At 43.0% G+C, this 70,355-nt stretch overlaps 1 protein-coding gene across 1 annotated transcript; it reads left to right on the forward strand.

Annotated features, from left to right (window-relative positions):
- Positions 1 to 5,384: 5,384 nt before the first annotated feature.
- Positions 5,385 to 44,012, forward strand: ERCC3 (ERCC excision repair 3, TFIIH core complex helicase subunit). Its single transcript, XM_081242608.1, has 15 exons — positions 5,385 to 5,475; positions 5,842 to 6,047; positions 6,724 to 6,960; positions 8,877 to 8,926; positions 9,394 to 9,529; positions 9,706 to 9,870; positions 10,332 to 10,536; positions 17,445 to 17,759; positions 22,897 to 23,081; positions 26,081 to 26,283; positions 33,120 to 33,216; positions 34,682 to 34,799; positions 39,515 to 39,633; positions 41,812 to 41,964; positions 43,531 to 44,012. Exons 1-15 carry the CDS (start codon positions 5,448 to 5,450, stop codon positions 43,660 to 43,662), a joined length of 2,349 nt encoding a protein of 782 aa, XP_081098734.1. The 5' UTR covers positions 5,385 to 5,447; the 3' UTR covers positions 43,663 to 44,012.
- The last annotated feature ends 26,343 nt before the right edge of the window (positions 44,013 to 70,355 follow it).

The following is a 70,355-nucleotide window of genomic DNA, read 5'->3' on the forward strand; positions in this document are numbered from 1 at the left end:
GTTTGTTCCTGCTGTACAACAAAGTGAATCAGTTACATATACCCACTTTTTTAGATTCTTTTTCCATATAGGTCATTACAGAGTACTGAGTAGAGTTCCCTGTGCTAGACAGTGGGCCCTTGTTAGTTATCTGTTTTACATACAGTAGTGTGTATGTGTCAATCCCAATCTCCCATTTATCCCTCCCCCTCCACCCCTTTCCCCTCAGGTAACTGTAAGTTTGTTTTTTTACATTTGCAACTCTATATCTTTTTTGTAAATAAGTTCATTTGTACCCTTTTTTAGATTCCAAATATAAGCAATATCATATGACATTTGTTTTTCTCTGTCTGACATTTCACTCAGTATGACAATCTCTGGGTCCATCCATGTTGTTGCAAATGGCATTATTTCATTCGTTTTATGGCTGAGTAATATTCCATTGTATATATGTACCACATCTTCTTTATCCATTCCTCTCTTGATGGACATTTAGGTTGCTTTCATGTCTTGGTTATTGTAAATAGTGCTGCAATGAACGTTGGGGTGCATGTATCTTTTTGAATTATGGTTTTCTCCAAATATATGCTCAGGAGTGGGATTGCTGGATGATATGGTAGCTCTATTTTCAGTTTTTAAGGAACCTCCATACTATCCTCCATAGTGGTTGTACAAATATACATTCCCACCAACAGTGCAAGAGGGTTCCCTTTTCTCCACACCCTCTCCAGCATTTATTGTTTGTAGATTTTTTGATGATGGCCATTCTGACTGGTGTGAGGTGATATCCCATTGTAGTTTTGATTTGCATTTCTCTAGTAATTAGTGGTGTTGAGCATCTTTTCATGTGCCTCTCGGCCATCTGTAGATCTTCTTTGAAGAAATGTCTATTTAGATCTTTTGCCCATTTTTTGATTGGGTTATTTGTTTTTTTTGATGTTGAGCTGCATGAGCTGTTTGTATATTATGGAGATTAATCCCTTGTTGGCTGATTTCATTTGCAAATATTTTCTCCCATTCTATGGGTTGTCTTTTCATTTTGCTTCTGGTTTCCTTTGCTGTGCAAAGGCTTTTAAGTTTAATTAGGTCCCATTTGTTTATTTTTGTTTTCTATTTTCATTACTCTAGGAGGTGGATCCAAAAAGATCTTGCTGCAATTTATGTCAGAAAGTGTTCTGCCTATGTTTTCCTCTAAGAGTTTTATAGTATCCGGTCTTACATTTAGATCTTTAATCCATTTTGAGTTTATTTTTGTGTATGTGGTTAGGTATTATTCTAATTTCATTCCTTTACATGTAGCTGTCCAGTTTGCCCAGCACCACTTATTGAAGAGACTGTCTTTTCTCCATTGTATTTTCTTGCCTCCTTTGTCATATATTGGGTGACCACAGGTGCGTGGGTTTTTCTCTAGACTTTCTATCCTGTTCCATTGATCTATATTTCTGGTTTTGTGCCAGTAAATTACTGTTGGAGAGGAGCGAGTGACCAAAGGAACCGTAACTGACTTAATGAGCAATTCACAGTTTCACTGTACCAGCCATGCATACTTAGACAGGCATGGTTTAATCTGAGACAAGCATGTGCTACTGGCATGATCAACCGGGTATGTTATTTGTAGACTTTTTAGTGATGGCCATTCTGCGTGGTGTGAGGTGGTACCTCATTGTAGTTTTGATTTGTATTTCTCTAATAATTAGCGATGTTGAGCATTATTCATGTGCCTATTGGCCATCTGTATGTCTTCTTTAGAGAAGTGTCTATTTAGGTCTTCTGCCCATTTTCTGATTGGGTTGTTTTTTTTGTTGAGGGACACAAGGAATCCCTTTCCTGCACATCCTTGCCAGCATTTTTTATGCTTTGTCTTCTTGATAAGCCATTCTGACCTGTGTGAGGTGATATCTCACTGAGGTTTTGATTTGCATTTCCTTGATGATTAGTGATGTTGAACATCTCTTCATGTATCTGTTGGCCATTTTTAGGTCTTCTTTGAAAAAAAAGGCCTTTACAGTTCCTCTGCCCATTTTTAAATTGAAATTTTTTTTGTATTGGGTTGTATGAGTTCTTTGTATATTTTGGATATTAACCCCTTATCAGATATATGGTTTACAAATATTTTCTCCCATTCTGTAGGTTGCCTTTTCATTTTGTTGTTGTCCTTTTGCTGCACAGATTTTTACTTTGTTATAGTCCCACTTATTTATTTTTGCCTTTGTTTCTTGTGCTTTTGGTGTCATATCCAAAATGTTGTTGCCAAGACCAATGTCAAGGAGCTTTTCCTTGTTTTTTTTCTAAGAGTTATATGGTTTCATGTCTTTTATTTAAGTCTTTAATCCATTTTGAGTTAATTTTGGGGAGTGGTATAAGATAGGGGTTCAATTTCATTCCTCAGCATGTGGTTATCCAGTTTTCCCAACAAAATTTATTAACGAGACTAACCTTTCCCGATTGAGTATTCTTGTCAAGTATCAGTTCACAAAATATCTTCTTAATTATGAAAAGGTCAGATTAGTCATTCTTCTTCATCAAATCCTTCAGTAAAATTAACCAGGTTTGGCAGTTAGAGCTTAATCAAAAGCCATATGTTTAAGGCCATTATTTCTTTTCTCTCTCTCCTTTTTTTTTGGCTGTGCCATGCGGCTTGCAGAATCTTAATTCCCCAACCAGGGATCGACTCTGTGCTCCATGGAAGCGTGGAGTCCTAACCACCAGAAAGCCAGGGAATTCCCAAGGCCATTATTTTTATTTCTCAGAATTTGCCTTAAAAAAATTCAAGATGCAGTTACAGATTAATTGCCAATGATACTCATTGCAGAGCTATTTACGATGGGATAAACTGGAACTATTCCAATGCCCCCAAATTAGGGTTTGACTAAATAATGATATTACCATACAACAGAAAATTAAGTAGTCCTAAACATTCATTTTAGTGAGAGGTGAACAAAGCTTATGTTAGGAGGATATAAAATTATATGTCCAGGTAACATCTTCTTGGTATTAAAAATACCTACTCACAGGAAAAAAGCCTGGAAGAAAATAAACCAAAATATAGATAGCTAGGGGTAGTGTTATGTATGATTTAAATAAGCTTCACCGTGCTTTTCTCTGTTTTCCGAGATTTTCACACAGCATGCATTACTTTAATCAGAGGGAAAATATAAAAATGCAAAAGTCAGTTTTAACGGTGTGGTTCCTCCATTACCTGAGGAAGTGAAATTCATTTAGAGCAGGGAACAAAGCTTCAATTTACTGAACGCCATTTAGCTGAGAACTGATCTCTACATTGCAAATTTTGTGGCTGAGTCTTGGTCTTCAATTTGCTCAGCTGATCAGCAGCATCTAACACAGTAGATCACTCGCTCCACCTTGAAATGAAATGAATGAAAGGACTTCCAGGATTCCTGATTTTCCTATCTCACTGACTGTTCTTCACTGGTGTTGCCCAATTCTCCATCTTCCAGCCTCTTCACTGTGAAGTGTTCCCAGACATTCTCTTTACCTACATTCATTCCCTAGGTAACCTCAATCAGTTCTATAGATTCAATACCATAGATATAATGGCAATTCCCAAGCTTATATTTCTAGGTCCCTGAACTTCAGACTTCCATCCAACTGCCTGCTTGACACTTCCTTTGATCATATAATAGGCTACTTCTGTGAATTGCATCCTTCCCCAAATTCATGCATTGACGTCTTAACCCCCAATGTGACTGTATTTGAAGACAGAGCTTGTGAGGGGGTGATAAAAGTTAAATGAGGTCATAAGGGTGGGGCCCTAATTTGACAAAGCTGGTGCCCTTATGTGAAAAAAAGACACCACAGAGCTTGCCCTTCCCTCAGTCCCCATGTGAGGACACAGCAAGAAAGTGGCCGTCTGTGAGCCAGGAAGAGAGCAGGGCCTTCAACTTGGACTTCCAGCCTCCAGAATTGTGAGAAAATAAGTTTCATTGTTCAACTCACATAGTCTGTGGTGTTTTGTTATGGCACTCAGACAGGCTAATATAGCCACTCGTATTCAATACATCCAAAACCAGTGTTCAAATCTGTACTTTCTGAGGAGAGGACGCTGCCGAGTTCCGGGAGCCGCCCACACAGATTGTTTCCTTCAGGTGTTTCGAGGTCTGGGGAAAGGTGCAGTGCAGCAGGGACCCATACTTCCTGGAAAGACAGTGCAGATCTTGGCCAACGGTGAAATCGTGCAGGATGACGAACCCCGCGTGAGGACCATTACCCAACCTTGCAGTAGCACCCCTTAACAGAGACTTTGAGTGGGGGTCCTGGCCCTCACCAGCAGCAGGCTGGGTGCTGCTCAGTCCCCCTTATTAAAAAAAAACAAAAACCTGTACCTTCCCTGAAGTACATCATTTTTGCAATTGTTCAGATCAAAAACATTGCAGTTTTCCTTTATTCCTCTCTCTCACCTTCCATATCTAGTCAGTCAGCAAATCCTGTGCTATCTTCAAAATATATTCAGAATGGAACCACTGTTCATCACCTTTACCCCAACACCCTAATAAAGCCAGTTATTTCTCAACTGGAGCGCTGCAATAGCTGCCCTTGACCTTGCAAAGTCCATCTTCAACACAGCAGCTAGTGCAGAGTGATCCTTTAATACGAAATCAGATTGTCATTTCTCTGCTCAAACCTCTCCAGTAGCTTCTCATTTCATAATAAAATCCAAAGTTTTTGCAATGACCTAGTACAGCTCTACATTAGTTGTTCCCAGAGTTGAGCATCACAGTTTTCTGGAGGGCAGGATGGTTGCGCCTGCCTGCAAAATTTTATGACTTAGATATTTTGCGTTTGTGCCTTTCCGATCAGTTTTAACTAGTTTCCATATGATGTCGATGCAGCCAGGGGACCCCATTTTGAGAATCACTGCTGTCTATGTCCTGTACCGTCTCCTACCTCTTACAGCCATACTGCTCCCCCTCTCAGCTCCCCTTAAACGCCAAACCTGTGTCGGCCGGCCCCTAGACCCACACTGCTCCTTCCTGGTATTTACATAGGACATTATCTCACTTTCATGACCTTTTTGTCAAATAACACCCCTTCAGCGAGATATTCTGGGACAGCACTGCCTGTCATTCTGGGGTCTGTTTTATTTCTTCCTTAAGAGCGCTTAACACATTTGTTTACGGCCCACGTCTCTCTGTTCCAAGAGGCCAACGCCTTCGCTCTGTTCACTATCCTGCCCCAGGGCTAAAACAACAGTGCCTGGACGATCGTTAACAGGTACTGAAAAAATACTTCACTGACTAGGAGAAAAAAATGGGGAGAAAGGATCCGCACCCGGGAACAGTCAGCGGACCGCTCAACTACGGGCTCAGCCACAGACGCCTCACCCGGGCGCCCAGAGGCGGGACTTCCTGTGCGGCGGCCGGAAGAACTTCCGGTGTGAACCGGAAGTTCCACAGAGAGCCGTCGCCGGGGTTCCTCGGAGGTAGTGGCTGGCTGCTGCGGTCGCCGACATGGGCAAAAGGGACCGGGCGGACCGCGGTGAGACGTGGCGTGGGCGCGTTTCGGGGCTGCCTGCACCTGCCGTCCCTATCATCCTGTGTGGTAGCTGCTCAGGGTTTCTTGGCGGCGGTCGACCCCAGAGTCGCTCGCCGTCGTCACATACTGTCCCGACAGGCCGCTGGGCGGGGGTGCGACCCCTGACCTCCGGGCAGCCCTTCCTCCCGGGCTGGGTGGGCAGCGTTTGAGGGAGAGGACGCCTGCGGCGCGCAGTGGCTCTGGGCTAGGGGTGCTTGGCGCTGGGGAAGTCCGGCTGCAGCCAGGTTCCCCCGACCTGCGGCTAGTCGGTGCGGGGGGAACGCAAGGCTCCTGCGGGGCTCACTTCTGTGTCCGTGTCCGTATCTGCAGAGAAGAAGAAGTCCAAGAAGCGGCACTACGAGGATGAGGAAGACGAGGAAGACGACGCCCCTGGGAACGACTCTCAGGAAGCGGTTCCCTCGGCGGCCGGGAAGCAGGTGGATGAGTCCGGCACCAAAGTGGATGAGTATGGAGCCAAGGACTACAGGCTGCAGATGCCGCTGAAGGACGACCACACCTCCAGGCCCCTCTGGGTGGTAAGCACACCCTCAGCCGGGGCCGGGCCCAAGAGTGGGTGCGGCCCAAATAGGAACGCGGGAGCGTGAGCTTTGCTTCAGAGCCCACTGGCAGCGAGCTTTCATTTTCATAGGCAGTTTGAAACAGCCGAGCTAGCAATGAGCATGCGCGCACACATGTGCTGGCTAGACCTGGGCTTCCTTCCTCTCTAACTCCTCCTTTTGCTCCCCTTTCCCTCTCCAATTCTGCCACATGTTTGGAAACAACTTTTATCTAAAGAATAAATGGCATTTATTATGTAACATTTTAATTCCCCTTTAAAAACACCTAATGAGACATATATTTGCTAGGCAGCTTTTTGACTCAACTTGAAGTAATTAATGTTCTCCATTCATTTGAAATCTAGCCAGAAGGATAGCCAGTAAGGTGGGCTTTTCCTGTGAAGAATCGTGAGAGGCAGCTACTGACTTTGGAAACCTTTTCTTCTATTGTGTCTACTCCTTGTATCCGATTAAAGTAGCAGGACCCACAGTTGGCTGAAGATGTGCTTACAAAAATATTCCTGGTGTTGGCTAGCTTTAGATCGATCACTTTCTGGGCAGCTTATCCTTTCTAGATAGTGATGTGGGAAAGAGTCTCATCGTCTCTGCAACTCATTAGTTTCCTTGTCTGTTGTGTCCATTTGGTGTTTCTCAGGCTCCTGATGGCCACATCTTCTTAGAAGCCTTCTCTCCAGTTTACAAATATGCTCAAGACTTCCTGGTGGCTATTGCAGAGCCGGTGTGCCGACCAACCCACGTGCATGAGTACAAACTAACTGCCTACTCCCTGTACGCGGCTGTCAGCGTTGGACTGCAAACTAGTGACATCACTGAGTACCTCAGGAAGCTCAGCAAGACGGGAGTCCCTGATGGAATTATTCAGTTTATTAAGGCAAGTGGGGGCTAAGGCTGGCTCTTTTGCCCTCCTTCTTAACGTAGTGATAGTGGGGACAGGTGCTGTACATTGTTCACTTGTAGCAGTCATGAAAATGCCATTCAGATCCAGTGTGGGGAGCATAGTAACCGATTACCCCAGCTGCTACTCCTCTGGATCCAGCATTGTGTTTCGCTGAGGGCAGACTTCCCATGAGCTGCTCTTAGCCAGTGGGTGCTAACACAGCGGGGTTACTAATTCAGGCCCATTCTGGCCCGGGTTATTTGGGAGTCTAGCCTGAAGTGAATGGTGTTACGGACTGAATTGTGCCCCCTCCAGATTTCATGTGTTGAGGACCTAACCCGTAATGTGACTGTATTTGGAGTAAGGATATAATTAGTGTTAAACATGATTATAAGAGTGGGGCCAATAGGACGAGTGTCCTTATAAGAAAAGACACCAGAAGGTGTGTGTGTTCTCTTTTTCTCTTCATTTGTACAAGGAAGACGTAATGTGAGCACAGAGCAAGAAGGTAGCCCCCTAGAAGCCAGGAAGAAAACCTTCACTGGAAACGAAATGGCTGGCATCATGATCCTGGACTTCTAGAAATAAGTTTCTGTTATTAAACAGTGCAGTTTATGGTAACCTGGGCAAGTTAGTACACATGATAAACTCCATCTAAGTTTGAATACCTGCACGAGACCACTAGTCGACAACTTCCATCAGGAAAAGTCAAAAAAGACTTCAGAGTTTTTGAGGTGAATAGGGCTGTACGTGACGAGCACCTGAACCTGCTCGGGTTTGTTCTGAGACATAGTGGATACCATTCAAAAGAGACGGACAGTGGCTCTCGTTGTCCTCGGCTGATCTACAGGGAATTAGATTCAGACCCCCAGATCTGAAGTGGCAGAAGATGCGTGCCACAGGCATCCAGTACAGTAATGAAGCCAATCTCAGAGAAGCCGGCAGGAGCCCTGGAGAGAGTTCTCCTTTCTTCTGATGTGAAAGGGTGCCCTGGGAGAAGGGCTTGCACCTTGTAGAATGAGCCTGTTTCAGTACCCTGGCTGTTCTCAGTCTTGGTTGGGACCCGCCTGTGGGAACGTGGGCGTTGGTTAGTGCAGTGGTGGATGCAGAAGGGCAGCGGTGGAGGCGGCAGCAGACTGAGACCTGAATTGTGACTTGTCGTGGCTGCTGTATGATCTCTGCTGCATTCCATCCTAAAGATCTTTGGGAACCTGGAAGGATTTTCTGCCATCAGGAGGCTTACATCTAGTTGGGGAGATGGGAACATTGGTGAGGAGGCCAGAGGCTTCACATTTAATTTACGCAGCTCACGATTAGTGGACACATAACTCTACCAGCTTTGTGCTGGGGGCTGTGGTAGTACTGGTACAGTGAGATGAACTCCTGGATTAGGATGGGGCTCTGGGAATGGAGAAGAAAGGGAAAGGGAAAATAAAAGAAAGATTCTAAGCAGCATTTTTTAGATTAAGGGATGTGCATCAGAATTAGCCAGGCAAGAGGAAGGTTTTGCCCTCAAAAAGTAGGAGCTGGGCTTCCCTGGTGGCGCAGTGGTTGAGAGTCCGCCTGCCGATACAGGGGACACAGGTTCGTGCCCCAGTCCGGGAAGATCCCACATGCCGCGGAGTGGCTGGGCCCGTGAGCCATGGCCGCTGAGCCTGCGCGTCCGGAGCCTGTGCTCCGCAACGGGAGAGGCCACAGCGGTGAGAGGCCCGCGTACCGCCAAAAAAAAAAAAAAAAAAGTAGGAGATAATAGAAAAGCTCAGTTTAGGCAGATGTAGCCCCTTTAGTGTTGCACATTGGATTTTCCTAAAGTAAAATGAACTCTTCACTTGTTTGATAGCCAGTAATGAATGAGTTCTGAGTGAGCTGCATATTTGCTAATTTTGCCCGTGTGATGTCACTTCTTGCAGTTATGTACTGTCAGCTATGGGAAAGTCAAGCTGGTCCTGAAGCACAACAGGTAAGGGGTTCTGTGACAGGCCCATCCAAGGCACATTCACCCTCTGCACGTCAGGTGCCAGGAGCTAACACCTGTGGACCGTCTGCTCCGCACTGACACCTACTCCCCCGAGTGAGGGGTTAAAAGGAAAAAGTGAAGTGATGTGGCCAAAACCGGAAATTCATTCACTGACCACTGTATTCCCCTGAACGGTGGAGCTGGGGTTCAGATCCCTGCTAGTTTGTCTTCGCAGTGGGGCTTTGCTTGCTACCCTCGTGTGTTATGTCATGGCTAGTAGCTCATATCTCAGATGTGGCAAAGGAGCGGGGGAGGGTGAGCGTGGAGAGAGGCCTTAGGCTTCTATCTCCAGACCGTCTCATGAGTGAGCAGTGGAACCTTCTGAAAATGGTGTACTGGTCAGTGCGCACCTCCTTCCTCCTGAAAATGGTGTACTGGTCAGTACGCACCTCCCTCCTCCATTCTCACAGGTACTTCGTTGAAAGTTCTCACCCTGATGTCATCCAGCATCTTCTCCAAGATCCCATGATCCGGGAATGCCGCCTGAGGAACTCTGAGGGGGAGGCCACCGAGCTCATTACAGAGACTTTCACAAGCAAATCTGCTGTATGTGGCCTCCTGGGTCACCCTTGGGGGTGGATGCATTTAGGATTTTAATTCTCTCGGGTGCTTTTAGGCCAGCATTAGCAGTCTAGTAGTCCGTGTTTTCTTGCAGCTTTGTTGCTTGGTAACAGTAGGGTTAAATGTTTTGTGCAAGTCCAGATCCTGCCTTTCTCTTTCAGATCGCTAAGAGTGCTGAAGGCAGCGGTGGGCCATCCACGTCCCGGGTGACAGATCCACAGGGTAAATCTGACATCCCCACGGACCTGTTTGACTTTTATGAGCAAATGGACAAGGATGAGGAGGAAGAAGAAGAGACACAGACAGTATCTTTCGAAGTCAAGCAGGTTAGTGAACATATCCGTCCTGGTTGCTTCTCTAAGCCGGTGTCAGAAGCTGGTTCAGCCCTTCATGGACTGTTTGTAGCCTGTGTGAGAGGAAGGAATCCCCATCTGTCCCCAGATTTTGGTGTCTGTGCACTGCAGCACCATTCTTCCTGATGGAGTTCGATCTGAGTGTCCTGTTCTTCAGGCTGGTGGGTCAGTGTTCACAAGTTCCTGGGGAGATGTGAGAAACGGTGCCTGGGGGGCATTTTTAGTGGCTGATTGGATTTAATTTTGTCCATGTCCTTAGTTTGGGGCCCTTAGTCTGTGCTTTAAGCTGGCTGTCATCAAGCAAGATCTGAAATTTAAAAGTCTAGCTAACCTTTTTTTTTTTCTTTAAATCATTAGGCTCCTTAGAATGTGTGCTGTTTGTGAGCACACTTTGGAGTTAACAAGATTATAAAACCTTCATGCTCACTTTCCAGGAAATGATTGAGGAACTCCAGAAACGTTGCATCCACCTGGAGTACCCTCTGTTAGCAGAATACGACTTCCGGAATGATTCTGTCAACCCCGACATCAACATTGACCTGAAACCCACAGCTGTCCTTAGACCTTATCAGGAGAAGAGCTTGCGGAAGATGTTTGGGAATGGGCGTGCACGTTCCGGGGTCATCGTCCTTCCTTGTGGTGAGTGACGCCTGAGTGAAGAAGATGGCTAGGCTGCTCTGTCCGGACCTGCCTTACGCTCTCCCTGAGGGCCTTTCTCTAAATCCCACCTGGTCAGGGAACAGCCAGCGTCACATGGCTCCCTGATTCATGACTTGACAAATACTTGCATGCTTGCTCTGTGCAGGGCCCTGACCTCCACGCTGGGCATGTAATGGTGGATAGAACAACACTCCTGACCTCATGGAGCTCATTCTGGTGGGGTAGCTCAGACAGTGAACCAATCAGCTAAGCAGCGTATAAAGTCTTGGGCAGTGAGGAAGGATGGTGTCGTGGGAAAGGGCTGGTTTACATCCTGGGCTTAGCGTTCCTCACACTCAGTCTTGTAAGTTGTGTGTATTTGGAGGCTCCCTAGCACAGAAACTTTTTTTTTTTAATTATTTTTTTATTTTTTGCTTTATAACAAATTTAATCAGTTATACATATACATATGTTTCCATATCCCCTCCCTTTTGCGTCTCCCTCCCACCCTCCCTATCCCACCCCTCCAGGCGGTCACAAAGCACCGAGCTGATCTCCCTGTGCTATGCGGCTGCTTCCCACTAGCTATCTACCTTACGTTTGGTAGTGTATATATGTCCATGCCGCTCTTTCACTTTGTCACAGCTTACCCTTCCCCCTCCCCATATCCTCAAGTCCATTCTCTAGTAGGTCTGTGTCTTTATTCCTGTCTTACCCCTATGTTCTTCATAACATTTTTTTTTCTTAAATTCCATACATATGTGTTAGCATACAGTATTTGTCTTTCTCTTTCTGACTTACTTCACTCTGTATGACAGACTCTAGGTCTATCCACCTCATTACAAATAGCTCAATTTCATTTCTTTTTATGGCTGAGTAATATTCCATTGTATATATGTGCCACATCTTCTTTATCCATTCATCTGATGATGGACACTTAGGTTGTTTCCATCTCCGGGCTATTGTAAATAGGGCTGCTATGAACATTTTGGTACATGTCTCTTTTAGAATTATGGTTTTCTCAGGGTATATGCCTAGTAGTGGGATTGCTGGGTCATATGGTAGTTCTATTCGTAGTTTTTTAAGGAACCTCCATACCGTTCTCCATAGCGGCTGTACCAATTCACATTCCCACCAGCAGTGCAAGAGTGTTCCCTTTTTTCCACACCCTCTCCAGCATTTATTGTTTCTAGATTTTTTGATGATGGCCATTCTGACTGGTGTGAGATGACATCTCATTGTAGTTTTGATTTGCATTTCTCTAATGAGTAAAGATGTTGAGCATCCTTTCATGTGTTTGTTGGCAGTCTGTATATCTTCTGTGGAGAAATGTCTATTTAGGTCTTCTGCCCATTTTTGGATTGGGTTGTTTGTTTTTTTGTTATTGAGCTGCATGAGCTGCTTATAAATTTTGGAGATTAATCCTTTGTCAGTTGCTTCATTTGCAAATATTTTCTCCCATTCTGAGGGTTGTCTTTTGGTCTTGTTTATGGTTTCCTTTGCTGTGCAAAAGCTTTGAAGTTTCATTAGGTCCCATGTGTTTATTTTTGTCTTTATTTCCATTTCTCTAGGAGGTGGGTCAAAAAGGATCTTGCTGTGATTTATGTCATAGAGTGTTCTGCCTATGTTTTCCTCTAAGAGTTTGATAGTGTCTGGCCTTACATTTAGGTCTTTAATCCTTTTGAGCTTATTTTTGTGTATGGTGTTAGGGAGTGATCTAATCTCATACTTTTACATGTCCCTGTCCAGTTTTCCCAGCACCACTTATTGAAGAGACTGTCCTTTGTCCACTGTACATTCCTGCCTCCTTTATCAAAGATAAGGTGACCATATGTGCGTGGGTTTATCTCTGGGCTTTCTATCCTGTTCCATTGATCTATCTTTCTGTTTTTGTGCCAGTACCATACTGTCTTGATTACTGTAGCTTTGTAGTATAGTCTGAAGTCAGGGAGCCTGATTCCTCCAGCTCCATTTTTTGTTCTCAAGATTGCTTTGGCTATTCGGGGTCTTTTGTGTTTCCATACAAATTGTGAAATTTTTTGTTCTAGTTCTGTGAAAAATGCCAGTGGTAGTTTGATAGGGATTGCATTGAATCTGTAGATTGCTTTGGGTAGTAGAGTCATTTTCACAATGTTGATTCTTCCAATCCAAGAACATGGTACATCTCTCCATCTATTTGTATCATCTTTAATTTCTTTCATCAGTGTCTTATAATTTTCTGCATACAGGTCTTTTGTCTCCTTAGGTAGGTTTATTCCTAGATATTTTATTCTTTGTGTTGCAATGGTAAATGGGAGTGTTTTCTTGATTTCACTTTCAGATTTTTCATCATTAGTATATAGGAATGCCAGAGATTTCTGTGCATTAATTTTGTATCCTGCAACTTTACCAAATTCATTGATTAGCTCTAGTAGTTTTCTGGTAGCATCTTTAGGATTCTCTATGTATAGTATCATGTCATCTGCAAACAGTAACAGCTTTACTTCTTCTTTTCCAATTTGGATTCCTTTTTTTTTTTTTTTTTTTTTTTGCGGTAGGCGGGCCTCTCACTGTTGTGGCCTCTCCCCTTGCAGAGCACAGGCTCCGGATGCGCAGGCTCAGCAGCCATGGCTCACGGGCCTAGCCGCTCTGCGGCATGTGGGATCTTCCCAGACCGGGGCACGAACCCGTGTCCCCTGCATCGGCAGGCGGACTCTCAACCACTGCGCCACCAGGGAAGCCCTGGATTCCTTTTATTTCCTTTTCTTCTCTGATTGCTGTGGCTAAAACTTCCAAAACTAGGTTGAATAAGAGTGGTGAGAGTGGGCAACCTTGTCTTGTTCCTGATCTTAGTGGAAATGGTTTCAGTTTTTCACCATTGAGGACGATGCTGGCTGTGGGTTTGTCACATATGGCCTTTATTATGTTGAGGAAAGTTCCCTCTATGCCTACTTCCTGCAGGGTTTTTATCATAAATGGGTGTTGAATTTTGTCGAAAGCTTTCTCTGCATCTATTGAGATGATCATATGGTTTTTCTCCTTCAATTTGTTAATATGGTGTATCACGTTGATTGATTTGCGTATATTGAAGAATCCTTGCATTCCTGGAATAAACCCCACTTGATCATGGTGTATGATCCTTTTAATGTGCTGTTGGCTTCTGTTTGCTAGTATTTTGTTGAGGATTTTTGCATCTATGTTCATCAGTGATATTGGCCTGTAGTTTTCTTTCTTTGTGACATCCTTGTCTGGTTTTGGTATCAAGGTGATGGTGGCCTCGTAGAATGAGTTTGGGAGTGTTCCTCCCTCTGCTATATTTTGGAAGAGTTTCAGAAGGATAGGTGTTAGCTCTTCTCTAAATGCTTGATAGAATTCGCCTGTGAAGCCATCTGGTCCTGGGCTTTTGTTTGTTGGAAGATTTTTTTATCACAGTTTCAATTTCAGTGCTTGTGATTGGTCTGTTCATATTTTCTATTTCTTCCTGGTTCAGTCTCGGCAGGTTGTGCATTTCTAAGAATTTGTCCATTTCTTCCAGGTTGTCCATTTTATTGGCATAGAGTTGCTTATAGTAATCTCTCATGATCTTTTGTATTTCTGCAGTGTCAGTTGTTACTTCTCCTTTTTCATTTCTAATTCTATTGATTTGAGTCTTCTCCCTTTTTTTCTTGATGAGTCTGGCTAATGGTTTATCAATTTTGTTTATCTTCTCAAAGAACCAGCTTTTAGTTTTATTGATCTTTGCTATTGTTTCCTTCATTTCTTTTTCATTTATTTCTGATCTGATTTTTATGATTTCTTTCCTTCTGCTAACTTTGGGATGTTTTTGTTCTTCTTTCTCTAATTGCTTTAGGTGCAAGGTTAGGTTGCTTATTCGAGATGTTTCCTGTTTCTTAAGGTGGGATTGTATTGCTATAAACTTCCCTCTTAGAACTGCTTTTGCTGCATCCCATAGGTTTTGGGTCGTCGTGTCTCCATTGTCATTTGTTTCTAGGTATTTTTTAATTTCCTCTTTGATTTCTTCAGTGATCACTTCGTTATTAAGTAGTGTATTGTTTAGCCTCCATGTGTTTGTATTTTTTACAGCTCTTTTCCTGTAATTGATATCTAGTCTCATAGCATTGTGGTCGGAAAAGATACTTGATACAATTTCAATTTTCTTAAATTTACCAAGGCTTGATTTGTGACCCAAGATATGATCTATCCTGGAGAATGTTCCATGAGCACTTGAGAAAAATGTGTATTCTGTTGTTTTTGGATGGAATGTCCTATAAATATCAATTAAGTCCATCTTGTTTAATGTATCATTTAAAGCTTGTGTTTCCTTATTTATTTTCATTTTGGATGATCTGTCCATTGGTGAAAGTGGGGTGTTAAAGTCCCCTACTATGAGTGTGTTACTGTCGATTTCTCCTTTTATGGCTGTTAGTATTTGCCTTATGTATTGAGGTGCTCCTATGTTTGGTGCATAAATATTTACAATTGTTATATCTTCTTCTTGGATCGATCCCTTGATCATTAGGTAGTGTCCTTCTTTGTCTCTTCTAGTAGTCTTTATTTTAAAGTCTATTTTGTCTGATATGAGAATTGCTACTCCAGCTTTCTTTTGATTTCCATTTGCATGGAATATCTTTTTCCATCCCCTTACTTTCAGTCTGTATGTGTCTCTAGGTCTGAAGTGGGTCTCTTGTAGACAGCATATATATGGGTCTTGTTTTTGTATCCATTCAGCCAATCTGTATCTTTTGGTGGGAGCATTTAGTCCATTTACATTTAAGGTAATTATCGATATGTATGTTCCTATTCCCATTTTCTTAATTGTTTTGGGTTCGTTATTGTAGGTCTTTTCCTTCTGTTGTGTTTCTTGCCTAGAGAAGTTCCTTTAGCATTTGTTGTAAAGCTGGTTTGGTGGTGCTGAACTCTCTCAGCTTTTGCTTGTCTGTAAACATTTTAATTTCTCCATCAAATCTGAATGAGATCCTTGCTGGGTAGAGTAATCTTGGTTGCAGGTTTTTCTCCTTCATCACTTTAATTATGTCCTGCCACTCCCTTCTGGCTTGTAGAGTTTCTGCTGAGAGATCAGCTGTTATCCTGATGGGGATTCCCTTGTGTGTTATTTGTTGTTTTTGCCTTGCTGCTTTTAATATGATTTCTTTGTGTTTAATTTTTGACAGTTTGATTAATATGTGTCTTGGCGTATTTCTCCTTGGATTTATTCTGTATGGGACTCTCTGTGCCTCCTGGACTTGATTAACTATTTCCTTTCCCATATTAGGGAAGTTTTCAACTATAATCTCTTCCAATATTTTCTCAGTCCCTTTCTTTTTCTCTTCTTCTTCTGGAACCCCTATAATTCGAATGTTGGTGCGTTTAATGTTGTCCCAGAGGTCTCTGAGACTGTCCTCTGTTCTTTTCATTCTTTTTTCTTTATTTTGCTCTGCAGCAGTTATTTCCACTATTTTATCTTCCACCTCACTTATCCGTTCTTCTGCCTCAGTTATTCTGCTATTGATCCCATCTAGAGTATTTTTTATTTCATTTTTGTGTTTTTAATCGATGCTTGATTCATCTTTAGTTCTTCTAGGTCCTTGTTAACTGTTTCTTGCATTTTGTCTATTCTATTTCCAAGATTTTGGATCTGGGAAATAGAATCTTGGATCATCTTTACCATCATTATTCTGAATTCTTTTTCAGGTAGACTGCCTATTACCTCTTCATTTGTTAGATCTGGTGGGTTTTTATCTTGCTCCTTCTCCTCCTGTGTGTTTTTCTGTCTTCTCATTTTGCTTATGTTACTGTGTTTGGGGTCTCCTTTTTGCAGGCTGCCGGTTCGTAGTTCCAGTTGTTTTTGGTGTCTGTCCCCAGTGGCTAAGGTTGGTTTAGTGGGTTGTGTAGGCTTTCTGGTGGAGGGGACTAGTGCCTGTGTTCTGGTGGATGAGGCTGGATCTTGTCTTTCTGGTGGGCAGGTCCACGTCTGGTGGTGTGTTTTGGGGTGTCTGCGGACTTTTTATGATTTTAGGCCACCTCTCTGCTAATGGGTGGCGTTGTAGCACAGAAACTTTATTTGGTCCTGGACTACTTATTACAGTGTGCACATCCATGAAGGGGCTGTGGCAGCCCCCTTGGCGCCCGTCTAATATTATTTGTCCTAAGTTGTGTCAGGTCTGGCCTAGGTTCTTGGCCAGAGGTCACAGTAGGCTCAGCTGGTGGCCTACCCAATACTCAAGAAGGCAGACTCTCTAGGGGAGGGGCAGGCACCTTCAGATTTTTTTTTTTTTTTAAAGCCTCATGGGTTATTTTGATGCACACCCCTGGTAAAGGAAGAATTGCTGTTTCAAGGAATAGCTTGATTTTTAATCTTGATCTTCACACGGTAGGTGGTAGTAAACTCAGAAGCCCCTGGAGTTTCACCTTCCTCTGTCTTTGCCAGTAGCAGCGTACGTACCGCATTCCCAAGTGCTCAGCCCGTTTGTTGTGTCATCATAGTAGCCGTCTTTTACTGAGTCCCTCCTGGGGTCGTCTGGGTGTTGGGCACACTGTACCCCAGCAGCACCGCTGTCCCAGGGCCTTGGGCGACTTACCCCTCAGGTTTAGTTTTCCTGTGTTTAAAATGGCAATAATAGGAGTGTCTCTTACCTATGGTTTATTTTGACAAATGTTGTTTTTCAACATTTAAATGAGGTGCGTGTACAGTGCTTTAATAGGGCCTGGCACTTGTGTCTTTTAATTCTCACGTTTGTGTGTGAAGTGTATGTGCCTCCTTTTTCTAAAGAAGGAAACAGGTTTGGAGCAGTAAGCACCTCAGCAGTGTCAGCCGTGAGGATTATTACAAATAATTTTGGCCAGATTGGTGGGCTGACAAGTCCTTCTGTCTGTTCCTGTCCCTCATTTCAACCCGGCCTTGGGTAGGATTGCCCTTTGGTTTCCCATAGGTGCTGGGAAGTCCTTGGTTGGCGTGACAGCTGCGTGCACAGTCAGAAAACGCTGCCTGGTGCTGGGCAACTCAGCTGTGTCTGTGGAGCAGTGGAAAGCCCAGTTCAAGATGTGGTCCACCATTGACGACAGCCAGATCTGCCGCTTTACCTCCGACGCCAAGGACAAGCCCATAGGCTGCTCCATTGCCATCAGCACCTACTCCATGCTGGGCCACACCACCAAGAGGTCCTGGGAGGCCGAGCGGGTGATGGAGTGGCTCAAAACCCAGGAGTGGGGCCTCATGATCCTGGACGAAGTACACACCATACCAGGTAAGCAGGCTGAGAGCTGGGATGCCTACTCATCATAGAGACAGATTGATTTCCATGAGCATGGGTGGGTGGGGTGGGGTGGGGTGGGGCTTAGTGGTAGGTGGGTGTACACACTGGCAGCTTCCTTAATCGCTGGCCCAGAGTAGTCATCTAGAAAAAGTGATATTTTCTTCCGTCCTCCCTCTCAACTGTTGCACCTCAGCTTACCCTTAACCCATTTTTTTTCTTTTCAGTCCTGCAAAAACTAGACTGGGAGCACAAAAAGTCCTTGCAATATTTGTTTTATTTGAGGACTAAAGTATTGTTCCTTAATATGTTATAGAAGTCCAAATATTGCCGGCAGTCCTTTTAAACAGCCACATTGACATAATTTATAAACCGTAAAATCTACCCATCATAAGTATGCGATTCAGGATTTCTAGTAAAATGGAGTTGGTGTGACCATCACCATGACCCAGTTTTAGAACATCGTCCTCATACTCAACCACCAGTGTTTTCATCCTTAGCCATAGGCAGTCACTGAATTGCTTTCTGTTTCTAGAGACATGCCTTTTCTGGAAATGTATTCACAGAATCACATAATATGTGTTTTCTTTTATCTGACTTCTTTCACTTCACACAGTGGTTTACCCACGTTGAAATATGTACCAATGCTGTGTTCCTTTTATTACTGAATAGCATTCCAGGCAAACCTTTCTTTTTTTTTTTTTTTTTAAAGAAGATGTTGGGGGTAGGAGTTTATTAATTTATTTATTTATTTTTGCTGTGTTGGGTCTTCGTTTCTGTGTGAGGGCTTTCTCTAGTTGTGGCAAACGGGAGCCACTCTTCATCGCGGTGCGCGGGCCTCTCACTATCGCGGCCTCTCTTGTTGCAGAGCACAGGCTCCAGACGTGCAGGCTCAGTAGTTGTGGCTCACGGGCCTTGTTGCTCCGTGGCATGTGGGATCCTCCCAGACCAGGGCTCGAACCCGTGTCCCCTGCATTAGCAGGCAGATTCTCAACCACTGCACCACCAGGGAAGCCCAGGCAAACCTTTCTTGATAAAACAAGTTAATGGTAGCCCTGATCAATTACGAAGTGTAAATTAGAGATTACTCTGAAGTAAATGAAATCAGAGGCATTTTCACATAGAGTATTCAAAACATTGTCAAAGTGGCCTTTCTATCTGTTTTTTTCTGTGTAATGAGAGTTCCAACACCTCTGGATGTCTGAAAACACCGAGAGATGTTCACAGCAAGCCAGGTAGGGATGAGGGGGTCTCTCGGGTAGAAGGAAGCAGTCCTGAGGTGGGGAAGGAGTACTTGCATGGCCTGACAATACTGTAGCCCTGCGGCCGGAGGGGAGCGTGGAGGAGAGCAGTCCAAGCTGAGGTCGGAGACGTGTCGGAGCCAATCCTGTAGGACCTGAAGGAGGTCTTGGGCTTGCACTCTGGGTGAGAAGCCATTTGAGGGATTTGAGCTGAGGGTGACATTATCTGACTTAATGTTATAAAAATATCACCCTGGCTGCTGTGCTGAGAAGAGACTGCAGGAAGCAAGGGTGGAGAGCAGCTAGGTAGGTTAGTTGGTGGAATCCCAACATGAGGCTTGGACCAGTAAGAATAAAGGTAAACTGATTCTGGTTATGTTGTGAAGGTTAAGTGGGCTGGTTAGAGGTGGTTCTGAAAGAAAGAGAAATCAAGGGTGACTATCTGCTTTGGGTCTGAGCCATCAGACGGGTGGAGTGGATGCTGAGCTGGGGAAGACTCCAGAAGGAGCAGGTTTGGAGAGACAAGATCAGGAGTTAGGCTTTAGACATGTTAATTTGATTGCTGTTGCAGTCAGGCGAAGGCAGAAATGTTAGAAAACGGGCAAAAGACATGAATAGATTTTCACTCAAGAGTATACAGACGCCAGTAAGCATTTGAAAGGTGTTCTGCAGCGTTAGTCCCCAGGGAAATGCAGGTTAAAGCCACAATGAGACGCCACTACAGACACTCTAATAGAGTGGCTGAAATAAAAAATATTGACAGTACCAAGTACTGACAAGAGTGCAGATCAACTGGAACTGTCATACGTGGCCAGAGGAATTGCAAAACGTACAGTCACTCTAGGGAGATTTGGCAGTTTATTAGAAAATTACCCTACAGACCCAGCAGTCCCACTCTAGGCATCTATCCTAGAGAAATGAAAACTTAGGTTCACACAGAAACCTGTGCATGAATGTTTATAGAAGCAGCTCTGGTTGTAATCTCCGAAACCTAGAAAACAGCGGAAATGCCTGTCAGTGAGTGGCTGGATGGACAAGCCAGCACCTCAACCACTGGGACGCTCCGTGGAAAGGAGTCTCAGAGGCTTCGTGCTGAGTGAAATCAGCCAGTCCCAAGAGGTTACGGAGTGTGTGATGCCTTTGGTAGGACATTCTTGAAAAGACAAAACTGTAGTGACGGGGAACAGATGGGTGGGTGCTGGGGTGGGGTGGGGAGGGCATGACTGGACAGGGAGAGCACGGGGCAGCTTTTGGGGTCATGGGTTGGTTCGTCTCCCGGGTATGATGGTGGTGGTGGTTACGTGAGTCTGCACACATGTGAACATGTGTAGAACCACTCTCACCCACCCACCCTCAGAAGAAGTTCAGTTTACTGTGTGATATTTAAAAACTAAACCAGGAGAAAAAAAGAAACTTTAAGGAGAGGGTGGGTATTGGGTCTGATTGGATTGGGAATTGGTGATCTAGAGAAACATCTTTTATAAACGACTTTGGAATTGCTTTGTAGCAGTTTAGTTGAAGGCTGTGTTTGAAGCGTGGGGATGTTTGAGGCCTTCTGCCGGAGGATATATTTAGCATACGTTGATGTTCCTCTTTAACTTGGGCCCCAGGTCTCAGAGGGTGGCAGCCAGGCTTGGAGTTGGTTATCTGGTGATGAGGATATAGAGGTGTACCCCACACGGTTCACTAGGTGTGTCTGTCTCTCCTCTGGTTCATTGGAGCAGTTGGTCTCTGTTTAGGTAGAAGAGTGAAACCAAACTGCTCTGAAGGATTTTGCATGCAGGCCTTATAAGCCCTATGGCCATGCTCACTGGGCCAGAGAGCAGATGTTAAATAGGGAATTCTAGCAAATCAGAGTAAGATTCTGCCATAAACATTTACCACTTGGACTAGGTAGAATGGTAAATCTTTGAGATTTATCCCAGAAGATAAAGATTGTTGTGTTCTTTTATAGATCTTCCAAAAGGAGCCCTATGAAGTCATTATATTAATAAGAAATTCTTATTACAGTACTTGCATATATTAGGTGTTTCCTGCATGCAAGGCACTGTGCCACTTTCATTATTTTAACAAGTATTTATTGAGAACCCATTAAGTTCCAGGCACTCTGCTTGGCACCGGAGACAAAGTGGGAGAGACAGTTAGAGAATCACACAAATAAATGTCAAATGACAACCGCGACATAACGTCTGGTGAAACAAGCTGCACACGCAAAGTACGTACTGTGATTCCATTTACATGAACTTCAGACCGGAGGCAGACCTCCTCTCTGATGACTGAAGTTGGATCAGGGTTCCCTTGATGGAGAGTGCTGGTGTTGACCAGAGGGGTCAGAGGCGAGACTTCTGGGTGCTGAGAACACTCCCATCATCTGGGTGGTTCCGCAGGTATGTACCTGTGTAAAAATTCATGGAGCCATGCACGTCATTGTATGTGAGTTCTTCCCCCGTGCCGGCTGTTACGGCTGTGAGAGAACGTAGCAGTGGGACGTGACTCGTTTGCAGGGCCGACGCCTCGGGGAAGGCTTGTTTCTGGCTGCAGAGTGTTCAGGCAGGGTCCCCGCATTGTGCTCCCCTCGGGTTGGTGCAGTCCCCGGGCCGCCCCAGTGCTGCCTCCCTGGAGCCCACAGTAGCTTGGGGTCTCCAGTGCCTTGGCTGCCATGTCCTTCTGATGTGGGGAATCTGGTCTGGGATCCTTGGCTACCCTATTTTGGAGCCGGCACAGTCCTTGGACATAAGCCTGACCCTGGTTTTTTGTTTGTTTTCCAGGGGTGTGCGCAAGCTGTGTTAGGCTTCAGTGTGTGAAACCGTGAGACCTGGGCACTTACTGGGGTTAGACAGCCCTTTGCTGTTTTACTGTTCTTACGTTTTTGGTTTGCATTTCGGTGATGTCTGCCCTTCTCTCCCTCGGATTGTTAGGTCTATTTTTTTGTTTGTTTTTTTTAATCCAGCCGTGCCACGGCGGCTTGTGGATCTCAGTTCCCTGACCAGGGATTGAGCCCCGGCCCTGGGCCGTGAAAGCATGGAGTCCTAACCACTGGACAGCCAGGGAATTCCCAGGTCTATTTTTGAAGTATCACTAACCTTCCTTTAATTGGATATGAGATAAGCATGACTTCAACATTTTTATCTTCTTTCATAGTGTTAGAGTTTTTAAAAGGTGAGCCTGTGGAAACCCATAAATTGAGTTTTTAAAAATGAATATCTTGTACCCTTTTAGTGTTTATTTGATTTAATTTGATACCTCAGAAAGAATGATAACATTCAAGCGAAAGGAAGGCAAAGGACGTTGCTGGTTGACCAGAATGAATGTAATTGGAAGAGTGTAGAGAGGGACGTTTCCTAAGGTGGGAGAGGTGCCTGGGGTTTCATCTCTCCCTCGTTTCTTCCTGGTTTCTGAGAGGGTGGTGGGAAGTGGAGCTCCTTTCCTTCCTCTGGTCCTGCAGATACCCCACCATCTTCCCGGTAACCGAGGTACAGGCCTCAGGGTGAACAAATTCCTTGCGTGATTCAGAGCTCAGTGGCATTTTAAGTGTAGGTCATGTTTCAGATTGCCGTTTGTGCTCCCGATAGCCGAGCTGTTGTGAGGGGAGTGCTGGGGTTCCCTAGCTTGGGGCTTCCTCCAGGTCATCTCCCCCTCTTGTTCTCCTTTTCACCCTTCTTTTGGACAGGTCTAAGAGTGGAGATTAAGCATTCGCACCTAATCATTCCTGTCTAGAGCCAGGTTCCTGTGATCCAGAAGCCCGGGGGTCAGCCGTGCAGTGTCCCGGGCCAGTACTAGGTCGAGGGTCAGCCGTGCAGTGTCCCGGGCCAGTACTAGGTCGAGGCTGTCTTTGGTACTCTGAGCGTTTAAACAAGTGACAGCGTGAAACGCGCCGATTGTTTCCCCAGCCAAGATGTTCCGGCGGGTGCTCACCATTGTGCAGGCCCACTGCAAACTGGGCTTGACCGCAACCCTCGTCCGGGAAGATGACAAAATTGTCGACTTAAATTTTCTGATTGGGCCCAAGCTCTATGAAGCCAACTGGATGGAGCTGCAGAACAACGGCTACATCGCCAAAGTCCAGTGCGCTGAGGTAGCTGTCCCCTTCCTGGCACGGTCCCTGGGGGAGGGAAATGGATCAGGTCGATTCCTCGTGGGCAGATACACAGGTCAGGACCTGAGCAAAAGTGCTGCTGCCTTGTTCAGTGCCCTCAGCCCCCCGTGGGGTGGGCAGTCTGCCGCGATTTCACAGATGGGTGAAGCAGAATCACTCGTCCACGGGCACACAGGAAGTGGTCAGGTCAGGAGGCTAATCCAGGCTGGCTCGGCGTTTCGTCCTCCTTTCTGGGGGTGAGCACCTCAGGGTACTCCTGCCCACCCTCACCCTGGAGGGATTCTTGCTGGTCCTTTGTGGGCAACCCACAGGCCACCCCCAGTACCAAAGCCTGTTGGTTTTGATGCCCCCAGAAGGCGCATATGGCCTTGATTATTTTATTTCTAAGAACCCATTTTCCCCATATTCTGTGATGAATACCTGCACAGGTATGTGTTTAAAATACATGTTCAAAGAAAGGTAAGTCTTCTCAGAAGGAACAGCAACAGAAATCCTTTCTGGCACCTTAAAATGACTGTCACTCTGTGGCTAGAGTAGGGTGGGCTGTGTCCTCAGAGGGCAGACATGGGCCTCTCGGGTGAAGGTGAGTGTGAGGAAGCTGTGCAGGTGGACTTGCTCTGTCGAGAAGCTTCCTTACCCTTTGGTTACATCTTCGTAATCAACACCCACCTTACACGCAGCATTGCCAGAACTTCTGAGGCGCCTGTTCCTCTCTAGTTGCATCTCCCCTCCCCCTGCCAGGGTAACCGCTGTCTTGGAGCTTAGGTTTGTCATCTTCTTGCCTTTCTTTATTATTTTACTTCCTATGTATAATTCCCTAAACATTCATTGTTTAGCTTTGCCTTTTAAAAAATCTTTATGTATATGCAAATAGAATCAGGTTATATGTGTTCTTGTATGACTTCTGTCTTTTGCTTAGTATTTTTTTCTTTGCATAATGCATTATTTTTTTAATGACACATGTAGCTGTAGTTTATTCCTTTTAATTCCTCTGTAGTATTCCATTGGACAGATATACCACAATTTGATAGCTAATGGACTATTACACAGAAGTAAAAATAAAATCTTTTCTAACGTCGACAGATGTTTGGGTTGCTCAGTTGTTTTTTTTCACAGCCTTGTCGAGGTCTAGTTTATGTTCCATAACATTCATCTGTTTTAAGTAAATAGTGTGATTTATAACTTTTGTGATTTTAGTAAATGTAAAGAGTGTGCAGCCATGCCCCCAATCCAGTTTTAGAGCATCTCCCCCATCCCCAAAAGTTCCCTTGTGCCCATTAGCGAGGCCCTGCTTCTAGTCCCAACCCTAGGCGGACACTGTCTCTGAATTTGGAGCTTAGTTTTCTGTTGTTATGACAGTATTGCTGTGTGTATTTTTTGTACCTGTTTCCTGTGTCAGACGTTTTCTAAAGCAGTGTTCACACTGTGGACTGTGACCACGTAGTAGATGGTGACATCACTTCGGGGCGTCATGATCAGGATAGAATAGAATCTCCCAGAAGGCATAATATGTATTAAAGGTATATATTGTTTCCTAAGACTGTGTTTGTGTGTGGGAATGTTTAGTTTATGACATAAACTGGTCCAAGTTTGAAGGCCACTGCTCTGGCAGGTGCACCTAGAAGTAGCATTGCTGGGTCAAAGGCTTTCCGGATGCTCACTTCACTAGTCATGTGGAAAACTCTGTTGCCCAAAGTGGTTGCACCAGTTAACACTCTCGTCCAGGGTGAGTGAGCTAGCTCCACATCTCCAGCACCTAATATGGAAATGTCTTCTTTTAATTTTTGCAGACCTGATAAGTGTGAAATGGTATCTTTTTATGGTCTTAATTTGTGTTTTCCTGTTTACTGATAACGTTGAGTATCTTTTCATACGTTCATTGGCCACTTGTGTTTCATATTCTGGGAAATGCATGATTTTAAAGATTTTACTGTAAAAAAATTGCTTTGGTTATGAAGAACTAGAAATTCTAAAAGGGTCATAATAGGATATGTCTCAGAGAGAATCAGAAAAGGTAACGACAGCAAAACTTACATTTGAGCTCAGCACAGAGTTTGACACATAACCATGTCAGCTAATTCTGCAGTGGTGGCAGCATGAAGAAGTGGTCTGTGGCGATCACACAGAAGTGGCGCTGGTTGCAACCAAAAGCTCAGTCTGCCAGTGTAGGCTATGGCTTGTTCCAGTACAAAGCTCCTGGAGGGTCGTTTTTGTCTGTACACAGCCTTGAGACCTTTAGTCATGGCGCTTCAGTGTACTTGCCCGAGCTTCCTTTAGTTTGTCAACAGCCAAGCACGGGGCTTAGCAGAGAGGAGGCCCTTCTTATTTGGATGCTCAGATTGTCTCAGATGTGACCAGTGGGACTACATTCAAGCTCGTTTCTATGACCATTTGACATGTTCCCATCAGACTTTGAGCACTTCCTTGCTTTCTGGCGCAGTAAGATATTTCCGGCTCATCTGGTACTTTCCCTGCCCTGGCCTGGAATCAGCCATTTCTCCGTGGAGCGCTTTTAGCAGAGAATGTAATTTAAAAGCCAAAATCTGGGTGCTGGTGTGTTCATTACTCCTGGGATGTCATTGCTAGGCTAACCCAACAGACAGAGCTGGCAAGTGTGTGTGCAGTTCTCTGTCGCAGTGCTGTGTGGGGGCTGTGTGTGGAGGTGTGATCTAAATGGGAGGGATTGTTTACACCACTGGTTGGGAATCTGGTTTTCTTCACTTGGAGCTCGTGTGAGAATAATTCCCTGGATACTGATGCATTTTAAAATCTCTGTTATTAACATGTGAGAGTATCCTGGTTCAACACTGGGTCTTAGGTTTTGTTTTGTGGTGTGTGTGTGTGTTTACAATATTATTGAGATACAATTCACATACCATTGGTTTCGTCTTGATGTGTTTTAAAGCTAATTTGCTAAAGTTCCCAGTTGTATGATGCTTAAACTTGCATACTGACCCCTGATTCTTATTGTATCACAGGTTTGGTGCCCGATGTCTCCTGAGTTTTACCGGGAGTATGTGGCAATCAAAACCAAGAAACGAATCTTGCTGTACACCATGAACCCCAACAAATTCAGAGCTTGCCAGTTTCTGATCAAGTTTCATGAAAGGAGGAATGACAAGATTATTGTTTTTGCTGACAACGTGTTTGCTCTGAAGGAATATGCCATTCGACTGAACAAGTAAGAATTGGAAAGTTAGAGTGGCCTTCCAAGCCAGTTTAACTTCCCCATGTGAGGGTATAGAAGGTGCCTGTTTTTTTCTCGAAGCTCTCAGGAACTTCTTAGTGTCTAAAGGTCTAGTTCTGTGGTCCCAGGGACCAGGTGAGACGGAGGGGCAGGTGGTCAGAGTCATTGGTTAGAGTGTCTGGGAATGGGGGCCTGGTCACTCTGAGCTGAGTGAGCGGGGGCTAGAGGTGTGCTGATGTGGAGCTCGGCTCCAAAGGTGGGCACGGCTTGGCATCTGCAGTTTCAGGCTCAGTGGGTACTCTGGCCAGAGATGAGATCACACTGTATTTGGTCAGGGGCCAGGAAGGCAAGGCAGACGGGGACAGCCTCCCAGGTTTGGCCCAGCATCTAGAAAGAGCTTCTTAGGAAACACCGACCAGGGTCTTCCTTAGGCTACAGCCCCACCCAGATATTGTGTTTAAAACCTGGCTGTTGAAAATTTCCTGCCAAGAAAGGAGGAAGAGGCCTGTGCTTCTGTGCACAGTGATGCAGGGCTTCAGGTGCTGTGAGTGGAGCAGAAGGCAGGGTCCTCTGAGAAGATAAGCCTGCGTTCGTTACGTGGTGGGTAGGGATGCAGAGGGAAGGGTGGATACAGGACAGTTTCTCTTCACAAACTGTGATTTAATGACCACCTCAGCCATATGAGGTCATTGTACTATTCTCATTTTACAGATGAGAAAACTGAGACACAGAAGGATTAAGTTGCTGAAATTTCTAAAATCATACCTTTTTTTTAAAGCATCTTTATTGGAGTATAATTGCTTTACAATGGTGTGTTAGTTTCTGCTGTATAACAAAGTGAATCAGCTATACGTATACATATATCCCCGTATCTCCTCCCTCTTGCGTCTCCCTCCCACCCTCCCTATCCCACCCCTCCAGGAGGTCACAAAGCACCAAGCTGATCTCCCTGTGCTGTGCGGCTGCTTCCCACTAGCTATCTGCCTTACGTTTGGTAGTGTATATATGTCCATGCCTCTCTCTCGCTTTGTCACAGCTTACCCTTCCCCCTCCCCATATCCTCAAGTTCATTCTCTAGGAATAAAGATTCCTGTCTTACCCCTAGGTTCTTCATGACATTTTTTTTCTTAAATTCTATATATATGTATTAGCATACGGTATTTGTCTTTCTCTTTCTGACTTACTTCACTCTGTATGACAGATTCTAGGTCCATTCACCTCACTACAAATAACTCAATTTCGTTTCTTTTTATGGCTGAGTAATATTCCATTGTATATATATGCCACATCTTCTTTACCCATTCATCTGTCAATGGACACTTAGGTTGCTTCCATGTCCTGGCTATCGTATGTAGAGCTGCAGTGAACATCGTGGTACGTGACTCTTTTTGACTTACGGTTTTCTCAGGGTATATACCCAGTAGTGGGATTGCTGAGTCGTATGGTAGTTCCATTTGTAGTTTTTTAAGGAACCTCCATAGTGTTCTCCATACTGGCTGTATCAATTTACATTCCCATTAATAGTGCAAGAGGGTTCCCTTTTCTCCACATCCTCTCCAGCATTTATTGTTTGTAGATTTTTTGATGATGGCCATTCTGACTGGTGTGAGGTGATACCTCATTGTACTTTTGATGTTCATTTCTCTAATGATTGATTAGTGATGTTGAGCATCCTTTCATGTGTTTATTGGCAATCTGTATATCTTCTGTGGAGAAATGTCTGTTTAGGTCTTTTGCCCATTTTTGGATTGGGTTGTTTGATTTTTTGATATTGAGCTGCATGATCTGCTTGTAAATTTTGGAGCTTAATCCTTTGTCAGTTGCTTCATTTGCAAATATTTCCCCTCATTCTGAGGGTTGTCTTTTGGTCTTGTTTATATTTTCCTTTGCTGTGCAAAAGCTTTTAAGTTTCATTGGGTCCCGTTTGTTTATTTTTGTTTTTATTTCCATTTCCCTAGGAGGTGGGTCAAAAAGGATCTTGCTGTGATTTATGTCATAGAGTGTTCTGCCTACGTTTTCCTCTAAGGGTTTGATAGTGTCTCACCTTACATTTAGCTCTTTAATCCTAAATGTGAGTTTATTTTTGTATATGGTGTTAGGGAGTGTTCTAATTTTATTTTTTTAAATGTAGCTGTCCAGTTTTCCCAGCACCACTTATTGAAGAGCTTGTCCTTTCTCCATTGTATATTCTTGCCTCCTTTATCAAAGATAAGGTGACCATATGTGCCTGGGTTTATCTCTGGGCTTTCTATCCTGTTCCATTGATCTAAATTTCTGTTTTTGTGCCAGTACCATACTGTCTAGATTACTGTAGTTTTGTAGTGTAGTCTGAAGTCAGGGAGTCTGATTTCTCCAGCTCCGTTTTTCTTTCTCAAGATTGCTTTGGCTATTCGGGGTCTTTTGTGTTTCTATACAAATTGTGAAATTTTTTGTTCTAGTTCTGTGAAAAATGCCATTGGTAGTTTGATAGGGATTGAATTTAATCTGTAGATTGCTTTGGGTAGTATAGTCATTATCACAATGTTGATTCTTCCAAACCACGAACATGGTGTATCTCTCTGTCTGTATCATCTTTAATTTCTTTCATCATTGTCTTACAGTTTTCTGCATGCAGGTCTTTTGTCTCCTTAGGTAGGTTTATTCTTAGGTATTTTATTCTTTTTGTTGCAATGGTAAATGGGAGTGTTTCTTTAATTTCTCTTTCAGATTTTTCATCATTAGTATATAGGAATGCCAGAGATTTCTGTGCATTAATTTTGTATCCTGCTACTTTACCAAATTCACTGATTAGCTCTAGTAGTTTTCTGGTAGCATCTTCAGGATTCTCTATGTATAGTATCATGTCATCTGCAAACAGTGACAGCTTTACTTCTTTTCCGTCTTGTATTCCTTTTATTTCTTTTTCTTCTCTGATTGCTGTGGCTAAAACTTCCAGAACTATGTTGAATAATAGAGGTGAGAGTGGGCAACCTTGTCTTCCTCCTGATCTTAGAGGAAATGGTTTCAGTTTTTCACCCTTGAGAACGATGTTGGCTGTGGGTTTCTCATATATGGCCGTTATTATGTTGAGGTAAGTTCCCTATATGCCTGCTTTCTGGAGGGTTTTTATCATAAATGGGTGTTGAATTTTGTCAAAAGCTTTTTCTGCATCTATTGAGATGATCAAATGGTTTTTATCCTTCAGTTTGTTGATATGGGGCTTCCCTGGTGGCGCGGTGGTTGGGAGTCTGCCTGCCGATGCAGGGGGCGCGGGTTCGTGCCCCGGTCCGGGAGGGTCCCGCGTGCCGCGGAGCGGCTGGGCCCGTGGGCTGTGGCCGCTGGGCCTGCGCGTCCGGAGCCTGTGCTCCGCGGCGGGAGAGGCCACGGCGGTGAGAGGCCCACGTACCGCAAAAAAAAAAAAAAAAAGAAGTTTGTTGATATGGTGTATCACATTGATTGATTTGCGGATATTGAAGAATCCTTGCATTCCTGGGATAAACCCCACTTGATCATGGTGTACAATCCTTTTAATGTGCTGTTGGATTCTGTTTGCTAGCATTTTGTTGAGGATTTTTGCATCTATGTTCATCAGTGATATTGGCCTGTAGTTTTCTTTCTTTGTGACATCTTTGTCTGGTTTTGGTATCAGGGTGATGGTGGCCTTGTTGAATGAGTTTGGGAGTGTTCCTCCCTCTGTATATTTTGGAAGAGTTTGAGAAGGATAGGCGTTAGCTCTTCTCTAAATGTTTGATAGAATTCGCCTGTGAAGCCATCTGGTCCTGGGCTTTTGTTTGTTGGAAGATTGTTCTTTTTTTTGTGTGTGTGTGTGTTTGTTTGCGGTACGCGGGCCTCTCACTGTTGTGCCCTCTCCCATTGTGGAGCACAGGCTCTGGATGCACAGGCTCAGTGGCCATGGCTCACAGGCCCTGCCGCTCCGCAGCACGTGGGATCTTTGCGGACTGGGGCACGAACCCGTGTCCCCTGCATCAGTATGCGGACTCTCAACCACTGCGCCACCAGGGAAGCCCTGTTGGAAGATTTTTAATCACAGTTTCTGTTTCATTGCTTGTGATTGGTCTGTTTATATATTCTATTTTTTCCTCGTTCAGTCTCGGAAGATAGTGCTTTTCTAAGAATTTGTCCATTTCTTCCAGGTTGTCCATTTTATTGGCACAGAGTTGCTTGTAGTAATCTCTCATGATCTTTTGTATTTCTGTAGTGTCAGTTGTTACTTCTCCTTTTTCATTTCTAATTCTATTGATTAGAGTCTTCTCCCTTTTCTTCTGGATGAGTCTGGCTTATGGTTTATCAATTTTGTTTATCTTCTCAAAGAACCAGTTTTCGTTTTACTGATCTTTGCTATTGTTTCCTTCATTTCTTTTTCATTTATTTATGGTCTGATCTTTATGATTTTTTTTCCTTCTGCTAACATTGGGGTCGTTCTTCACTTTCAGTCTTGCTTTGCCTTCAGCTCTGCCTGAGGTCCCTAAGTGTAGACCTTCCTGTTCAGAATCTAGAAAGTAAACTTCCAGTTCTCTGCCAGGTGGGAGGAGGCATGCCTGGCTGTCAGGGTTGGGGTCTGACACTTCTTTATGCATGTACTCTGTCGGTCCTTCTGTCTGTAATCCTACCCTACCACCCACCTTCCCAGGCAACTGGTGATTAGATCCTGAACACGTCTGTGTTCTGTGTAGAACATTGGCTTGTTTTGTATTGGTTTTTCCCTCCTGCTGGCTTGGGCTTCTGCTTTCTCTGGTCTACTAGTTGCGTTTCCATGCCTGTATCCATCTGCTTTTCAGCTTCCACAATTCTGCTTCCACTATTGTGCTGTTACTTCTGTTCTCTTTGCCCTTGTGGGTTTGTATCTTTTTAATCCTTTACTATTGTCCCATCAGCGTCTTTTTGAGAGGGGCATCAAGACAGTGCATATATTTACTGTGTCTGATTTAAGAGCCATCCTCCCTCCTATCCCCGCCCCCATTCCAGTCCTCCATCCTGACTCTTCCTGGAGCCTCCCTCAAGAGGGACATTCATTTGCCTGGCACTGTCGAATCCGAACCAGTCTGGCATGGTGAGGGGCAGCAGGTGTGGCTCTCTCACGGGCACTAGAATCGTAATTACAACGTTTACTTATTATCTTTTTTTTCCTTTTATTTGGTATTTCTGGCCTTTAAGTGTATGAAGTGTTGTTGTCTGTCTCATTTTCTTGCTATACAATGGTCCTTTGGATCCTGGGCTCTGCTCCATTCTGTAACTTGGGACTGGTATGTGACAGGGAGTCTCTGCGTTTCTGGTTTGTTTCGACCTTACTGAGAAAGGAATAGGTGTCACTAAAGTACTTTGCAGGAGAGACTCTTTGGGTTGTTTGATAGTGTGAGGTAGTGGGTAGAACATGAACTTTGGAGTCAGACACACTGGATTTGACTCCCAGCTCCTCCTCTTATTAGCTGTGTGACCTAGGGGAAGTTCTTTACCTCTCTGAACCTCCTTTTGTTCCACTGTCACATGGAGTTACCACCACCTACCTCAGAGGGTTCCTGCATCTAGTAGGTGTTCAACAAATGTTAGGTCCTCTTTCCGAAGGATGGTTACCCTTCTGTTTCATTTCCTATATGAGAGAACCTTCAGAAACTGAGGGCTCACCACTATTTGAGTTGTTTTTCCTGATGACGAGCGAGGAGAAAAAGAACCACCTGAAAACCTGGGTATCAAGAGACAGGCTTTTCTGAAGAGTGCAGTTTCCCGACCTTTTTCACAGCATGACACATACAGAAAATCAGAAGATTTGTGTGGTGCCCCGAACACTCTCACAGGCCAGGCTTGCCGTGGTTAGGGAAGCCTCCAGCTGTCCCAGGCCCTGCCCAGCTTCCCCACAGGCAGGGGGGCTGCTCTCTCGGGTACACCTGTACCCAGTTTGTAGCACAGTGTTGGAAAGCACGTGGGGAGTATCAGAAGTCGTGCTTCCTGAGCCTCCCATGGGCACTGCCCGGGGATAGCTCGTGGGCCTCGGTGGTGGAACAGCCACTTGGGTCAGCCTTCTCAGGCTCCTGACCCTCAGTGCCTCGTGTGTAAATTGGGAACACGAAACCTCCCTTTCACAGTTCCGAGGACTATCGGCAGGCATGGATGTTTTTTCCCCAGGGTAGAGCCCAGCTGCATGTTAGGTGTGGGTGGGCCCTGCATACCTGGTGGCCGTCCTCATCGTCCTTGTTGTCATTGTCACCGTCACTGTTGTTGCTGACCCTTCGGAAGCTACAAAACCACATCATTACAAGAAAAGCGGAGGAATGGCTTTGCCAGGTGCCAAGCGGTGATAACCAATGAGGTGTCAGATAGGGTTGTACCCTTTGGCACAGAGCTGGAAACTCAAGAGAAATGTTTGAACTTAGTGTTATAGGGGGTCCATGGGGAAAAGTCTGGAAGGGGCTCTTTTCTCCTTTCTTGGAGAATGCTTGTTTGATTAGGAAGCAGTTCCTTCCAAACTTTTGTTTGCAAATAGCAATGTTTTCTTTGCCGCTCCCATTGAGCTTCATGAAATATAGGGGATTCTCCTTGTAGACACTAAGCTTAGAGTGAGAGATACTGAGGCAGGAAGGAGCACAGGCCAAAAACAAAAAAGTAAAGGAGGGAATCTTGAAGAGAGTAGTGACCTGCATCTTGGCTCAGAGGGGAAAGGCTGGGGAGGGTCTGTAGCCTCTCACTTTTGTGGCTCTCTTCCTGATGTTTTTGCATGACAGAGGGCTTCCTGGAAGAGAGAAACCTTGCAAGATCTCCCTTTCCCTCTGACATGCTTTCAGGACAATTGAGGAGTGATTCTGTAGTCTTCTTAACACAGCTTTGTTCTTCTCTAGACCCTATATCTATGGTCCTACATCCCAGGGAGAAAGGATGCAGATTCTCCAGAATTTCAAGCATAACCCCAAAATCAACACCATCTTCATATCCAAGGTCAGTGTGGCATGCAGCAGCCCCCCGGCCTGGGGGACACTGGATGATTTCTGGGCAGTGAATTGGTGTTTGTTGAAGGAACGTCACGTGTCAGTTTTCATTCCCACGTGTCCAGTGTCTGGCGGCAGAGGAACGTTGCCTGTCAGGTAGTGGAAGAAGCAGATGTAGGGTTTTAATGTATATAATCTATATTCCTAACTCAAGGAGTATATAATCTAGCAAGTCCTTTTGCTTGACTTAAGTTTTTCCCACCTCTTTTTGGGATATAGGAACTTTGAGTTGTATTTTCTTTATACAAGGGGGAAAAGTTCATTACCTACTATGGCAAAGGTGGGCATTTGCATAAGGTTCTCTTTGTGGCATTGGAGATTCCTGTGGGTCATGGGCAGCTTTTGTCCTGGCTCCTGGTATGCCTTGGGGGTGGGTGGTGAATATAAACACAATGTAAAATCATGTAGGCCCAGCTTGGTGACGGTTTTAATTTGCAGTTAGAAGTGGTGGCCCAACAGTTTAGAATAGTCATTCAGGTTAGAACAGACCCAAAGCCCAAAAGAAACGAGATTTACCTACAAAGTGATCATGGATGGATCAAGCTTTTATTTCTGTGTCTGGGAACCCTGATGGTTGGATCCCCTCCCCCACCTCCTCCCCAAGCTAAGGCAGCTACCCAGAGTCAGAATCCAGCCCAGTGCAGGCAGTGGCCCCTCCCAGGTCACGTGTCCGACATTTGCTGTTGGCCTCAGTAGCCTCCAGTTAAGATTGTGGATGGTTTTGTGCAGACCTATTTCTGTAGCAAAAAGTAAGAAGAATCACTCACAGAGAGTCTGTTGATAGGGCCTTCTTGTCTCTGAGTCCCTAGCAGCCACACTGGGACTGTTGCTGAGACAGATGGTTAGGAGTCAGGTCTTTTTTTTTTTTTTTTTTTTTTTTTAAGAAGATGTTGGGGGTAGGAGTTTATTAATTAATTTATTTTTGCTGTGTTGGGTCTTCGTTTCTGTGCGAGGGCTTTCTCCAGTTGTGGCAAGCGGGGGCCCCTCTTCATCGCAGTGTGCGGGCCTCTCACTATCGCGGCCTCTCCCGTTGCGGAGCACAGGCTCCAGACGCGCAGGCTCAGTAGTTGTGGCTCACGGGCCTAGTCGCTCCACGGCATGTGGGATCCTCCCGGACCGGGGCACAAACCCGTGTCCCCTGCATTAGCAGGCAGGCTCTCAACCACTGCGCCACCAGGGAAGCCCCAGGAGTCAGGTCTTGACAGCTTCTATAGGACAGCTCTCAGGAGAACATACTAGGTCCTTAGAGGCCTGCGTGCATCTGAAGGACCCTAGTACAGACTGAAGAGGATAGTGATTGTTTTTCTGAATTACCTACAGAGCTTATTTAAATTTGAGGCCAGTTGACTTTTTTTCCCCCTTTTTGACTCATATATAAAAACCTTCCCAAACTCACAGCTGGTTCATTTCTATAGGTGGGTGACACATCGTTTGATCTGCCAGAAGCAAATGTTCTCATTCAGATCTCATCTCATGGTGGCTCCCGGCGGCAGGAGGCCCAGAGGCTGGGGCGAGTGCTCCGAGCAAAAAAAGGTACCTTCTGCTCCAGGCGGTCTCTCTTTTCAAACCACTTCCATCAGGTGTCTGTTTGTGAGGGTGAGCCTGTGCTCCTGGGCTAGGTAGACCCTGAAGGGGATGGACGGGGGTCCCAAAGCAAGGACCAAGGTCTCCTTGGCCATTGTTCTTTCTCATGTGCTGGGGTTGAGCATGTGAACATTTTCCATGGCAGCTGTCTGGTGGTCACAGTCTGAGCTGAGTGTTTGTGTTGGTAGATAGAGGAGCCAGGAAAGCAGTGCGTAATGGTGTAGATGTAGAAGGGAGAAAGCAGAGCATAGACCACCAGTGCAAGTGTAGGGGCTGGCAGCTGTCCCCTGAACCTTGAGTTAAGAGTAAGGGGAGGGCTTGGTAGGAGCAGCTTGGGCAGCCACAAGGTGGATACCTTGCTCATAACCTGTGAAGAGTGGTCTCTTGAGTGACAGCTTACAGCAGGGACATCACAAGCTCAGTGAATGAGGAAGCAAGAGTCATGCTTCCTCTGCTTGTTAACTGCAGTAAAGGAGCCCAGAACCCAATCATGGGCAGAGTAGAGACTGACGTTTCTGCTAAGAGATGACATCCTCTTAGCAGACCAGGCAGGTCCTAAAACAAGGACACAGGCCCTGTCCTCAAGGAATTCACTAATCTTAGGAAGAATTTGGACTGCTAGGATGTTTGAAAATGACAGGATTAGTGGGCAGGTGTTGTAATTGTACTGTGTTTGAGTATGTTTAGGAAACAGCTAATTGTGTTTGAAATGGAGACAGGGCAAGTTAGTGGAAATAGCAAACATGGACTTGAGCACAAGACCAACTGTGTGACCTTGGGCAAGTCATTTGACCCTCTGAGCTTTGGTTTCTCATCCAAAGTCCGAGTGACAATCCTTACCTTGCAGGACTGTTAATAATGAGGAATGAGAGTACATAACAGAATATAATAGACTGCTGGATAAATCTGACTAGCATATATGAAAGTGATTCATTACTTATTCCTTACTCATCACACATAAACAAAGCTAATTTGAAAATCCCTTTGAATTTGATTGGAATTTTTTTTTTTTTTTTTTTTTTTTTTTTTTTTTTTTTTTTTTGCGGTAGGCGGGCCTCTCACTGTTGTGGCCTCTCCCCCTGCAGAGCACAGGCTCCGGACGCGCAGGCTCAGCAGCCATGGCTCACGGGCCCAGCCGCTCCGCGGCATGTGGGATCTTCCCAGACCGGGGCACGAACCCGTGTCCCCTGCATCGGCAGGCGGACTCTCAACCACTGCGCCACCAGGGAAGCCCGGAATTTTGTTTTTTAAATACTGTTTGACTCATTTTACAAGGCCAGTATTACCCTGATACGAAAGCCAGAAAAGTTCACTACAGAAAAGAAAATGACAGGCCAATATCCAATGAATACAGTTGTAAAAATCCTCAATAAAATACTAGCAAACCAAATTCAGCATCATATTAGAAGGATCATTCACCATGATCAAGTGGGATTTATACCTGGGATGCAAAGGAGGGTCACCATATGCAAATCAATAAATGTGATATATCACATTAATAGAATTAAAGACAAGATCATATGATCATTTCAATGGATGCAGAAAAAGCATTTGACAAAACTCAACATCTGTTCATGATAAAAACTCTTAACAAATTAGGTATAGGAGGAAAGTACCTCAACGTAATAAAGGCCATATATGACAAGCCCACAGCTAACCTCATAGTTAATAGTGAAAGATTTGAAAGCTTTTCCTCTAAGATCAGGAACAAGACAACGGTGCCCACTCTTCACCAGTCCTATTCAACGTTGTACTGGAAGTCCTAACCAAAACAATTAGGTAAGAAAAAGATATAGAAAGCATCAGAATTGGAAAAGAAGAAGTAAAATTTTCTCTATTTGCAGGTGACATGATTTTATATGTAGAAAATCCTGAAGACTTTACCAAAAAACTTTTAGATCTATTCAATGAATTTGGTAAAGTTGCAGGATTCAAACTTAACATACAAAAATCAGTAGTGTTTCTATACACTAATGACAAATTATCTAAAAAAGAAATGAAATGATTCCATTTCCAATAGCATCCAAAACAATAAAATATTGGGGACTTCCCTGGCTGTCTAGTGGTTAGGACTCCGAGCTGCAGCGGGCACGGGGTCAATCCCTGGTCAGGTAACTAAGGTCCCACATGCAATGGAGCCAAAAAGACAACAAAAAAAAAAACCACAATAAAATATTTAGGAATAAATTTAACCAAGGAGGTGAAAGAGCTTTACACCAAAAACTACAAGACACTGATGAGAGAAATGTAACAAGATAAATGGAAAGTATCCTTTGTTCATGGAATGGAAGAATTAATATTGTTAAAATATCTATACTACCCAAAGCCATCTATAGATTTAATGCAATCCCTATCAAGACTCCAGTGGCATTTTTAACAGAAGTAAAAATAACAATCCTAAAGTTTTTGTGGAACCACAAAAGACCCCAAATAGCCAAAGCAAGTTCTGAGAAAGAAGAACAAAGCAGGAGGCATCACACTTCTGATTTTAAGTTATATAATAAAGTTGTGGTCATCAAAAGAGTATGTTACTGGCATAAAAACAGACATATAGACCAGTGGAACACAATCCAGAGCCCAGAAATTAAACCCATGCATATATGGTCAACTAATATTTGACAAGAGAGCCAAGAATACCCAGTGGAGAAAAGATAGTCTCTTTAATAAACGGTGCTGGGAAAATTGGATATCCACATGTGAAAGAATGAAATTACCCCTGTCTTACACCACTAGCAAAAATTGACTCAAAATGGATTAAAGACTTAAATGTAAGGCTGGAAATCATAAAACTTCTAAAGGAAAACAAAGGAAAAATGCTCCTTGACATGGGTCTTGACAGTGTTTTCTTTGGATATTACACCTAAAGCTTAAGCAACAAAATATAAAATAAGTGGACTACATCAAACTAAAAAGTTTCTTCGCAGCAAAAGGAATGATCGACAAAATGAAAAGGCAACGTATGGAATGGTAAAAAATATTTGCAAATCGTATATCTGATAAGGGGTTAATATTCAAAATAAATGAAGACCTCATACAACTCAATAGCAAAAAAACCAAATAATCCAATCAAAAACTGGGCAAAGGACCTGAATAGACATGTTTTCCAAAGAAGATGTATAAATAGCCAACAGGTACATGAAAAGGTGCTTACCATCACTAATTATTAGGGAAATGCAAATCGAAACTACAATGATGGATGTGAACTAAACTTACTGAGGTAATCATTTCACATTATGTGTAAGTCAAATCATTATGCTGTGTACCTTAAACTTATATAGCGCTATATGTCAGTTTTATCTCAATAAAACAAAGGGAGAAAAAGGAAATTTGATATAATACACTTAGCCCTTTTCTTTGCATCTCTGAACTCTTGTAAGACAAGGAAACAATTGAATTCAGAGGCAGTACACAGATACTTAACTTACTGACATTTGAACTGTGAAGCAAAAATATTCAGATTTTCCTGCAGGATCAGATTTTATAGGCTACAATATTTTCTGTCCTAGTTACTATGATAATTCTCCTATTACTGGGTTTTCTCTCTGAGCCTTTTTTTTTTTTAGTAGTTTTAGCATAATGTTTTCAAAAGGGTTATCCATATTGTAGCATGTATTAGTACTTCATTCTTTTTTATTGCTGAATAATAGTCCACTGTATAGACATACCACTTATTTTTTGAGTATTATTTTTTAAATTTTATTTATTTTTTGGCTGCGTTGGGTCTTTTTTGCTGCACGTGGGCTTTCTCTAGTTGCATGGAGCAGGGGCTACTCTTCATTGTGGTGCACGGGCTTCTCATTGCGGTGGTTTCTGTTGTTGTGGAGCATGGGCTCTAGGGCGCGTAGGCTTCAGTAGTTGTGGTGCACAGGCTTAGTTGCTCCACGGCATGTGGAATCTTCCCAGATCAGGGCTTGAACCCGTGTCCCCTGCATTGGCAGGTGGATTCTTAACCACTGCGCCACCAGGGAAGTCCCTGGACATACCACTTTTTAAAATTCATTTATGGACATTTGGATTGTTTCCACTTTTTGGCTCTTAGGATAATGCTTGGGTCGTGTAATAACTTTATGTTTAGCATTTTAATAAACTGCCAGACAGTTTCCAAAGTGGTTGTACCATTTTCCATTCTCACCAACAGTGTATGAGCATTTCAGTTTCTCCACATCCTTGACAACAACTGTAATCATCTTTTTTTATTCTAGTCATCCTAGTGCCAGGTGGTATTTTGTCCTGGTTTTGACTTGCATTTCCCTGATGACTAATGGTATTGAGCTTTTTTCATGTGCTCATTGACACATGAATCTTCTTTTTATATCTTCTTCGGGGAACTGTCCATTCAGATCCTTTGTCCTTTTCATAATTGGTTTATTTGTCTTTTCATTGTTGAGTTGTAATAGTTTTTTATATTCCCTAGATTCAAATCTCTTACCAGATATATGCTTTGTAAATGTTTTCCCCAATTCTGTGGGTTGTCTTTTCACTTTCTTGATGGTGTCCTTTGAAGCACAAAAGTTTTTAATTTTGATGAAGTCTTCGTGCAGAATCAGCGCAATGACCCCTCTGACTGCAGAGCTCTCCCACTGCAGTACTTGCTTTTGAACCCTGGACCCTTAGTTCCTGCCGTTCTAACAGCTAATATTGTCCTTTTATGTGCCCTCCCCCAGGGATGGTTGCAGAGGAGTACAATGCCTTCTTCTACTCGCTGGTGTCCCAGGACACACAGGAAATGGCTTACTCAACCAAGCGGCAGAGGTTCTTGGTAGATCAAGGTTATAGCTTTAAGGTATGTAAGCATTTGGTCTCTGGTCAGAGTAGGACCAAGGCTTTTTTGTACCCAGCCCTCCGTGAGAAGTGGGGGGCTGCTGTCAGCATGAGCATGGGACAGATCTCAGGCAGGCACAGGACATTAGGGGACATTAGGGTACCTTTGTCCTTGCATGAATTGTGGGGAGCTTTGAAGGAAAAATATTGTGCAGGATCCCTCCTGTCTCCAGCTTCTCACAGTGAATGGTCAAAGAATGGGGCCTCTGAAGCAAGAGGCCTGTGGAGTCTCAGCTTGTTAACTTTTTACAGTTGTCTTGAAGAGAAAACATTAGATGTTGGTGGGAAAATGTGCTAGCCTAGTAGGACTTGAGATGAAGGAACTGTGGCCATCACTGTGTTAGTCTGAGCCCCTTGGGGTTACTTTCTCAGGGGGTGCCCCCTCCAGGGAGCTGGGAGAGTCTGCCCTTAGTCATCTGGTAAGCCTGGGTCTCAGTGGGCCTCACAGACATCAGAGCCATCCATGTACTATAAATCTGGTATTTTAATAGTTTGGGAAATTCTAAAACTTTGGCGAACCTTCATTGGCTAAGGCATTTGCTTTCTTTCCTATTGACACAAATACTAAGTTTTTTGTTAGGATTTAGTGTCCCAAAGGGTTTTGACTTGTGGTAGTGGGTGGAGGGTGCTGGAAGCAGGGGATTAAAAGGATATCTTAGAACATATAAGTTCCCAGGTTCTTGATTTGTGAGACTGTAGGCTGCCTTTTCAGATACTTTAGATTGTATCTTTTTCAAATTGGTTTAGGGCAGAACTAATTAGGGAACTAATAGAGTTCCCTTTTATTAGCCTTAGAAAGGAGGACAGGGTTGTCTGATCCCTCCCCTTTTAGTCAGAGGCAGTGACACTTTTCAGACTTCTCACGCTGAACTCTAGTTCAGGACATTTGGGACAGTTTTTTGAAGGATTTTCATTTCGACCTTTTTATCCGTCTGTGTAACGTTTGAGCTGATAATAGCATCCATACCTCCTGATTCCTGGGAGAGTCGTAAGGGTAAGAGAAGCAGTGAATCAGGAAGTGCTCTGGGTTCTTTGACGGGTGAGCTCGACAACATGGTACCTGAGCACATGGTTGTCTGCGTTGGTTGGAGCTGCCTTTGCCTTCCTCACCTCCAGGGCTGCCTGCTGAGAGCAGCCAGGTTAGGGTTCCCAGAATCTGGACCCTGGTGATCAGGCCAGGGCAGAAGTGTCCCATATCTGTACTCCAGATCTGTGGCCACTTGAAGGGTGCAGCCAGATACTTCTAGGAATTTTCTTTTAATTAAAATTATGAGAAGAATGAGAGAGAGAGAGAGGAAAAGAAGTTCCCTTTCTGACTCAGTGGTCCCCAACCTTTCTGGCGCCAGGAACTGGTTTCATGGAAGACAATTTTTCCACTGACCGGTGGGGAGAAGGGGTAATGCGAGCGATGGCGGGGATGGTCCAGGCGGTAATGCGAGCCGTGGGGAGCGGCAGATGAAACTTCACTCGCTCTCCTGCCGCTTGCCTCCTGCTGTGCGGCCCGGTTCCTAACAGGCCGCGGACCAGTACTGGTCCTCAGCCCGGGGGTTGGGGACCCTGCTGTATGTAATCAATCCAAGCTTTCTGCAGGGATAGGTAGGCCTTGTAGTAAGTTATCTCCAAAGAAATGAAAACCAAATCTCCACCATGCTTTTATCTTTCTCTTTTGGAAAAAAAAATCTTATAAATCCATTCTTAATATCCTATCATTTGTAAGTGTCCCTCCTGCTGGAAGCCCTGGGTGCCAAGCCCGGAGGTTGAAGGCCTTCTTGAGGGGCAGCCGGCTGTGCCTTTTGGTTTTTGGTCCTTCGTTTACCTGGTGCAAGGTGGGAAAACGACCAGAATGGTTGTTTTAAGATTGCTGAGATCCCTGTTGATCTTCGGTAAGTGATCATTTAGCTGCCATGTGTTGGGAGCAGAGTTTTCTAGAATGTCCTGAACCTCTCCTGCCTTGCAGTCATTAGTTAAGCTCCTTGTTGACAGTGGCTCTGAGGCTGGTCTCTGCACTGCCTAAGAGGAGCTCTCCGTTATTAGCCACCTGCTCTGCTGGGCCTGAGGGGGCAAGTGACCAGACCAGGTGAGCCCAGGAGAAGGCGGGATCGGGTCCAGGGAGAGAAAACAAGAGGGTTCTGCTGTGCAGGTGATCACAAAGCTTGCCAACATGGAGGAGGAGGAGTTGGCATTTTCAACAAAAGAGGAGCAACAGCAACTCTTACAGAAGGTCCTGGCAGCCTCTGACCTGGATGCTGAGGAGGAGGTGGTGGCGGGAGAATTTGGCTCCAAATCCAGCCAGGTGAGTGAGTGGGTGAGGCTCCAGATGTCAGTTCTCCCGAAGGACAGCGTCTTAGACACACATACGCCTGCACAGTCCTTTGTGTGTTTGTGCCTGTGTGATTTTTGTAAGAACTTGGAGACTGTAGAGAATAATCGAAAACGCCCCTACTAACCTTGCTGTGCGTCTGTCTTGTTCTGTGTGTCTGAGCCCACGGCAGGTGTGGTTAGTCTCCTGCTCTGTTCACATAGCAGTCTGGCGTAAGTATTTGTTAGTATTTGGATGTGGGAGCCCAGGCTCCGCCTAGGGTGGCTGCTGGAAGGAGCGTGATGGACCTGGGGCTGCCTTTTTGGCCTTGGGCGCCTCACCTTATCCCTGGCTTCCTCCTCAGTAATGAAACTGAGCCTTCCGGGCTGTAAAATGCGTCTGAGAATCAACTCATATTGTAGTTTCCATACATTCTTCGAAAAATTTAGAGTTCTCTGAAAATGCGCAACTTTTCAGTTATTCTGCACATGCTTATTGAATGCCTGCTATGTGCCAGGCAAATATAATACGGTATAACTAATGAAAGTATCATTATGAGGAATTCTTATTATCAGGCCCTTCCAAGGAGAGAAGTACCGTTTCATCAGGTGCTTTTGAAACTAAGTTGGTGTTAGAGCTAGAAAGCGAGCGATGGCTGGAACAGGGGAAGAAGGAAGCAGTGTCACCAGGGAGGTGCTGCCCTCCCCGCAGCCTGAGACCTTTCTGTCCCCAGACCTGGGGGTTGGGGGCTGGGCCTCCTCCTGGGCACTCTCCCCGGGAGCCCAGGGAAAATTTGTGTTTCTGTGTCTGAAGATGGTGTCTAGTCAATTCCACCTCACAGTGGGTCACCCAAGGTGAGGCTATGCAAGGCGTGGCTTCAGTGCCTGTCTGCGTACTTTGCTTGGAATCTGGTGCAAGTGGTGTCCCAGGCTCGGGGGCAGACCCTTGACTTGTGTGATTTCTGTTCACACCACACATGTCAAGCAGATGTGGTTCTCCCCATTTTACAGGTGAGTTCATTGAGGTGCAGACATTCAGTATTTGCCCAAGGCCACCCAGTGAGACACAGAGCCAAGATTCAGGCCCAGGGCTAGAAAGGATTTCCAGTTGATTCAAAGCCTTATGGTAGGGTCTCAGGAGATTTTGAGGGACTCCTACCCTCACTGTTAAAATTCTGTTTAGAAATTGTCATTAAGAGAGGCAGGGTGGTATATGGCTAGGTACATGGAATCTGAAGCTGACTGCCTGGGTTCAAGTCCCATCTGTTTAAGAGTTGTGTGATCTTGGACAAATACTTCATTTCTCTGTGCCTGTTTCCTCTTCTGTAAGATGGGGATTATAATGGTTGTGAGCATTAGATGAGGTAAGACACGTAAATAAGTATAAGCTGCTTAGAACCATGCCTGAGACATACTAAGTGGTCAGTAAATGTTATTTTAAAAATAATAAAATCTATGAAACTTTTATAAGTTTTATAAATTTATCTTATTCTGATTATAAATGTTATAGGAGGAGGGTGTTTTGCTTTGTAAACTAATGGTGGGCCGGGTCGCCCTGCAGGTGTCTCGGCGCTTCGGCACGATGAGCTCCATGTCTGGGGCCGATGACACAGTGTACATGGAGTACCACTCGTCCCGGAGCAAGGCTTCCAGTAAGCACGTGCACCCGCTTTTCAAGCGCTTCAGGAAATGACGCCCATAGGGTCACGTAGGTGAAACTTGGGTGCCTAGCGCCAGCATTGGAAAGGGATTTTAAACAGAGCATTTTCTTTCCACATCCGCATTCTTTCCAATAGCGTCGGCCAAACCAGTCTAGATTCAATATCTGTTGACTGTGTTGAAGAAAATGCATCAAGAGCTTGATTCTGTCTTCCTGGGCATTCCTGGGTTTGAAAGTGGGAGTGGGGGGGAGTATATTTTTTGTTTTTTTCAGACCGCTTTTTAAACTTGTTGGGGAGTGGTCATTCCTGTACATAAAAATTTGTAACATTTAGGTGTATTTATCTTACTGTTCTCCTGAATAAACAGCACTGGGATGTTTAACCACTCTTCATCGTACGCCTTGTTCTTACACCTTGTCACAGACATGGGCTATGTCTAGATGACAAACTTCCATCAGGGCTCCACTTGGTGGCAGGCCCAGAGGAATTAGACGGGGCCCATCCACAGGGAGCACTGGAGAGACAAGAAGACTTGCCCGTTAGTGCACAGTGTTGACAGGGGATGGTGGTCCAGAGTGATGGAGGAGCTTGAGCAGTTTGCAGTGCTGCCTGGCCCCTCCCTGTTCAGCTCAGGTGGGTTCCATGGGAGGCACCACAGCTGTAGGTCCTCTAGGTAACCTGAAGGCCATCACCTTCGTGGGGAGCCACAGTGCACACAGCTTCTGATGGTTGGTCTTCCCTGAGAGGATCAACTTTTATTTCTACCTCCCCCCAGATACACTGTTGATATGGCTGGGAGGCTGGATTCCTCTTCTAATAGCAGTTTAGTACCCTTGGATCTTTAACGGCTGGTTCCCTTATTCTGAAAGATGTCTCTGGGCTTTTCTTCTCTGTTCCTGGTATGAAAGAAAAGGTGTTCAGGAAAAGACATAAATCAGGATTGGTCCATAGAAAACAGGCAGGCATGCACAGGCATAGATCATGAAGAAGAACGTGTTATTTTGAGGAGGCTTATTCTAGGAGGTGGCAGCCCTGCACCTGGGGAGTGTTGGAAGCCTGTGCTAACTAAGGCTGCTCGACTTGGAGTCCTGCCCACCCCTGCCGCCCGGCAGCAGTGATCCCAGCCGTCATCGCCCACTCAGGGAGAAGACCACATTCATTCTGTCAAGAGTGCTTCGGAGCAAGAGCCACCTTCCCTGAATTGCACTTCACTGAGCTGACCTTTTGGGGACAAACGCACTCTCACAGTCTGCCCAGCAGTTGGTGCTGACCCGTGGAGAGCCGCTGTGTCTGTGCAAACCCTGGAAATGGCCCCCAGCAGCCAGACCTGAGGCCTGTGCTCAGGCACATCCATGCTAAGGCCACTCACCCCAGTGGGTGGCACCCAGATGTCAGACTGTATTATAACCAGTATTATTTCCAGATTCTCATATCCTGTCATGCTTGAGATACTCAAGCAATGCCAAGCACTTCGTGTATCTCCTTGTTGCTCACTGTTTTCTTGTCCTCTAACCTGTCTACAGATAACGTTGAATTTTACCCAAGCCCTGTGATCCTGGAAAACTGGGACTTTCAAAGAACCACACACCCGCACCCCCCCATCTTTTGTGTTCTGGAAAACAGCTTACCACAAAGAACCACCTTTCCCCATATGTCTGAGATAAGGCTCATGGGTGCCCTCCTTGTCTATCAGTGACAAGGCCAGACATAGACCTTCCAGATTCCCATTCTTTGCTTCGAATGATTAGCTGAAGTGCTTGTCCCCACTGATCAATTGGAACAAAATGCTTGTTAACCAAACCTTGGTTAAGATTCTCTCTGCAGGCCCCTGACTTTTGGCCCACGCTCAGCCTACAGCCCCTCCTGAGTCCAGTGGGACTCAGGGTAAAACACTGTCTGATCTGCCATCTGCCATTGCCACTCCCATTCATCCCACTTCCTCAGCCCCTCCTGTGTTTCCTCCTCCCTATAAAAGAAAAACTTTTTTGCTTAACTCTTGAGATGCTTGCTGATCATATGGTCAGTGTGTACTCCCTGTTGTAATAGCTGCCCTCCCCTTTGTAGCAATCCTTTCAAGTAAAGTCTCTCCTTGCCAAGTCGGGATTAGTTTATTTGACACCATGTAACAAATTCCTATTTATTCTCTAAAAGTAAGTTGAGATGTATCATCTCCAGGAAACCTAACTCCTGCGCCTACCCCTAAGAGTGTTTCCTGTACTGTGCTATGTCCTTTATGCTGTCCTTTTTTTTTTCTTTTTTTTCTTTTTTGGTGTTTACATTTTTGTATCCTGTTGGTTTGAGTTCTATCTGTACCCCAGTATATGGCATATAGTAGGTATCCAGTGACTATTGAATGGGTCTCTTCAAAGTTTATGGACTTAAAAGGAACACAATAACCCTGCCTGCTTACACCTTGAGGGAAGTTGTGAGGGAACCTCTCACTGGTAACCATCTATCCTGTTATCCCTTCCTGCTGCCTTTTCCCTGAACCAGTCCTTACACCCCATAGCAGAAGGAATTTATAGGACAAAGTACCAAATAGAGCTGCACAAAGAGATTTGCTGAGGGGCCCTGAGTCTTCCACTGAGCACTGTTCTGCACATGCATGTAAAGAAGCTACCCAAGGCTGGGGAAGGAACCACATGAAAGGGTCGGGGAGCTTATCCAGGGCCTGGACTATTCCTGTTCCCACCAGCCAGACTGAAAATCCTCAACTCACTGGGCATCTGGTAGAGTGTTCAGCAAGGTTTTGCTTCAGTATTGTGGAAAGTTAGACCTAAACTAATGCTGCATGAGTCCTAACAAAAGTTTGAAGGCAAGACCCAAAAGGATCCAATTATTTCCAAGTAACTTACTACAATCCAGGACAAAGCTAATTATTACAGCACAAAAATATCTAGCAACCAATAAGGTAAAATTTGCACTGTCTGACATCCAATCAGAAATTACCAAGCAAGCAAAGAGCCAGGAAAATACAACTCATAATGAAAACTTGTTTCCATACTCTCTCTGACATTTCTTATTTGCTTGCTCTGACAAAGTAAGCTGCCCAATGGAGGGGCCCACATGGCAAGGAATGGAGGGAGCCTCAGTCCAATGGCCCACAGTGGACTGAATCCTGCCAATACTCACAGGAGTGAGCTTGGAAACTGTTCCTCTCTTGGTTGAGCTTACAACCAATGACTACATTGGTTAGATGACTACAGCCCTAACCTACCCCTTGATTGTATCCTGTGAGAGACGTGAACCAGAGGACACAGCTAAGGTCCTGGATTCCTGATGCACAGAAACTGAGATCATAAATGTTGTCATTTTAAGCCACAAAATTTTAAATTGTAAAAAATTTTAAATTAAAAAATGTCTTATTATCTACATCTCTTTTTTAAGAAAGAGAATTGATTGCTAAGTTCTGGAGATGGATTGTGGTCACGGTTGCCCATGATTACAAAGCAATAGATAACTAATATAGATTTTGGTACCAAGCGTGGGATGCTGTTGTAACAAATACTCAAAAACGTGGGAGTGGCTTTGGAACTAAGAAGTGGGGAGAGGCTGGATTTTGAGGAACATGTTAGAGAATGCCCAAATTACCTTCAACAGACTATTATTGAGAACACTGTCAGTGAGTGCTTAAAAGGAAGTAAAGAAGCTGCTATTGGAAACTGGAGGAAGGGGGATCTCTATTACACAGTGGCCAAAAATTTAGTGGCACTGTCATCTGCAGGTATATGGAAAGCAGAATGTGTCCAATGAACTTTGTGGTCTAGATTTGCAAGATTTGCTAAGATTTGCAAGCAAAATGTTCAAGTAGCCACCTGATTTCTTCTTGCTGCTTAAATAGTAAAATGTGAAAGGAGAGGGAAAAAGTGAGGGCAGAACTGTTTTTAAAAAGGAGCCAGAGAGGACACTTTGTGCAGGGAAACACAGATAAAAACGGCAGACTATGTTCTGTGACCACAGTGGAATTAAATTTAAAATCAGTAAAAGATCTGTTGGAAACCCCCAAATATTTGATGAGATTTCTTATTAAAAACTATGGAATCAAGAAGACTATCGAGGGCTTCCCTGGTGGCACAGGGTTGAGAATCAGCCTGCCAATGCAGGGGACACAGGTTCGAGCCCTGGTCTGGGAAGATCCCACATGCCGCGGAGCAACTGGGCCTGTGAGCCACAGCTACTGAGCCTGCACATCTGGAGCCTGTGCTCTGCAACAAGAGAGGCCGCAACAGTGAGAGGCTCACGCACCACGATGAAGAGTGGCCCCCGCTCGCTGCAACTAGAGAAAGCCCTCACACAGAAATGAAGACCCAACACAGACAAAAAAATAAATAAATTTATTAAAAAAAAAAGACTATCGAGAAATATCTTTAAGTATTGAAAGAAAAAAACCAACAACTTAGAATTCTATACCCAGCGAAAAGATCTTTCAAAAATAAAAGTGAAATTCTTCTTCAGATATAGGAGTGCTGAAAGAATTCATTACTAGCAGACCAGCACTAAAGGTCATGTTAAAGGAAGTCCTTTGAGGAAAGGAATATAATGCTAGTTAGAAATTTGTATCTACACAAAGGATTGAAGACTACTACAAACTACCTTGATAAATATAAAAGATTTTCTATTATTTACATTTTTTTTAAAGGAGAACTGATCGCTAACTTCTGGAGATGGATAGTGGTCATAGTTGCACAACACTGAATGAACTTAATGCCACTAAACTGTGCACTTAAAAGTGGTTAAAATTGTAAATTTTATGTATATTTTACCACAATAAAAAATAAAGATAACTGTTTAGGACAAAGGAAATGTATTGTGGAGTTTATAACATGTAAAAGTAAAATGTATAACAACAATAGTACAAAAGCCAAGAGGGTAGAAGTGGATGTGTACTGTTGTAAGGTTCTTGTGTTATACATAAAGTGGTATAACATTACTTGAAAGTCGCCTGTGGTACTGAAGCAACCACTAAAATAACAAAGAATTATGGTTAATAAACCAATATAGGAGATAAAATGAAGTCATGAAAGATACTCAATTCTAAAGAAGTCAGAAAAAGAGGAAGAAGAAAATAAGGAGCAGATGGGATAAGTAGAGAATAAATAGGAAATGGTCTAAACGCCCTCAATTAAAAATCAGAGATTGTCAGATTTTTAAAAGAAGAACAAAATTATGCTGCCTACAAGATTTAATATTAGGATGCAAATAGGTTTAGAGAATGGAACAATATATACTATGCTAACATGAAGCAAACGAAAGCTGGAGTAGCTATATTAATATTGGGCCAAGTAGATTTCAGAGCAAAGAATATTACCAGGGTCATTTTATAAAGAGGAGCTAATAATTCTAAACATTTATGTTCCTAATTGCAGCTTTAAAATACTTGAAGCAAAAACTGATACACCTGAAAGAAGAAATAGAAAAATACACATTTCAGAGATTTTAATACCTTTTTCTCAATAATTGATAGAATAAATAGACCAAAAATCAGTAAAGATACAGAAGACTTAAACAACACTATTGACCAACTTCACCTGAGTAACATTTATAAAACACCACCCAGTAACCGCAGAATACACATTCCTTTCAAGTTCGTACAGATCATTTACTAAGATTTAATTCTGGACCATACAACCAGTCCCAATAAATTTAAAAGGATTCAAGTCACACAAGCAATGTTCCTTGACCACAGTGGAAGTAAATTAAAAATCGGTAAAAGATCTGTGGGAAACCCCCAAATATTTGAAAACTAAGTAACACAATTCTAAATTTAAAAAAGAAAAATTACTATTTTTGAATTGAGTGAAAATGAAAACTACATTTAAAAAAAATATATAAATTACTTATTTCTGGCTGTGTTGGATCTTCGTTGCTGCACATGGGCCTTCTCTAGTTGCTGTGAGCAGGGGCTACTCTTCGTTGTGGTGTGTGTGCTTCTCATTGCAGTGGCTTCTCTTGCTGCGGAGCACAGGCTCTAGGCACACAGGCTTCAGTAGTTGTAGCACACGGGCTCCATAGTTGTGGCTTGTGGGCTCTAGAGTGCAAACTCAGTAGTTGTGGCACATGGGCTTAGTTGCTCTATGGCACGTGGGATCTTCCCGGACCAGGGATCAAACCCGTGACCCCTGCATTGGCAGGTGGATTCTTAACCTCTGTGCCACCAGGGAAGTCTGAAAACTATTAATTTTGTTTATAATTTTCTGTATGTTTTGACATCTTAAAAACTGTTCTGGTTGGGGAGAGATACCCCTTGCTGAGACTAGCCTATTCTTTTTTTTTGTTTTTTGGTTTTTTTTAACTGAAGTATAGCTAATTTACAATGCTCTGTTTCTGGTATACAACAAAGTGATTCAGTTACATATACATTTTTCCATATTCTTTTCCACTATGGTTTATTACAGAATGTTGAATATAGTTCCCTGTGCTATATAATAGGACCTGTGTTTATCTATCCTGTATATAATAGTTTGCATCTGCTAACCCCAAACTCCCAATCCATCCCTCCCCTTTCCCCGTTGGTAACCACAAGTCTGTTTTCTATGTCTGTGAGTGTTTCTGTTTCATAGGCAAGTTCATTTATGTCATAGTTTAGATTCCACATATAACTGATGTCATATGGTATTTGTCTTTCTCTTTCTGACGTACTTCACTTAGTATGATAATCTCTAGGTCCATCCATGTGGCATTATTTCATTCTTTTTTGTGGCTGAGTAGTATTCCACTGTGTGTGTGTGTGTGTGTGTGTGTGTGTGTGTGTACCACATCTTCCTTATCCATTCATCTGTTGATGGACATTTAGGTTGCTTCCATGTCTTGGCTATTGTAAATAGCCTAGCCAATTCTTGAGACAGCAAAGGGCACAGCCAGGAGCATGTCTTTGATTTACAGACTAAACAGTCCAGAGCCATATCTCCTCTATCTGGCCCATACACCCCAGGAGGCAATATACTCTGTCTTAATCATCCCAGGGCCAGGTACCAGGCAACTAGGGACCACCCTTACAGTGTAGAGCCAGCTGAAATTATTCAAACTAGGGAGTTCTAAACTGTTCATTCTGCCCTGCCTTGCCTGTCCCACAGAAACTCCAATAAAGATTCTAGCTTTGGCTTTCCCCTTGCTCCTGCTTTCTGCGTGCTGACCACTCTGAGGCTTTCCCATGTGGCCCTACATGGAACGGTATGCTGCGCATCCAATTTTAGGACCTGGGAGCATAATAAATTTGTTTTCCTGAGCCTCTTGTGTGTCGCCTCTTGTGGCTAAACCTGTCAATCACATAAAAGAACACAGAACAAAAACCAATATACCGGAGGGGGACCTTCAAGATGGCGGAGGAGTAAGACGCGGAGATCACCTTCCTCCCCACAAATACATCAGAAATGCATCTACACGTGGAACAACCCCTACAGAACACCTACCGAAAGCTGGCAGAAGACCTCAGACTTCCCAAAAGGCAAGAAACTCCCCACATGCCTGGGTAGGGCAAAAGAAAAAAAGAAAAAAGAGACAAAAGAATAGGGACGGGACCTGCACCTCTGGGAGGGAGCTGTGAAGGAGGAAAGGTTTCCACACACTAGGAAGCCCCTTCGCGGGTGGAGACTGTGGGTGGTGGAGGGGGGAAGCTTTGGAGCCACGGAGGAGAGTGCAGCAACAGGGGTGCGGAGGGCAAAGCGGAGAGGCTCCCAGCACAGAGGATTGGTGCTGACCAGCACTCACCAGCCCAAGGTTTGTCTGCTCACCCGCCGGGGCGAGTGGGTGCTGGGAGCTGAGGCTCTGGCTTCAGAGTTCAGAACCCAGGGAGAGGACTGGGGTTGGCTGTGTGAACACAACCTGAAGGGGCTAGTGCACCACAGCTAACCGGGAGGGAGTCTGGGGAAAAGTCTGGACCTGCCGAAGAGACAAGAGACCATCGTTTCACGGTGCGCGAGGAGAGGGGATTCAGAGCACCACCTAAATGAGCTCCAGAGATGGGCACGAGCCACGGCTATCAGCTTGGACCCGAGACGGGCATGAAACGCTAAGGCTGCTGCTGCAGCCACCAAGAAGCCTGTGAACAAGCACAGGTCACATCCACACCTCCCCTCCTGGGAGCCTGTGCAGACTGCCACTGCCAGGGTCCCACGATCCAGGGACAACTTCCCCGGGAGAACACATGGCGCTCCTCAGACTGTTGCAACGTCATGCTGGCTTCTGCCATTGCAAGCTTGCCCCGCATTCTAATTATGACTACCGTACCCCTCCCTTCCCCCAGCCTGAGTGAGTGAGAGCCCCCTAATCAGCCACTGCTTTCACTTCTATCTGGGTGGGAACAGATGCCTGGGGGTGACCTACACACAGAGGCGGGTCCAAATCCAAAGCTGAACCCTGGGAGCTGTGCGAACAAAGAAGAGAAGGAAATTTCTCCATGCAGCCACAGGAGCAGCGGATTAAATCCCCACAATCAACTTGATGTACCCTGCATCTGTGGAATACCTGAATAGACAACAAATCATCCCAAAATTGGGGCGGTGGACTTTAGGAGCAACTGTAGACTTGGGGTTTGCTGTCTGTAACTGATTTGTTTCTGATATATATGTTTACCTTAGTTTAGTTTTTAGCACTTGTTATCCTTGGTGGATTTGTTTATTTGGTTACTCTCTTCATTTTTTAAAAAAATTATTATTTTATGTTAATAATTTTTTATTATTTCTTTTCTTTCTTTTTTTCCTCCCTTTTCTTCTGAGCCATGTGGCTGACAGGGTCTTGGTGTTCCCGCCAGGTGTCAGGCCTGAGCCTCTTAGGTGGGAAAGCCGAGTTCAGGACATTGGACCACCAGAGACCTCCCAGCCCCACATAATAACAATTGGTAAGAGTTCTCCCAGAGATCTCTGTCTCAATGCTAAGACCCAGCTCCACCCAATGGCCAGCAAGCTCCAGTGCTGGATGCCCCATGCCAAAAAACTAGTGAGATCGGAAGACAGCCCCACCCATTAGCAGAGGCTGCCTAAAATCATACTAAGTTAACAGACACCCCAAAACACACGACAGGACATGACCCTGCCCACCAGAAAGACAACATCCTGCCCACCCACCAGAACAGAGGCACCAGTCCCCTCCACTAGGAAGCCTACGCAAGCCACTGAACCAACATCACCCACTGGGGGCAGACACCCAAAACAATGGGAACTACGAAGCTGCAGCCTGCAAAAAGGAGACCCCCAAAACAGTAAGTTAAAGAAAATGAGAAGACAGAAAAATATGCTGCAGACGAAGGAGCAAGGTAAAAACCTACCAGACCAAACAAATGAAGAGGAAATAGGCAGTATGCCTGAAAAAGAATTCAGAGTAATGATAGTAAAGATGATCCAAAATCTTGGAAATAATAGAATGGAGAAAATAAACATTTAACAAGGACCTAGAAGAACTAAAGAGCAAACAAACGATGAACAACAAAATAAATTAAAAATTCTCTAGAAGGAATCAATAGTAGAATAACTGAGGCAGAAGAACGGAGAAGTGACCTGGAAGATAAAATAGTGGAAATAACTATCACAGAGCAGAATAAAGAAAAAAGAACGAAAAGAATTTAGGCCAGTCTCACAGACCTCTGGGACAACATTAAATGCAACAACATTCTAATTATAGGGGTCCCAGAAGAAGAAGAGATAAAGAAAGGGACTGAGAAAATATTTGAAGAGATTATAGTTGGAAACTTCCCTAACCTGGGAAAGGAAATAGTCAAGTCCAGGAAGTGCAGAGAGTCCCACTCAGGATAAATCCAAGGAGAAGCACACCAAGACACATATTAATCAAACTATCAAAAATTAAATACAAAGAAAAAATATTAAAAGCAGCAAGGGAAAAACAAAAAATAACATAGAAGGGAATCCCCATAAGGTTTACAGCTGATCTTTCAGCAGAAACTCTGCAAGCCAGAAGGGAGTGGCAGGACATATTTAAAGTGATGAAAGGGAAAAACCTACAACTAAGATTACTCTACCCAGCAAGGATCTCATTCAGATTTGAAGGAGAAATTAAAACCTTTACAGACAAGCAAAAGTTAAGAGAATTCAGCACCACCAAACCAGCTTTACAAAAAATGCTAAAGGAACTTATCTAGGCAGGAAACACAAGAGAAGGAAAAGACCTACATAAACAACCCCAAAACATTTAAGAAAATGGTAATAGTAACATACATATCAATAATTACCTTAAATGTAAATGGATTAAATGCTCCCACCAAAAAGATATAGACTGGCTGAATGGATACAAAAACAAGACCCATGTATATGCTGTCTACAAGAGACCCACTTGAGACCTAGGGACACATACAGATTGAAAGTGAGTGTATGGAAAAAGATATTCCATTCAAATGGAAATCAAAAGAAAGCTGGAGTAGCAATTCTCATATCAGACAAAACAGACTTTAAAATAAAGACTATTACAAGGGACAAAGGAAGACACTACATAATGACTAAAGGATCAATCCAAGAAGAAGATATAACAATTGTAAATATTATGCACCCAACATAAAGCAACTCAATACATAAGGCAAATGGTAACAGCCATAAAAGGAGAAATTGACAGTAACACAATCATAGTAGGGGACTTTAACACCCCACTTTCACCAATGGACAGATCATCCAAAATGAAAATAAATAAGGAAACACAAGCTTTAAATGACAAACAAGACAAACTTAATATTTATAGGACATTCCATCCAAAAACAACAGAATACACTTTCTTCTCAAGTGCTCATGGAACATTCTTCAGAATAGATCATATCTTGGGTCAAAAATCAAGCCTTGGTAAATTAAAAAAACTTGAAATCATATCAGTTATCTTTTCCGACCACAATGCTATGAGACTAGATATCAATTACAGGGAAAAAAAACTGTAAAAAATACAAACACATGGAAACTAAACAATATGCTACTAAATAACCAAGAGATCACTGAAGAAATCAAGGAGGAAAGCAAAAAATACCTAGAAACAAATGACAATGAAAACACGATGACCTAAAAGCTATGGGATGCAGCAAAAGCAGTTCTAAGAGGGAAGTTTATATCAATACTATCCTACCTCAAGAAACAAAAAAAATCTCAAACAACCTAACCTTACACCTAAAGCAATTAGAGAAAAAAGAACAAGAAAGCCCCCCAAAGTTAGCAGAAGGAAATAAATCATAAAGATCAGATCAGAAATAAATGAAAAACAAATGAAGGAAACAATAGCAAAGATCAGTAAAAGTAAAATCTGGTTCTTTAAGAAGATAAACAAAATTGATAAACCATTAGCCAGACTCATCAAGAAAAAAAGGGAGAAGACTCAACAGAATTAGAAATGAAAAAGGAGAAGTAAAAACTTACACTGCAGAAATACGAAGGATCATGAGAGACTACAACAAGCAACTATATGCCAGTAAGATGGACGACCTGGAAGAAATGGACAAATGCTTAGAAAAGCACAACCTTCCGAGACTGAACCAGTAAGAAATAGAAAATATAAACAGACCAATCACAAGCATTGAAATTGAAACTGTGATTAAAAGTCTTCCAACAAACAAAAGCCCAGGACCAGATGGCTTCACAGGTTAATTCTATCAAACATTTAGAGAAGAGTTAACACCTATCCTTCTCAAACTCTTCCAAAATATAGCAGAGGGAGTAACACTCCAAGATGCATTCAACAAGGCTACCATCACCCTGATACCAAAACCAGACAAAGATGTCACAAAAATAGAAAACTACAGGCCAATATAACTGATGAACATAAATGCAAAAATCCTCAACAAAATACTAGCAAACAGAATCCAACAGAACAATAAAAGGATCATACACCATGATCAAGTGGGATTTATCCCAGGAATGCAAGGATTCTTCAATATACTCAAATCAATCAATGTGATACACTGTATTAAACTGAAGGATTAAAACTTTTTAATAATCTCAATAGATGCAGAGAAATATTTCAACAAAATTCAACACCCATTTATGATAAAAACTCTCCAGAAAGTAAGCATAGAGGGAACCTCCCTCAACATAATAAAGGCCATATATGACAAACCCACAGCCAATATCGTTCTCAATGGTGAAAAACTGAAACCATTTCCTCTAAGATCAGGAGGAAGACAAGGTTGCCCAATCTCACCTCTATTATTCAACATAGTTTTGGAAGTTTTAGCCACAACCATCAGAGAAGAAAAAGAAATGAAAAGAATCCAAATTGGAAAAGAAGTAAAACTGTCACTGTTTGCAGATGACATGATACTATACATAGAGAATCCTAAAGATGCTACCAGAAAACAACGAGAGCTAATCAATGAATTTGGTAAAGTAGCAGGATACAAAATTAATACACAGAAATCTTTCATTCCTATACACTAATGATGAAAAATCTGAAAGAAATTAAGGAAACACTCCCATTTACCATTGCAACAAAAAGAATAAAGTACCTAGGAATAAACCTACCTAAGGAGACAAAAGACCTGTATGCAGAAAACTGTAAGACAATGATGAAAGAAATTAAAGATGATACAAACAGATGGAGGGATATACCATGTTCTTGGATTGGAAGAATCAACATTGTGAAAATGACTATACTACCCAAAGCAATCTAAAGATTCAATACAATCCCTATCAAACTACCAATGGCACTTTTTCACAGAACTAGAACAAAAAATTGCACAATTTGTATGGAAACACAAAGGACCGCGAATAGCCAAAGCAATCTTGAGAAAGAAAAACGGAGCTGGAGGAATCAGGCTCCCTGACTTCAGACTATACTACAAAGCTACAGTAATCTAGACAGTATGGTACTGGCACAAAACTGAAATATAGATAAATGGAACAGGATAGAAAGCCCAGAGATAAACCCAGGCACATATGGTCACCTTATCTTTGATAAAGGCGGCAAGAGTATACAATGGAGAGAAGACAGCCTCTTCAATAAATGGTGCTGGGAAAACTGGACAGCTACATGTAAAAGAATGAAATTAGAACACTTCCTAACACCATATACAAAAATAAACTCAAAATGGATTCGAAACCTCAGTGTAAGGCCAGAGACTATCAAACTCTTAGAGGAAAACATAGGAAGAACACTCTATGACATAAATCACAGCAAGATCCTTTTTGACCCACCTCCTAGAGAAATGGAAATAAAAACAAAAATAAACAAATAGGATCTAATTAAACTTAAAAGATTTTGCACAACAAAGGAATCCATACGCAAATGAAAAGACAACCCTCAGAATGGGAGAAAATATTCTCAAACGAAGCAATTCACGAAGGTTTAATCTCCAAAATATATAAGCAGCTCATGCAGCTTAATATTCAAAAAAACAAACAACCCAATCCAAAAATGGGCAGAAGACCTAAATAGACATTTCTTCAAAGAAGATATACAGATTGGCAACAAACACATGAAAGGATGCTCAACATCACTAATCATTAGAGAAATGCAAATCACAACTACAATGAGGTACTACCTCACACTGGTCACAATGGTCATCATCAAAAAATCTACAAACAATAGATGCTGGAGAGAGTGTGGAGAAAGGGAACTCTCTTGCACTATTGGTGGGAATGTAAATTGATACAGTCACTGTGGAGAACAGTATGGAAGTTCCTTAAAAAACTAAAAATATAGCTACCATATGACCCAGCAATCCCACTACTGGGCATATACCCTGAGAATACCATAATTCAAGAAGAGTCATGTACCCCAATGTTCATTGCAGCACTGTTTACAATATACAGGGCATGGAAGTAACCTAAGTGTCCATCAACAGATGAATGGATAAAGAAGATGTGACACATATGTACGATGGAATATTACTCAGCCATAAAAAGAAACGAAATTGTTATTTGAAGTGAGGTGGATGGACCTAGAGTCTGTCATCCAGAGTGAAGTAAGTCAGAAGAAGAACAAATACCATATGCTAACACATATATATGGAATCTTAAAAAAAATAAAAAACTGTTCTGATGAACCTAGGGGCAGGACAGGAATAAAGACGCAGATGTAGAGAATGGACTTGAGGAGACGGGGGGGAGGGTAAGCTGGGACAAAATGAAGGAGTGTCATTAACATGTATACTCTACCAAATGTAAAATAGATAGCTAGTGGGAAGCAGCTGCATAGCACAGGGAGATCAGCTTGGTGCTTTGTGACCACCTAGAGGGGTGGGATAGGGAGGGTGGGAGGGAGATGCAAGAGGGAGGGGATATGGGAATATATGTATACATATAGCTGATTCATTTTGTTATACAGCAGAAACTAACACAACACTGTACTGTAAAGCAACTATACTCCAATAAAGATGTTAAAAAAGGAAAAACCAACATACCAAATTTGGGGAATGCAAGCAGTGGTACTTAGAGAGAAATATATAGCATTAAATTATATTAGTAAATAAGAAAGGTCTGGGACTTCCCTGGTGGTTCAGTGGTAAAAAGTCCACCTTCCAATGTAGGGCACGTGGGTTTGATCCCTGGTCAGGGAACTAAGATCCCACATGCCGTGGGGCAACTAAGCCTACGTGACACAACTAGAGCGCCGGTGTGGCACAAACTACAGAGCCCACACACTATGAAGCCCATGCACCACAACTACAGAGCCCATGCGTCCTGGAGCCTGCACGCCACAAGTAGAGTGAGAAATCCTGCACACCACAACTAGAGAGAAGTCCATGCACCACAACTAGAGAGAAGCCTGTGTGCCACAACTAGAAAGAAGCACACATGCCACAGTGAAGAGCCTGGGTGCTGTAACACAAGATGCCACATGCTGCAATGAAGATTCTGTGTGCCACAAGTAAGACCCGATTCAGCCAAAAAAAAAAAAAAAAGTAATAAATATTTTTTAAAAGAAGGAAGATCTGAAATCATTGACCTCAGCTTCCAATTTAAGAAACTACAAAAAGAAGAGCAAATAAAATACAAAGCAAGCAAAAGGAGATAAAATCAAAACAGAAAGTCAATGGATAGAAACAAAACAATATAGAAAACCAACAAAAACTGAAAACTGGTTCTTTGAAAAGTAAAATTGATAAACTTTTAGCCAGACTGATCAGAAAATGACACAAAATACCAATATCGAGAATGAAAGAGATGACATTGCTACAAATCCCACAGATATTAAAAGGATAGCAAGTGAATATTATGAAAAACTGTACGTATTCCTTCCCCCTAAAAATACTTCTATGAAGAGAGCATTACTCTGATAATGAAAGCAGACAAAGACAGTTCAGGAAAAGAAAACTATTTATCCCTCATAAATATAGATGTAAACTTTTCTTAAAATTTTAACAAATTGAATCTGAAAATCTGTAATAAGAATAATACATGATGGCTAAGTGGATTTTACCTGAAGATTGCAGGTTGTTTTAACATTTGAAAATCAATCAATATCATTCCTCATGTTGAAAAACCATCTGATCATCTCAATAAATAAAAAGAAAACATTTGACAAAATCCAATCTCCTTTCATGATAAAACCCAGGAAATAAAGAATAGATGAAAACTTTCTCAAACTGATACAGGACAGCTACAAAAAACCTACAGTTAACAGCATACTTAATGTTGAAAGACAATGCTTTCCCACTAAGGTCAGGGACAAAGCAAGTATGTCCACTCTCACTACTTTTATTTGACACTGTACTGGAGACTAGCCAGTATAATAAGGTAAGAAAAAAAAAAGTCATACAGGCTAGAAAGGAAGGGATAAACCTATCTTTATTTGCAGGTGACTTGATTATCTGTGTAAAAATCTCATGGAATCTACAGAAAAATTTTCTGTAGTACAAATGAGTGAGTTTAGCATGGTTGCAGTATATTTCAACATACAAAACTCAATTACATTTTTATGAACTAGCAATCAGTTGGAAATTGAAGCAAAAGTACTGTTTATAATAGCATAAGAAATTAGAAATGCTTAGGGTTAGTTTGCTGAAAGATATCAATTCTGCCTATATTAATTTGTAAATTAAGTCTGTTTTAAATCAAATTCTTTACCAGGTTTTTCAAGGGAATTTACAAACTAATTGTAAAATAACTATAAAAAAATAACACAAAACAGCTCATACAGCTCAATATGAAAAAAAAGACTGAATCAAAAAATGGGCAGAAGACCTAAATAGACATTTCTCCAAAGAAGATATACAGATTGCCAACAAACATATGAAAGGATGCTCGATATTGCTGATTATTAGAGAAATGCAAATCAAAACTACAATGGGGTATGACCATACACCCATCAGAATGGCTGTCATCAAAATGTCTACAAATAATAAATGCTGGAGAGGGTGTGGAGAAAAGGGAACCCTCCTACCCTGTTGGTGGGAATGTAGATTGATACAGCCACTATGGAAAACAGTATGGAGGTTCCTCAAAAAACTAAAAATAGAGTTGCCATATGACCCAGCAATTCCACTCCTAGGCATATACCTGAACAAACTATAATTTGAAAAGATATATGCACCCCTATGTTCATAGCAGCACTCTTTACAGTAGCCAGGACATGGAAACAACCTAAATGTCCATCGACAGATTAATAGATAAAGAAGATGTGGTATATATACACACTGGAATACTGGAATCAGCCATAAAAAAGAATGAAATAATGCCATTGGCAGCAACATGGATGCAACTAGAGATTATCATACCAAGTGAAGTAAGTAAGAGAAGGATAAATATATACATTACTTATATGTGGGATCTTTAAAAGATGATACAAATGAACTTATTTACAAAACAGAAACGGATTCACAGACATTGAAAACAAATTTATGGTTACCAAAGGGGAAAGACGGGGGAGGAATAAATTAGTATCTTGGAATTAACAGATACACACTACTATGTATAAAATAGATAAACAGGGACTTCCCTGGTTGTCCAGTGGTTAAGACTATGCCTTCCAATGCAGGGGTTGTGGGTTTGATCCCTGGTTGGGGAGCTAAGATCCCACATGTCTTGTGGCCACAAAACCAAAACATAAAACAGAAGCAATATTGTAACAAATTCAATAAAGGCTTTAAAAATGGTCCACATCAAAAAAATCTAAAAAAAAGGAAAAATAGATAAACAACAAGGTTCCCTACTGTACAGCACAGGGAACTATATTCAATATCTTATAATAACCTATAATGAAGCTGAAAAGAATCTAAAAGAAGCTGAAAAAATATATATGTATATGTTTGTGTGTGTGTATGCATATATATATATATATATATATATATATATATATATATATAACTGAGTCACTTTGCTGTACACCAGAAACTAACAACATTGTAAATCAAATATACTTCAATTAAAAAATAAACAAAAACATTAATGTGATAATTTACAAGAAGAGTGCTGTAGGCACAGGAACAGGAAAATATACCAGTTAGAATGAAATAGAGAGCCTGGAAAAGGCATTATTGAGAACTAGATCTGTGCTAGAAGTAGCATTATATGAGTATATATATACACCTTCATACAGCTATATCCATTTTAATATTCATCTAATATCTCCCTTCCTTCCTCCATTCCTCCCTCCCTCCCTTCTCTCCTATCTATGTATCTATGTATCTATGTATCTATCTACCTACCTACCTATCTAATCTATCTGTCATCTATCTTCCCATGAGTTCACATTGACATCTGTAATTTCAGTTCAAGGCACAGGGTTTATTTGATCTTTCCTTTCATATTTACAGCTCCCTTCTCTGACAGAAAGCTGGCTCCCATTTACACAATGTATTTTTTATTTACTCAGTCCTAGAATGTACATAAAGTAGTTTTAGAGGTGTTAATTTTTGCCTCTGTGAAAAATAAGCCTACTAATTAGAGTTCAGTGCTTGTTTAGGGATGTTTTGGGGTTTTAGCCTGAGGACATGTAGTCCTAATACTGTGTTCAAATGTTACCTGGGTTCTTTTCCCGATCTCCCTTCAGTGTGTTTATGTTATTCATTTGATATGCAGTTTGGTTCACTTGGGGGGAGGGACTGGGTTAAATTTTAGTTTTATTAAATTTTCCCTTTACTTGATTATTTTACTTATTTTCCTTTTTTGAGTATGTGAAACACTAACATGGTTCCAAAAGCCTGGATTGTACGAAAAATTATATTCAGATAAGTGTCTTTCTCCCACCCATATTTCCTCTGTCTTTTCCATCCATTTCCTGACATGCTCCATAGATATCCAGTCTTAGCTTATAGTTTATCTTGTCTGTGTTTCTTTATGCTCAAGTGAGTAGACACATGTATATTCTTATTTTTTCCTTCTTTATTTTTATTTCTTCTTTCTTACACAATAGGTAGTATACTGTAGATAACCATTTTAAAAAAGTTTATTTATTTATTTATTGGCTTAGTTGTGGCACGCAGGATCTTTCGTTGTAGTGCGTGGGCTTCTCTGTAGTTGTGGCACATGGGCTCCAGAGCACATGGGCTCTGTAGTTGTGGTGTGTGGACTCCACAGCGCATGGGCTCTGTAGTTGCAGCATGCGGGCTATCTAGTTGTAGTGTGCAGGCTTAGTTGCCCCATGGCATGTGGAATCTTAGTTCTCTGACCAGGGATCGAACCGGTGTCCCCTGAATTGCAAGACAGATTCTTAACCACTGGACCACCAGGTAAGTCCCTCTAGATAACTTTTTGCACTTTGCTTTTTTTGTTTTTGTTAAACTTAACAGTAAATTCTGGAAATCATATCAATTCATAGAGATTTTCCTCTTTCAAAAAAATTTTAAAATTTTATTTTTTATTGAGGTAACATTGGTTTATAATGCTAAGTTTCAGGTATGCAACATATTTCTACTTCTCTGCTCACCACCAGAAATTTAGTTTCCATCTGTCACCACACAGTTGATCCCCTTTACCCATTTCACCTTCCTCCACACCCCTTTTGCTCAGGTAACCACCACCAGAAAGAAAAATACCAAATCATTTCACTCATATGTGGAATATAAAAAACAAACAAGCAGAAACAAAAGAATGAACCAAATCCTCTGTCCTGTTTTTTTTTTTTAAACAACTTCCATTGTGGGAATGTACCATTGTTTATGTAGCTGCTGTTATTATGGACTGAATGTTTGTGTCCTCTCAAAATTCCTGTGTTGAAGTCCTAACCCCCATTAGGGTTAAGGGGTTGGGGTTAGGGGATGTGCCTTGGGAGATGATTAGATTTGGATGAGGGTAGAACCCCTTTCATGGGATTAGTGCTCTTATAAGAAGAGGAAGAGACACAAGAGCTCTCTCTCCATGAGTTTGTACAGGGGAAAAGACAGGTGAGCCAGAGAGAAGGCAGCTGTCTGAAAGCCAGGAAGTGGACCTTCACTAGACATCAAATCTGCTGGCACCATGATCATGGACCTCCTAACCTTCAGAACTGTGAGAAATAAATTTCTGTTGTTCAAGCCACCCAGTTTATGGTATTTTGTTATGGTAGCCAGAGCAGACTAAAACAAAGTGTGGCATTTGGATTGTTGAAAATATTCTGCAACTGCAAACAATGCTTTGATAATAAACATCACGCAATGTATTTTCTTATTGTCCGGTATATCTTCAGGGTAAATTCCTAGAAATGGGATTGCTAATTCAAAAAGTAAGTGCATGGGTAGTTTTGTTAGATACTGCCAAATTACCCTTTACAAAGATTGTACTAATTTACATTTCCTCCAACAATTTATGAGATGCTTGTTTATCCACTTCCTCACCATCAGAGTGGGTTGTCATTTTAAAACTTGATAATGTGATAGGTGAGAAATGGTATTTTAGTGTAGTTTTAATTTGCTTTTCTCTTATGAGTGAGGTTGAAAAATTTCTTATTTTCATATATAATTTTTTGAATTACCTTTTATCTTTTGCCAGTTTTTCTTTGTTTTTATGTTTGTTTTTTCCCTCTTTCCCTCTCAATTTTTTTTTTTTTCGGTATGTGGGCCTCTCACTGTTGTTGCCTCTCCCGTTGTGGAGCACAGGCTCTGGATGTGCAGGCTCAACGACCATGGCTCATGGGCCCAGCCGCTCTACGGCATGTGGGATCTTCCCGGACTGGGGCACAAACCCGTGTCCCCTGCATCAGCAGGCAGACTCTCAACCACTGCACCACCAGGGAAGCCCTCCCCCTCAATTTTTAAGTTACTTATATACTGGCATATTGGTCTTTTATCTGTAATGTATGTTGCAAATATTTTCTTCCAGTCTGTCAATTGTCTTATGACTTTGTTTATGGTGATATTTGCCATGAAAAATCATTATTTTTATTTTAATCAAATTTATCAGGGGACTTCCCTGGTGGTGCAGTGGTTAAGACTCTGCGTTCCCAATGCAGGGGGCCCAGGTTTGATCCCTGGTCAGGGAACTAGATCCCACATGAATGCCACAACTAAGAGTTCCCATGCCACGGCTAAAGAGCCAGCAAGCCACAACTAAGGAGCCTGCCTGCCGCAACTAAGACCCAGCACAACCAAATAAGTAAATATTTTTTAAAAATTAGCAATCTTTTTTCTTTTAGTGCACTTAGTGAATCTGGATTTGAGTCATAGTTAGCAAGCCTTCCTCTATATGCAGATTAAAGAGAAATTCACCTAGTTTTCTTCTAATACTTATATGGATTCAGTTTACATTTAGATAATTGATCTAAATGAATATGGTGTGAGGTATAGCTGAATCTTATCCTTTCCCCAAATGGCTAACCAATTGTTCCAGCATCATTTATGAAAAAGTCAATTTTTTGCCCTAGTGATTTGAGTTGCTCCCTTTATCATATACTAAAGTTCCATATGTACTTGACTTAATTTCTGATTTTTCTACGATAGACTTGACAAACTGTGACAATGGGCTTGTTTGTTCAAGTGCTAGCACCATACTGCTCTAATTATAGATGTTTTATAGTATGTTTTGACGTCTTGTAGGGCTAGTCACCTTATATCTTTTCCTTTTAGAGTTTTCCTTGCTATTCTTGGATTGCATGTTTATTTTTCCATATGAGATCTAGCACCAACTTGTTCCATTAAAATGTCTTATTGTGGGGCTTCCCTGGTGGCACAGTGTTTGAGAGTCCACCTGCCGATGCAGGGGACACGGGTTCGTGCCCTGGTCTGAGAGGTTCCCACATGCCGCGGAGCGGCTGGGCCCATGAGCCATGGCCGCTGAGCCTGCGCGTCCGGAGCCTGTGCTCCGCAACGGGAGAGGCCACAACAGTGAGAGGCCCGCGTACCGCAAAAAAAAAAAAAAAAAAAGAGTCAATTTGAAATTATAGCTCAATGGATAAAGCACGTGGGAACTGGTGTCCAGGTGGGTGAGCGCACATTTTAGTCAACTTTTCCTGGTATTTGCCACAGCTCCTAGCCTAGTGATCTTCACACAGGAGGAGCTCAACAATCACAGATCACAACAAATTCATTGTAGCCTCATCAAATTCTGTGGTGGATGGACTACATTGTAAGATATTTCCAGACCTAACTATAATTGCTATCAGTGCATGTAAGGAAAGAGGTAGGGCGAGAAGGTGGAGAGAGCATGGGGCTGGGAGTCAAAACCAGAAATATCCTGGGCCCTTGCCTGCCAGATGACTTTGGGCAAACCCCTCTAGTAATCTCTAGGAATCAATCACTGATCTGTCTAGCCAAAGGGTTGTTGAACGGGTCCACTGGAAATAACGTATGTTGCAAACTATAAAGTATTGTACACACATCAGATATTCGTATTGTTATTGCTATTGTACTTTCAAACAGGGAACATGAGTGTCAGGATTTAAGTGACCCGTCCAAGAAAAGAATCCTAAAGTGAAACCCCATCCTTGGCCACATTCTCTGCCCTTCTGAAGTTAAGGGAAAAGTTGATGCTCTTAAAACACAGTAGAAAGCAAGCCTTGAACGAGCTATTCTAGGCAATTTAGAAGCCAATAATATGAAGCTTCCAAGCTACTTAACTTATGTGAGCCTCTGTTCCCTATTTGTTGTAGGGAATCCATTTGTTGGACAACAAAATGTTAATATACAAAGTACCTGCGTCCTGTGTGCCGTGGCTCGTGTGAGGCATCGGGACCCATGCAGAGCAGAGAGGAACAAGTCTGCAGAGACTTCAGGACTGAGGCAATGGCACGGCCATCCTAGAGGATGACAGAAGGAAGCCCCGAGGCCTTGGTGGTCTCTACCACAGTCTTGTTCAGTGGATAGCGGGGTCACGGATTCCTCTAACTGCTGGGAAGTAGTCTGGCTAATGTCAAAGCCATGTTTTACCATTGCAGGAACTGTTTCCATTTGATAAGTAGGTGGTGTAGAAGTGGTGATGGGATTTCTTTATTTTGCTGACTGAAACAGAAATTTGTTTGGACATTTTTGAGTGTCACCATACGGACGAGCTCTGTCTTAGGCTTGGGGGAATCCAACCACGAGTGAGACACAATCCCAGCCCTCAAGAGGTTTATAGTCCTAGACTCAGGCTAGGGAGCTGTTATGTAAACAAGCAAGCCCTGTCGAGGGGTAGAGGGTTACAGATCCATGAGGGACACCAGGCAACCTGCTGATAATTTCATTTCCGATGTCTACAGGGAGAAAACAGGCTGGTAACGTCAATTTAAATGTTTGATACATTGAGAGTTTGCTCTCTTATTATAAATTCGTCATTTAAGTTACTCAGAGTTTAATCATATTGAAAGTTCCCATCCCTATCAATCAGGTATTCTCCTTCATGAGGCTCTGATGGAACGGAACCTCTGAATCTGTGAGACTGAGGACCTCACCCTGAGCCATGATTAATTCACCAGGTAAATGCCACTCTGTAAAGGGGAAAAAAGTGCCTACTCACCTACCTGAGAAGTTAGGGAGGGGATGATAGGTCCCTTCTGGGAAGCTGGGCTCCAGTGTCTCAAATGAGGGTGTCAGGGCTCTCCTGCCTTTGTCTGCAAAGCCCCAGTTGGGTGCCTCTGTGTGTGACAGCTGGCTCACAGGGGGTGACAGATTGCAGTCCCCAAAGAAGACAGTGTCTGCACCGATTGCTCTAGCAAAGTCCCTGGAGGACTCTGGCCACCCTGGAGTCAGGGACTCCCCCTGCGGTCAGCCCCATCCAAACTGAGGTAGGAGATAGATGGGCTCCTGGGCTGAGCAGCTGGGGAGCTTGTCAAACAGAGTAAATTGGAGCTCTGTTTTCCCTAAACACGCCAAGGACAAAGTTAATAGCAGGAGCTAAGCTCTGCTGGAGTAAAGAGCTAGGGGGACCACATCTATCACTCCTGAGGTCAAGGAGACCTCCCCGACTGCACATGTGCAGGGAGGCTCCTCTGGGGTCAAAAGGGGAGGGAGCGCCATCCCACAGTAGGTGTTGTCAACCTCCCTGTAAGCCTCCACGCTGGAATCCATCTTGGCAAAAAGATGTGCACGCATATTGGGAAGGGCCCTAAGACAGCTCGGATGTGGGAAAAGAAGCAAAATAATTGGCCGGAGGAGAACAAAGACCCGGAAGAACTGCCCCATATTAGTGATTTAAATCACCTCTCTGGCAGGCTTCTCATTCAGGACACACACCCTCTTCTCTGGGTGTGTATTTCTGCCTTGCTTTTGTCTTAAATAAACAAACCGTTTCCCACATGTTGTGCTGTGTCTCTAATAATACACTTTGTGCCCATTTTTGCAGTTATTGCTTCCTTGAAACAGGATTCCTGCTTTTCATCCGGGCTACTCAGGTTCAGTCTCTGGGTAGGGAGATAAGATCCTGCTTCAAGACTGCTCCCTGCTCTCTCCAAGAATAAAACCACTTGGACCAAGCACTTTCAAGCAGGGCAGCTTTGACACGGGGAGGGGTGGCTCTACAAAGGAAAGGAGAGCGAGTGAACACCACTCACCTCCTCCTGAGGCCTTCTGGAGACAAGCAAGGAGCCTCCTGCCTTCCTTTCAGGATGTACTACAAAGTCTCATTCTGTGTTATCTATCTACAGCATTAGTATGTGAGAAATGGCGAAAGCCGCGAAACATGTGCCCTACTAACGCTGGCCTACTCCCATGTCTCTTCACTTACACACAAAGCAGGTGCAGTGGAAGGAAACTCCAAAGCCGATTTGGATTCCAGTGGTAGCTCTGGTCCTACTAAGTCAACGCTTTTGAGCAAGTCTCTGAAGCCTGTTTCCTCATATGAAATGAGGCTAATGTGCCCATGTCACAGGGTAGTTGTGAGAATGAGGTGGATGAAGGGGTGCAGAAGTGCCTAGGATAGCGTCTGATGCTCGATACATGTCCACTAAATATGTATTTGGCCTGTATTAAACACTTGTATTTAATGCATGTATTTACATGTAAACACATGTATTCAATAATACTACCACACATATTACCCACATGTTTGGCAGCTTAACAACTGCTTCTAAGGCTTTGCTGGTTGATGAACCCCACTGGAGAATTCCCACATAGCTTTCTCTGTTTTTTTTTGGCCGAAGCGCACGGCTTGCAGGATCTCAGTTCCCTGACCAGGGATTGAACCCGGACCATGGCCATGAAAGCCCCAAGTCCTAACCACTGGACCACCAGGGAATTCCTCCCACATACCTTTGTAAGAAGAGGTAGTTTTTCCTCTTTGCCTGAACTAACAGGGGTTGTTGTCGCCGGGTGTCAGCAGTGGCTTAAATAGCACCTTCTTATTCACAGGAAGGAGGATTTGAGAACTCTCTCAGTTCAGGAATAACTTTGTCTTATTTTCTTGCTGTTGTGTCTTTTTACTGATGGGTCTGGGGAAGAAACAAGATCACACCATTAGTTCTTTTTTAAAAAACATCGTTGATTCTTCAAATGAAAAATGAAACCAGACAGTGGGCAAGGAATCCGAGCACAGGAAGCGAGCATGGGTGAGACATATTTCACCCAGATGGGAGCAAGCTTTGTAAATTATTCCTACCCCACCATGACCAGCAAGTTTGGGTTTTGGAATTCAGAACCTTGTTTTCTAGAATGTCTTGTACGGTGGTTATCTTTTCGGAGATCCAGTTTGATCATCCCTGTTCTATTCCAAGAATACTTCATTGAACTCTGCTTACCTAACAGAGCCCATATTCCAGTTCTGCATCCTGAGATGTATCTGAGGTCGCCTTGATTAGAGTTTTGAGAGATGTTAAATACTATCTCTTGGTTTTACTTCCACAGATGACTAATAATTTGTGTGTTTATTTGTCTAGCTTTCAGAGGGCAATCTTATTTTCCTTTTTTGTTGGGTAAAGACTCATTGTTTCCCTATGTACTGCCAACAGACTGGTTTTCTTGAGGGAAAACATCTGTACAAAGTCTGGTTTCAGGTCAGACTTGGACAGATGGTGCTGTTCTGTGTACTTGAAGTTGGAGTCTCATTTCTGTTTCTCTTGCTCACTGGGGCTAGGTGGGGGAAGGAACAAACACATGGATGGTATTTTCCTATTGTGGAAAAAATTTTTTTCAGTTATTTTTTTACTTATGTTTAAGATTGTCATAACATTCCATCCTTTATATCCACCCCACTGGAGTTCCCCACAGCTATGAGGCTCATTTGTTTTAAATAACCTTTAAAAAAATATATATATATATATAAAGCAATATTCATTAGAAGAAAGCTGGATAGACCAAAGTAACCATTACTTTTACAATCATTTTTGATTAGCACACAAAAAATTCTCCCAATCCGAATGATTTAGTCTATCTCTGGATTCATGTATGTTTTCCACTAATAATAGTTAGCCACAAAACAGTATCTTGTTCTATTGCAGAATTTCTGATTGATAGTTTATCCAAATGTACTGAGACTCTAAAACAGCCTCTTGCTTACTTTCACTGAGCTTGAGGCAAATATCAAGAATGGATAACTTTATTTGTATCCACGATTTTGAAACTAGCTTTAGGAGATGTCAGAGCATCCGTGAAAACCTGGTCTGTGTTACCGTGAAATCCTTCTTCCTCCTTATCTTTCTTTATATCCTTTTCCCTAATAGAGAACTAGCTGTGTTTTAAACCATTATATACGTAAATCTATCTTGAACAGTTCCTTGTCTAGAATGGACTGAATTGCCTATTAAATATATGGTTCTTTAATGATTTCTTTGTTCCCGAGGGGCAGTAACCCTCAGAAATACTTCCAGAAATCTCTAGGAACAAAGTGATTGTGCCATGCTTCATACTCTGCCTCTTGAATCTGAGCCCTCTCTTCAAACCTTGCCTAAAAGTCTCCTTCTTTCAGGAGGTCTCTCTCCTGCACCACCCCTTCCTACCCTATAAGTGGATGTGATCGCCCTGCCCACAAATTCCAATCATATTCTGTACCCGTTTTATGGCACTTATGCTAATATGGTGTGTATTTGTGTACTGTTTTATTCTTCTTGTGGGTTATGAGCTCCTTAAAGGCAGGTTTCATATCTTATTCTTTGAGTCCCTTGCAGCTATAGTGCCTTATAAATAAGAGTTTAGCAACTCTTTTTATTAATTTATTTATTAATAAATATTAATCAATAGAGACAGCATATTTTTCATTATGGAAACTTGGGCTAAAATAATAATGTGGTCATTTTACAATACTGTGAACTACTGCAAGGTCATCTAACATTTTTGTTAGATTTTTGTTCTCATTTTGTGATTGAACTATAATTGTATAACTTGAAATCACAAAGAACTCTTTTTAAAATACAAAAAGGGCAAATTAGCGTTCTTCCGTAAGCTCTCTATAGTAATTTTTAAGGAGGGAAATAACTTTAAAAATCCCAGTAGGCTTTTCTTTTTTGGGGGGGGCATGCTTGGAAGTGGGGTTGACCTTAAAACTTT

This window comes from Mesoplodon bidens, assembly GCF_964165515.1.
Source record: "Mesoplodon bidens genome assembly, chromosome: 8".
Taxonomy (NCBI): domain Eukaryota; kingdom Metazoa; phylum Chordata; class Mammalia; order Artiodactyla; family Ziphiidae; genus Mesoplodon; species Mesoplodon bidens.

Coding starts and splice junctions, on each gene's coding strand:
- ERCC3 (XM_081242608.1), top strand. CDS start 5,448: ATGGGCAAAAGGGACCGGGCGGACCGCG. Junction 5,476..5,841: donor AAGGGACCGGGCGGACCGCG/GTGAGACGTGGC, acceptor CCGTATCTGCAG/AGAAGAAGAAGTCCAAGAAG. Junction 8,927..9,393: donor CTGGTCCTGAAGCACAACAG/GTAAGGGGTTCT, acceptor CCATTCTCACAG/GTACTTCGTTGAAAGTTCTC.